This window comes from Bidens hawaiensis, unplaced genomic scaffold (assembly GCF_021521415.1).
Source record: "Bidens hawaiensis isolate Kalapana, Puna unplaced genomic scaffold, B.hawaiensis_p1.1 tig00020922_1, whole genome shotgun sequence".
Taxonomy (NCBI): Eukaryota; Viridiplantae; Streptophyta; class Magnoliopsida; order Asterales; family Asteraceae; genus Bidens; species Bidens hawaiensis.
The window spans coordinates 271,335-343,423 of record NW_027493232.1 but is presented as its reverse complement, the minus strand read 5'-3'; the positions used below and the strand labels follow the sequence as shown (position 1 = coordinate 343,423).

Genomic DNA, 72,089 nt, shown 5'->3' with positions numbered 1-72,089 from the left:
TTATTCCAGTATTATCTATTATGTATGACACTAAACTAAACAATATGGTTCAAAGGGGTTTTTGTTTATTCACTGTTCATATGTTTGAATGCAAGGAACAAGAAGTTACAGGCCTTAAAAAGGCAATACAAGAAATGCAGATATGGAAACATAATAAATGGTGACCAAAATACATGGATCTAAATATGCATGGATATATGATTGAGAGTAAATTAAGGGGATCTAAATATGCATGGATATATGATTGAGAGCCAAATAAGGGGAGAGGAATATGCAATCTCAATACTCCCCCTCAAGTTGGAGCGTGTAGATTTCGCATGCCCATCTTGACTAGAAGAAACTTTAGTTGTTTAGCCCCCAAAGCCTTTGTGAGAAGATCGGCTATCTGTGTCTTCGTGTCAACGTAAAGTGGCTTGATTTCCTGTGACTCGACTCGTTCCTTGACAAAGTAACAGTCCATTTCCACGTGTTTTGTTCGTTCGTGAAAGACCGGGTTATTAGCAATATGTCGTGCCGCATTGTTATCACAGAAGAGAGGTGTGGCGCTATGTTGTCTTGTTTCTAGTCCTTCTAACAACCAACGCATCCACAAGATTTCACTAGTGGCGTTGGCCATGGCGCGATATTCTGCTTCAGCCGAGGAGCGAGAAACGACAGATTGCTTTTTCGATTTCCACGAGATAGGAGCTCCCCCCAAAAGAAGAACATATCCTGTCCTAGACCTCCGAGTGAGTGAGCATCCCATCCAATCCGCATCACAGTATGCTACCAGGTCCATTCCTCCTTCTTTCGGGAAGAAAATACCTTGTCCCGGGGTTGCTTTTAGGTAGCGAAGGACTCTCATGGCTGCGTCCATGTGTTTCTGTCGAGGGTCCGATACGAATTGGCTTAGGACGTTTACCGAGTAGGCAAGATCTGGTCTCGTGGCTTGGAGGTAGAGCAATCGGCCAACTAGTCTTCGATATTTGCTGGCATCAACATGAACGTCCTTTTCTCCTTTATCTAGCTTCACATTTTGTTCCATTGGAAAAGTGCATGGTCTACATCCTAGCATTCCACTATCGTCTAGGATGTCAAGGGTGTATTTTCGTTGACTCAGCACCATCCCGTCTTTGGTTCGAGCGGCTTCTATCCCGAGAAAATACTTCAGTGGCCCGAGATCTTTGATGCTAAACATGTCATTTAGGAACTTCTTTGTTTCCTTGATTTTGTGTTCATCATTTCCTGCCAAGATGACGTCGTCTACGTATATGAGGGCGGTGACAAAGATGCTTCCTTCCTTGTATATAAAAAGCGAGTGGTCCGCAGCGGATTGCTTGTAATTGAGTTCTAAAAGAGCCGATGTAAATTTTTGATACCAATTTCTTGATGCCTGCTTCAACCCATATAGTGATTTCCTTAGCCTACACACATTTGTTCCTTCCCTTTTATCGTAACCTTGTGGTATTCGCATGTATACCTCTTCATGTAAGTCACCGTGTAAGAACGCATTGTTCACGTCAAGTTGATGAATACTCCAATCCTTTTTGATGGCGACGGCAATGAGGCTTCTCACGGTTACCAATTTTGCTACAGGCGCAAACGTGTCGTGGTAATCGACACCTTCCATTTGTGTGTAACCTTTTGCGACGAGTCTTGCCTTGTACCTTTCGACTTCACCATTTGGTTTAAATTTCGTTTTGTACACCCACTTTGAGTCTATAACTCGTTTGCCATCTGGCAGATCTTCGATGGTCCAAGTACCATTTTCTTCAAGGGCCTTTATCTCACTTTGCATGGCATCCCTCCAATGTTGGTCCTGTATGGCTTGTTTAAAACTTTTTGGCTCATCATTTTCAGTGATTGCCGTTAGGAAGGCTTTATGAGATTTTGAAAATTTTTCATAAGAAACAAAGTTGGCAATGGGACATACCGTTGAGGGTTCTTGACCGGAGGCGGGGGGCGGATGGTCTATAGATGGCGGAAGCTTCGCATCATAGTCTTTAAGTCGTGTGGATCTAGTTCGAGTTCGTTTCTCCCTTCCTTGTGCGACATTTTCACCATTTTCGTTTTGGGTTTCACCAACAGAAGGCTCATTTGTTGTTTCTGTTTGAGGAGTGGTATTACTTGGCCCACCAAAAATTTGCACAGTATCACCATCACTTAGACTGAATTGGTCTGGCATTTCTAGTTCTTCTTCTTTATCATATTGGTGTTTTGAATTGCCTAAGCCCAAATTTTCGGTCTTTGCTTCGTTGGGCCTGCTGGGCCCACCTTCTTCATCTATGAACGTGGTAAAGACATCCTCCTCTTCATATTTGACCTGCTCGATTTTTGTGGCAAATGGAAAAGTCTTTTCAGCAAATCGAACATCTCTTGAAGTAATAATTTTCCCACCTTTTGGGTCATAAATTTTGTATCCTTTTGTTCCATTAGGATACCCCATGAATACTCCCGGTCTCCCTCTTATCTCAAATTTGTCTCCATTTGTTTCAATGCTTCGATAGTATGCCAAACAACCTAGGACCCTCATGTGGTCATAGTTCGGTTTCTCGCCGTGCAGCAACTCATATGGACTTTTGTCTTCAATAACCTTTGAGGGTAACCTATTTATGATGTATGTTGCAGTTAAGACGCATTCCCCCCAAAATCTTTTCGGGAGACATGCTTCGAACATGAGGGCACGCGCCGTATCAAGCAAGTGCCTATGTTTTCTTTCTACGATTCCGTTTTGTTGCGGAGTATGTGGACACGTTGTTTCCAACATGATTCCTCGTTCTTCATAGAAATTCATCATTCGGTTGGAAATGAATTCCCCACCGTTGTCGCACCTTATTCTTTTTATTTTCCTTTCAAATTGTGTTTTGACCATCTCGTAAAAATGTGTTATGCACGTGCTTGCTTCATGTTTATGTTTGAGAAGGTAGACCCACACGTTCCTACTATAGTCATCGACTACTGTTAGAAAATAGTTGGCCTTTGTAAACGAAGGCGTTCGGTACTTACCCCATATATCACAATGAATTAGTTCGAAACAAGCATTTGTTTTAGTTATGCTAGTGGGAAAAGGTAATCTAGTAAATTTAGACTTCATGCAAGAATCACAAATGTCACTGTTCTTAAAAGAAAAATTGCTAAGAAACATTATTTGGGATAACTTCTCATCACCCGCATGTCCTAGCCGTTTATGCCATAAGTTACTAGTCACCATCATTGCCTTCCTCCTAGCCCCAAGCATCCCCATTTGATATAGACCATTTTCGCACCTACCCGCTCCAATCAATTTCCTCGAACGCAGTCCCTGCATAACAAAGAAATTGGGAAAAAAAGTCATGGCACAACTTAGATCCTTTGTGAGTTTGCTCACTGACAAGAGATTAAAAGTGAATTGTGGAACGTGCAACACATCTTGCACTTTTGTCCCATTTTGTAAAGTATGGCTGCCCCTTCCTTCAACTGGTATGCTTTCTCCATTCGGTATGATTACAGGTGGCTCGTCTCTCGACTCAATTCGATTTTCGAGAGCATCGGACCTGTGTGTTATATGTTCCGTACATCCGGAGTCGACTATCCATTTATCATTATGTCTAAACTTACCAGTCATATTTGCGGTGCGTGGAGGCTCACTACGTGCCGGGTTACCTTCAGCAGCGAAGTGCTTCTGGAACTGCTCGTATTGCTCTTTTGTCAGACTCGCAATCAGGTCCGGTTCCGTTTCCGCACAGGCCGCCTTTGGCTTCCCCTTTTCTCGTTTATTCTTCACGTTCCACCATTCCGGGTAGCCGACTATCTTGAAACAGCCGTCACGTGTATGTCCGTCTCTGCCACAGTGATCACAGTGGCCTTTGTTTTCTTTCTGGCCGACCCGGTTCGGTGTCCCGCCACGTTTTGCAGAGGCTTGGAAAGCCATCGTTTCACTCACGGGTTTCTTCACGCCGGCTATGGATCTTTGCTGCTCATCCTCGGCAACGAGATGGTATGCATTTCCCAAAGATGGGATAGGTTTAGTGGCAAGTATTTGGGTTCTAATGATGGAGAACTCACCATCTAGACCCATAAGAAACTCATAGAGCTGCTCCTTTTCCCTGAGTTCTCTAAGAGATTTTCCAATGCCACAAGTGCATCCATTACATTTGCAAACCGGTGCAGGTAAGAAGGACTGCATCTCATCCCATAATCCACGTAGTTTCGTGTAATAGGCTGAAACGGTCATCCCTTCCTGTCTAGTGTTTGAGATAGCCTGCTTCAATTCATATGCGCGCGGTGCGCTTTCTTTACCGAATCGTTCTTTAAGATCCTTCCAGATTTCCGATGCCGAATTGGCGTACTTCACGCTTCCTCGGATTTCTTTCTCCATGGCTGTAGTAAGCCACCCTTTGATCATCGCATCGCATCGCATCCATGCCATATGATTAGCTTTGTCCGCTTCTGGCCTTTTGATGGTACCATCGATGAAGCCTATCTTGTTCTTGGCGAACAAGAAATTCTCCATCTCTTGGACCCAATCAAGGTAGTTGTTGTCGGTCAAGGCGTCGTTGACATGCATCTGCCTCGGATAATCGGAGGGGTGGAGATAGTATGGCGAGTTGTGATCTGGGCTGTTAGTATCGGTGTCGACAAGACCTTTCCTTTCATCTCCTGCCATATCGGTGAGAAAGACTTTAGGGTTCGGGTTTGGATCGAGCGATATTGCTCTGATACCATAAACAATATGGTTCAAAGGGGTTTTTGTTTATTCACTGTTCATATGTTTGAATGCAAGGAACAAGAAGTTACAGGCCTTAAAAAGGCAATACAAGAAATGCAGATATGGAAACATAATAAATGGTGACCAAAATACATGGATCTAAATATGCATGGATATATGATTGAGAGTAAATTAAGGGGATCTAAATATGCATGGATATATGATTGAGAGCCAAATAAGGGGAGAGGAATATGCAATCTCAATATAAACAATGAAAGGTTTCTGCTGACCCTAACGTAATACCCATGAATAATATTATATTGATTGATTCATTTCCTGATAAATAATAAAAAGAGTTAGATCATGAAGAAACCCCCTTTCTTTCTGTTAAGAACATTTACAAACAAGAAGCTATCTATGTAAGAAAATATGGTGAGATACAAAGAGCGAGTCCGGAAGAAGCTTATATTCGTTAGCAACTTCAACCAAGCAATATACACCTCATATTTACACCAACATCCTTCTACACTTTCTCAATGTAATCTGATTCAGAATTGACGATTACAAAACACACAAATTCAATGCTTTAAACCTCATACTCCAATTAAATTGATTTATGCTTTAATCTCAGTAAGCCATCAATAATCAAAACCTCCAAAATACACCACAACAGAATCTGTATCCTCGTATATGGTGCGGTAAGCTCTCTTATCCATTATAAATTATAGACGGATTTCAGGTCACAATAAGTTCAATACCGGGATGCATAGAAAGAATTATGCCACAATTTCAAACAAACACACCAAACTTAGAATGTCACAAAAAGTTTATTACATGGCTGCATAGAAAGAAATACGCAACAGTTTCAAACACAGTCACAAAACTTAGAACCCTATAATGAGAGATCAAACACAAAAATGATCTAGCATTAGCCCTATTATAATTAAAAATGAGGTAGTGTTTGGTATGCAGGAATGACAGCGGGAATGGAATGCTTCATTACATAAGAATGGAAAAAGTGGTGTTTGGTTGCTCAATGGAATGTAATCATTCGTTACACATGGAATCACATTCCATCAAAACCATTACTTTCCACCATTTTTTTTTCATTCCATTCCTCCTTCACCCTACTTTCTTAACAACACCACAGCCTAACAACGACCACCATCACTACCATTGCTGCCAGTCTGCCACCACCACTTGACCACCACCGTCGTCGTTGCCACCACCTCCGCCACCACCGCTGCCGTCATCACCGCCAACACCGTCATCGCTGCCCTACCATCGCCATCACTACCAATGCTACGACCACTTGACCACCGCCACCCCCACAATCACCACCACCACAACCACCGCCCACCACCACCGTCGCCACCGACACCACCATATTCGTCGCCGGAGCTACCACCATCATCGTAGTTGCGGGTTTTTTTTTTTTTTTTTTTTTGTAAAAAATTTTTTTTAGATATGAGTGTTTTTTTTTATTTCTAATTCATTCCTTAAATTTTAATTTTGGATACCAACCAACAAAAAGTAATGACTCATTTCATTCCTTCAGGTTAACCAAACAAGACAAAGGAATGCTAATAATATATTTCATTCCCTAGTTCATTCCATTCCTTCTCTTATTCCATTCCCCCTTCATTCCATTACATCCAACCAAACATACCCTGAATATTATCCAATGTAGCAATGAACTAATTTTTGAATAATAACTTAAAAGAAAGTTATCCTCCGCTTAGGGTATAGCACATTATTGAAGGAATGTGATAATTACTCTCCACTGCACTAAACTTTTCCCATATAAATAGTTACAATCAAATCTCCTATTTTGAAGATAATATATCATTCAAAATAAACAAATAATCTTCCTAAATTATTACACCCCCCCCCCAGTCAAAGCGGGAGGGCCGGATGCTGAGACTGGACCGAAAGTCATCAAATAATATCCGCGGGAGGCCTTTGGTAAAGATGTCAGCTATCTGGTATCGAGAGGGCACGTGTAAAATTCGAATGTTGCTTCACTGTACCTGTTCACGGACAAAATGAATATCCAATTCAATGTGTTTTGTGTGTTGATGCTGGACATGATTACCGGATAGATAGATCGCATTTATATTATCACAATATATGAGAGTGGCTTGTGATAGTAGACGGCGAAGTTCGAGCAATAGATTTCAGAGCCAGCAAATTATTTCCATGACGTTGGCTACACCCCGGTATTCGGCTTCAGCACTGGAGCGAGAAACGGTAGACTGACGTTTAGACGACCAAGAAAGGAGGTTGGTCTCGACAGGTGTGGATCATTAAACGGAGGCCCATCCTGAGTGTTTATTTTTGGTTTGGTATCGACGGGTGTAGGGATGGTCCGAAAAGAGTCCATGTCGGCCCGATGAATAATGTCATTAGCGTATGTTTGTTGCGACAAGAACATTTCATTACATCGCCGAGTAATCGCGATGCCGAGAAAATAACTCAAGGGACCCATATCTTTCATTGCAAATTCATTTGCAAGACTGGCCATGAGGTGGACGCGCAATTTATTTGTGGATGTGGTTAGAATAATATCATCTACATAAATAAGTACGTACACCATATCACGTCCATTTTGGTATATGAATAAGGAGTTGTCACACCGACTTTGGGAGAAGCCCACAGAAGTAACGAAGTCAGTGAAATGTTGGTACCATGCGCATGGGGCCTGTTTCAAACCATATAAAGATTTCTTCAAACGGAAAACATGGCCCTGAAAATCTCGATGTCGAAATCCCATGGGTTGGTGTATAAAAACTGTCACGTCAACGTGCCATCTAAGAAGACGTTTGTGACATCGAGCTGGTGAATTGGCCACAACTGAGCTAAGGCCAATGATAATACCATCTGGACGGTCGCCGGTTTAACTACCGGACTAAATGTTTCCCACAATCCACGCCTATTTGTTGGTTTCTACCATCACATACCAACTGCGCTTTATACCGTTCTGACGTACCGTCAGACCTAAACTTGTGGCGAAATAGCCACATGCTTCTAATAACATTCATATGTGGTTGGTATGGAACCAACTCTACTTTCATACAACAACATTCTCAACCAACACCTGCACCACGCACTATTCGAACTCGATCTATGGATGGCATCACCAATCCCTAACTAAATCACAAACACCCATCACTCCTTCCAATACAAACCATAATCAAACCAAAAACCACTGCCTTTGAAGCCTGGAACATGCTTGAATCTTTGTTCCAAGACAATAAACCAGTCCGTGCCCTAACCCTTCTACAAAAACTCACAAACACAGACTTGAAAACTTCAGTAACATGAAAGCATACTGCCGCGAGGTTGAAGTTTTGTTTGATCAGTTAGCAAATGTCGATGCTCATCTCTCCAATGACAGCCGTTCCTTCAATTGCTCAGCGGGTTGACTGAACAATATGAAACCACAGCCACCATACTTGAATAAACCATACCATTCCCTGATTTTAATGCTGCACGATCTTGTCTCTGTCATGCCGAAGCACAAAAGAATACACAAGCTCTCCATGCTGCCCAAACTGTAGGTACAGCCCTGCAAGCCTCGGGCTCAAAAACTAACACTACCAATCTCGAGGCTCGCACAGATTCAAGATCGAAATACGCTTCTAGCAATCGCGGCCGCGGACGAACTTGTGGCAGGGAACGAGGTCACGGTCAGCAAAATTTTGGTCGTGGTCGAAGTCGAACCGCCTACCCCTTGCAATCTACTTCTTATGCCCCTTGGGGTTCTTCTTCCCACCATGCCCCACCACAACAGTGGTCTCCTTGGCAACAATGGTCAAATAACCCCCCTGGCCCTACCCTACCACTAACAGACCTCATACACTAGGTTCCGGTATTCTTGGCTCGAGAGCAGCCCAGACGTGTAATGTTGGATATACCCCGACCGACATTGATCAAGTACTGTATACCATGTTGCTCTATCCACCGGAACACCCGTGCTTCATGGACACAGGGGCTACCAATCACATAACCAACAATCCAGGTAACTTCTCGTCTTTTTTTAATTCGGGCATTTTACAAAATATCATAGTCGGAAGTTGGGGGCTCGGGTGTCCCAATCTTTGATGCCAAGTGTCTTGAAAAACGGCCAGTTTAGGTTAGGGCTTGGATACCATGAAGGAATGTGATAATTGCTCTTAATTGCATTAAACTTTTCCCATATAAATAGTTACAATCAAATCTCCTATTTTGAAGATAACATATTGTTCAAAATAAACAAATAATCTTCCTAAATATATAGATTCTATTAATTATCATGAAAAGCCTCCGTTGCTTGTTGAAGCCTTTTGAACTCAAGTTCCAACGCCTTATGAACCAATTCAACCAAAAACATCCAAGAAAGTAAAAAGGGAATATAACACATAATCCCTCCATCTTCATATCATTTAATATGACAAATAATTTTAATTACAATGCATCATAGATTCATAAAGACGTTCTAGAAGTAAACCACGGTAACTAACTATGAGAAAAGAATACGGTAACCACCCTGGAACAGCCATTTAATTGAGGGATCAAAACATTTGATTGGAAACACGTGATGAAAGCCATAACCGTTTTTTTCTGTTATCGTGTGGCTCAAATTCAATCTGCGTTGAACTTGGATGGCTCAGATCAATTCTCACTCTTTGGTAACCACCGTATGCAATGCATAATGCCCGTACGGTTGTTCGATTCTATCTTTTTTTCTTGTTTTTCTTTTATCTTTCTTTTATCTCTATTAAAAGATAATATTATGAGAGAATTACATATATCCCCTTATTAAGTAATCTAATTACATATACCCAATCCAAATTTAAATTACATATATCCTCTTCATTTATAAAATTCTACATTAGGACACATTAAGACAAAAATGCCTCCTTAAACTAACAAGAAAATATTAGCTATCTTCATCCTCATCCACAACCCTTCTTCATCTTCACCACATCTAAAGTGATATTTCCGGTCGGCAACATCTCCGGACCACCGCGGGACACCCACGATTTTTTGGTAACCACAAACAAAAGAATGATGAAGATGATGTTTTTTTTATCTTTTTTTCTTCGTCAATTCAATATGCTGAAAAGGGCATTAAATTATTAGAGAAAGAGTGACAAAAAAGATTAAAAAAAATCAATTGAAAATGCCATAAAATAGATATAATTTACCAGAGAATCAGGGAGTGGAAATCTCTTGAATCAGTGTTTCAGATCTTGTCAATTGCATCTTCTATTTCTGGGGGGTTCTTGGTCGTTTAAGATCTGGAAATCTCTGGTGATATTTCCGTTTTCGGAGTAGAGGAGGTGCTGACAAAGATGATGATGATGTGATGCGGCAAGAAAGCCAAAAGGATGAACCGGCTTGGGGTTCTTGAGCGTTTTTCCGACGAGCGGTGGACGCTATTTTCCGCAAGACAAAAAATATAATAAAAGGGTAAAATAGTCACTTTATAATTTATTTAAAATAAAATAAATCAGAATGGATATATTTGATAATTTTAGTTTTAACAGAGGGGATATATTTAATTAAGTTTTAGGGTCGGGTATATATGTAATACTTGAACTTAATAATGAGATATATGTAATTGTCCTTATTATTATTAACTTTTGTGGTCAAATGTTGACTTCAAGAATGAGAATGAAGACATACTTTCAAATTGTTACCAAATTGTCAGGACTTTGTTGTTTCTTGTGATTACTGTCTTTTAATTTATTGACTCTTTAATAAGCCAGTTTTTGCAAGCGGTTCAAAACAAAATGCAAGATTTTAGTAAACCGGTTTTTGCAGGCTCTTTAAAAGATTATATGACATGTTTTTCTAACGGTTCAAAACAAAATGCAAGATTTGTCGCAGCGAGCCCTAATATTACAACTATATTGTTGATAACGGTTATTCGAGCAACTCAACCATTCGACTTAGATCTTTATTGTAGATGTCTTTAGTATTTGAAAAGGTGAGATCTATCAAATTTACCATTTCTTTACTATTTTGTATCGGCCCTCTAGAACACGACTGACAACACGAATACAAATCGTCATGTACGACGTAAAACACAAATACAAAAAAAGCTAGATGCACTCTATCTAATGTTCAAATATAGAGAGAAAATGTATCATCATATAAAAATTATTTTAGTATTCATTTGCTGGTGAATATTTATATTTACTAGAAGTTTTTAATGAAACAAAATATGTAATCAAATATGTTTGGTCCAAGATAATCAATATATTAAACTTAAATAAAACTTGAGTCTGTTTTAAAAGACTCGTGTTATACATGAAATCTCAACTACAAGATAACCCCACCCATTGAATACATTGACATAGAAGTAGTTAGAGGCCACCGATTAATTGCGAATTAATTATGCATAGCTCCGCCAAGAGCTAACCAAATCAATATATACACCAAGCCATTGCAAACGAATCAGTCAGCTCGGTCCTCCGAATCTATTCTAACTATCAATTATTATATTATTTTATTAAGATATATTCGATCCTTTTGTCAATATGCTCATTAGGGTCTACCTAGAAAGAAAAATGATTCTACAAGTATTATCCAATTAGCTTTGCTAGCTATATGCAGGCTACACGTCGTTTCCCACATGTATGTAGCTACAACTTATTGCCAAATCTAGTTAGCACTATTATATTCTAAAATATTATTGAATCATAATGCATAAGGGTATTTGTTTTAGGGTCTAAGTTATTAACAAAAGGAAATAAAAATTATAAAAATAAGAATGATTTATATCAAAAAAACCCTAAACAAAATAATAAAAAAGTCATAACTTAAAATTTAATAAAAAAATTAAAAAAAGTAAAAACTCAAAAATATTTTCACCATCTTCCTCGTTCTCAAAGAAAAAAAAGGCATAATGTTGAGGAATTTTTTTTTCTTTTTTATTTATTATTGTGTTTTTTTTGTTTATCTTCTTAATTGATTGTGCATTTTTTCCTTAAAATTGTGTTTTTTTTATATTGCATTATATTTTGCTCGGAATTGCGTTATATTTTGCAATCTATTATGTCTTTTTTTATTATTATAATTGCGTTTATTTGTTTATTTTAGTCATTGTGTATTTCGTTTTTTTTGGAATGGGAATGACGGGGGAACATTTTAGCTTTTAATTTTTTTATTTTTTATTTATATTTTGAGTTATGATTTTTTTATTATTTTTTTAAAAATTTTTTGAGGGTTTTTAAGACCACAAATTTTACTCACACTTCTCATTTTTGTATCGCTTTGTATTTTAACCTTTTCTCTTTATTTATAATAACACCGGTTAACCTTATTTTGGTTTGTAAATAAAAGCCGTGTGTTGCAGCGGAGTGGCGGGGTTAAAATCTTGTTTTTACAACACAAATGACCGAAAATGAATTTATTCTGGTGGATATGTGTTATTGGTTGGACTCCTCTTCTTTTCTTAAACAGATAAAGATTTGGTTGAAGCTATTATATTCTCATCTTGTTGGTTTATCTGGAGGCATTGAAATGAGTCCGAGTTCAGCAAAATGATCTCACAAGAGAGCCACTTGTTGATTCTATTATGGCAACAATGCTTTTATGGGTTTTGTTGGAACCTATTCCCACGGAGGGGTAATGTTACTAACAAGATTCAGAGAGAATGATGATCAATGTTATGTTTGTAAGTATTAAAGTGATTATATCATGGTCATTACATTATTCTTCACTTCCCTTGTATAGAGGGGAGGTGTTATATACAATATCTAGCGGTTACATCTATTTTGCACATGTCCATCGGCCTATCCTGCCTTCCTCTGGTTCTACGGCTTCTTGGATCTTTATACCCTGGGCCAAGCTCCTTATCTTGAGATAGCCATGCCTTGGGCCACTATCCGGATCAGCTGCACAGCAATTTGTTTCCTTCCAAATCCATTTCCCTCCAAGTGGCCTTCTAGAATGTCTTCCTTGTTGGGCTCTTTATTGCCTTTGTTCGGCCAGAGCCAACTAATGAGGCCCGTCTCAAGAGTAGGCTCTTCAAGTCCCCCCAATCTATTGTCCTTGTTATTTATGACATGGATAATAGACTCAACTGCTATTGCCATCGGGTCTTTTTTTACTTTCCTCTTTGTTCCTGGCCCATTGTGTGTGTTTTGGTTTATCTTTTGGGGCTTGTTCTCTTCATATTCCTTCGGCCCATTGTTTGATCTCTCGGCCCATTTCTTCTTTGTCTCTTCCTCTATTTTGATTTGACGGTTTTCGCTTCCCCATAACACCATTATTCCACTTCTCCTTTGTCATTTCATAATTACTTCTCCATTATTGTTTTCTCCTTCCCCTGGTGCTTTAATCATTTCGGCGAAACCAGCTTCCTCCCCTCTCCCTGGTTTGTTGTTATCCCTTTCTTGTTTCGCCATGAGTCGTGATGGCATGTCAACCATTAATTCTTCCACGTCTTTTGTAAAAATGGCCTCTTTGTGTTCAAGATATCATATTCCCCTTTCTATTTCGCCTACTCTAACGGGCCCTGGTGAAACAACAATCAGTCGCCATGGTTTCATAGTCCTTTATGCGAAAAACCTTAAGTTTTCGAATATTCTTTACCCTTTGACTGAAATTCAATTAGCCCTTTTAAAACACCACCGTTTGTGCTTTTCTCAAGTTCATCCCATGGGTTTTTTTGCGTGTTACACATTTTGAAATTGTTTGTCGGGCGTTGGGTGGGTTTGCGACGGTGCCCTTGTTTCGCCGCTTTTATCGTTTGAAGGCTGATGGCGATTGGTTTACCTTTGAACGCCGTTCATGCGACAAATATCCATCCTGTATTTCTAAAATTCCTTTCGGTTTTTATCCTCGGGAATGGAAAGATGGCTTCTTTTTTGTTTCTGCTTCCTTTGCCCCTGGTCTCACCCGTCACCGTCTTATTTCTTCCAAAATTGATGATCCTGCCCCCGGTCCTCCCACCAATCAGGATTGACATTAAGTTAGTTCAGAACAAAACAGAAGCCATGACTTACCTTGAGCCCTTACTGTATTTGGCGGGGCTTAGTCAAATATGGCCAGACCCTTTGACGTGTCCGGCTATGCATGATGGGAACTGAGGTGGGTGACTTTATGACTTCTTTTTAAGTTGGTTTGTCCTTCCTTTTGCTCCTTTTATTTTAACTATGTTTATGTTGTTTCAGAAATGGACTTTATGGAGATTTTGAGGAAGCGTCCGATAAAAAGTGCCGAGTTTGTTACTCTTCCTATTTCTGCTAGTGTCTCTTCTGAAGTTGCTGCTCCCTCTATACTGTCTCACCGGATTCTGATGCCCCTAGATTTTCAGCTTCTATTGTTCAAGAGACCCCCAAGCGTAAAAATTTGGTTGCTGAGCTCTTTGACGCTTCTTTGAAGGATCGTTACATAACTCTAAACGCTTGTACTTGGGATCTTTTGCTGGCGAAGGTCCTTCTTCTGCCCCTGCTCCCTGAGATTATTGATGTTGATGTTGAGGTTGATTTTACTTTTCATGTTTCTGATTCTACTCGTAATCATGTTGATCCTGCTGACTGAGGCCGACCCAAAGGGTAAAAAACCCGTAACCCCGGAGACCTCTTCTGTTCCTCCCTTGAGAGACTCTTTACCTACTAATATTTTTGCTCCCAAGTGGACCCTAACTATTGGCTCTTTCGTTAATACCCCCAACTTTCTCATGAGTTTTTAACTCAAGTTGTGCCTCCGGTTGATTATTCTCATGTGCAGCCTATGGAACCGAATGGTCTTGTTGGTGAGTTTGGTACCTATCTTTATTAGACTTTAGTTTTGGGTGCTTCCATTCTCCAAGATTTTGTGGATACTACTCTTCTTTACCACGTGTGCCAAACTGAAATTGCTGGTTTAAAGAAGTCACTTGAAGGTCATGGTAAGAGGATACTTGAGATGAGACAAGTTTCTAATCTGACTGGTGAACTTGCCCTTGCTCGCGAGAAGGCAGCGAAACTTGATACTGTGCATTCCTCCCTCATTAAAGCTCAAGCAAGGATTTTTGAGGTTAGTCTTCATCTCCCCCCCTTTTTTTGTAGTTTCCCTTGACTGATTGTTTTATTCTTTCCAGCTTGAAGGGACACCCTCTCTCGTAAGGATCCATGAGTTAGAAACATTATTGGATCGTGAACGAGTCGAGCATGAATCTCTTGTGAAGCAGGTGGAAGCCATTAAAAGTTTGGAAGAACAGAAAGTTGGTGAACTTTCCCGAGAGGTTGATCGATTAAAGGGTGAGTGTTCTCGTTTGAAAGGATCTGTGACCAAGTTTGAAGGGGATAGGAAGTGGATTGTTTCGACAGGTTTTGTTATGTGTATGAAAGAGCATCGGAGTGCAGGGAAACTTTGGAGGTTTGGGTTGCTTTGAGTCAAGCAATGTTTGCATCTAGGTTTCAACAAGGTCTTCGGGCAGGCTTCGAGCATTGTTCTAAAGAGACTTCTTTACAAGAGGTTCCTACTTTTTCAACCTCTACTAAGGTTGAGGCTCAGGAAGCTGTCATGGTCCTCTCTGCTCATGTATCACCTATCTTGACGCAGATGTCCTCTATTCCCGAACTTTCTATTGAAGACATCCAGGCTCTTTCGTCGGTTGTGGATCCTCCCTAACCAATTCCTTGATGTGGTTTTTCCATGGTTCGGTCACTTCTCTTGTTGGTTCATTGTTTGTTACTTGAGAAATTATGTTTTCTGCCCCCTTGTGGGTTGTGATTTGGATGGTTGTGCTTTGTTACTCTTAGTGTGGCTATGGTTTGGACAATTATGTTGTTTACCCCTGTGCGGGTGTGGTTTGTATTAGACATAATTACCTTTACTGTTTCTGTATGCTAATGCCTTTGGTATTTGCCATAGTTTTTTATAGTTCTTGAACATTATGTGCTATGTTTGGTTAACCATATAGCCTATCAGCGAGGCCTTCCCTTTTGTCCCCTGGGAAGAAAAAAGGGGGTTTGAATGAGTTTCTACGAGGCGAACTCGCGTGTTGTGCTTATTCCATTTAACGAGGTGGACTCGTTCCTGTTATTATATGACTTATCTCGTTTTCGTTTTCGGTAATACGAATGGCGTGCATATTTATATACGAAAACTTTTACCATGCATTAGAATCATGTTTACATCAAGATCTTACAAAAAACAAGTTGCGCCCCTTTTCCATGATTTCCTTCTCTGGGAGGTTCTTTATTTGTCTGACCCTTGTGATTGGTTCCAACATAAGTGTTTATGCATGATGCTTCCTGAGTTGCATGAAGTTCCATGTTCTTGGTATTTCTTTTCCTGAAAGATCGGCCAGTTTGTAGGACCCTTTCTCCACAGTCCATGTGACCTGATAAGGTCCTTCCCACTTGGGCCCTAGCTTCCCCTGATCTTCCTTCCAACTTGCCTCATTTTCCCTTAGAACCAGATCTCCTTTTGTGAATTTGATCTCCCGAACTCTAGCAATGTAGTATCTCTCCACCATCTTCTTGTATTCTACTTCCTTTCTTGCCGCTTCTTCCCTCCTTTCTCATGCCAAATTCAGGTTTAGACGTAGGTCTTCTTCATTTTCATCCCCCCTTTTAAAAGTTCAATGTTTGGGGGATCCAATTTCCACCAGTATCATTGCTTCTGTCTCGTACGTCAAACAAAACGGTGTTTCCCCATTGCTGGTTTTTGGCATCATTCTATGTGCCGACAAGACGTGGGGCAACTCTTCCACCCATGATCCTTTCTGTCTTCCCAACCTTCCTTTGATTCCCTCAACTATGCTTTGATTAGCCCGTTCCACTTGCCCATTAGCCTGGGGATGGGCCACTGAAGTAAACACTTGCTTTATCTTCAATTGGTCGCACCAGTCATGAATAGGATTGTTAGCAAACTGCTTCCCGTTATCACTAACAATGGAGTATGGTAGCCCAAATCGACAAATAATGTTTTCCCATACAAACCTCTTGATTTGTTGCCCAGTGATTGTTGTTAGTGGCTTGGCCTCTACCCATTTGGTGAAATAATCGATTGCCACTACCAGGAATTTAGTTTTTCCTGCCCCCTCCAAGAAAGGATCCACCATAGCTATTCCCCTTTTTTGGAAAGGTCACGAGGAACTTACTGGTACTAGATTTGATTTGGGCTTTCTTCCCACTGGAGCGTGCACTTGACAATGATCACACTTCTGTATCTCTTTTGCGGCACTCAAGAACATGGCCAACCAGTAATATCTGGCTCTAATGGCTCGGGATACATCCATCTTTGCCCCCATATGCATCCCGCATATTCCCTCATGTATTTCTTAGGTTACCTATATAAGGTCCATTCGATCACTTCGTATTGTAAGGGCTCGAACCTTTAATTTTCTTGCTTCGTCTTTGTCGTCTGGGACTATCTCCTTGAGGTATTTCATGAGTGGGGTCCTCCAGTTGTCTTTTGACACTTCTGTGTAAGCTATTTTAACTTTTGTTACTGATGGTTGTTGAAGAGTGTCTACTTTTAACTCTTTGGTCAGGTGATCAAAAGCTACAGCAGCTAATTTGCTTAAAGCATTAGCCATTTTGTTGGAGCTTCTGGGGATGTGTATCACTTCTGCATGTTCAAACTTCTTCAATAGCTCCTATGTCACCATTAAGTTGTAGCGTCCTTATTTTTAAGAGTTATTAAATAAATAAAATAGAGCTTTCGTTAATAAAACGTCATGTTACGTAATTAATCTAATTAAATAATAAGAGGTAAGAATAAGGTAGAGAGGTTAGCGGACTTGAACATAATTATGGGCCTAAAAGCCTTTGGGCTTTTCCTATTTAAACCTTAAAAACCCAAAATCATCCTTATCCTCATCATTCCATCATCATTCTCCCAATCATTATCACACCCATACACACACAAATAACCTCCTGTACACCAACATTCCAAATCCAATCTCATCCATTCAAGTTATCCAAGATCTAATTAATCACTCAAAAGAAGCTAAGCATTATATTCATTTCGATTCATTTTCTCGTTAAGATTATTAACAAATAAACCGAGTCAAACCGGCTTAAACGAACCGAGATAAACGAGTTCCATCAAATCTACTAATAATAACAAAAACCTGAGATTTGGCAAAAATACAAAGAATAACGATAATATGGTGTTATGGGTTTCCGCGAGACCCGAACCCCAAACAGTACAGTAGACGAAACCCGACTGTTTAAACAAACCCAAACCAGATCTGCAGTGTTGAGGCTCGAACCATCGCACCCGAAATGAACCCTCAGCCTATACCCTGTCCGTATGTTTGTTGAGCACTCTCTGATGGCCGGAGTTCAGGCGGAACCGGAAACCCGAGGCACGACCAAGGAGGTCTTGGGTTGGGATTTGATTGTATGTAGGGAAGGGTTGGGGGGTTGGTAAGGGGTGTAAAATAATAATAATAATAATAATAATAATAATAATAATAATAATAATAAGTTGTTAATAATAAATAATAATAATGTAAAACATAAAAGGTAAAAGTAAAGGATAAAAGGAAAATGGACCTCGAACCCGTAACCCGCCTTATGATAAACCAATAATTTATGGGAACCATTTAGAAACACTTAAACGTGAGAGCTTGTTATGTAAATGGAGGAATTGCAAGGAATGCACGAACGAAGGTAACTTGTATAATATAATATAATATAATATAAAGTGTGAAGCTAAGAACTTAAGACAAGTTAAAAAGTAAATTAATAATAATGAAGTAAATACATACATACATACATATATATACACACATATATATACATATATACATATATATATATATATATAACAGTTGTCGTTAAGGATGCAAACTAATGAAGACAATTCATTAATAAGACAAGGTCAAGTATATATATATACATACATATATATATATATATAACAGTTATCGTTAAGGATGCAAACTAATGAAGACAATTCATTAATAAGACAAGGTCAAGTACATTAAATTAATAAGATTGGTTTAGGAAGGTTGCATGTCGGTTCAGTTAACTTAAAAGTTAACCCCGTTAACTTAAGGAAATAAATAGCAAACAAATATAGAAAATTAATATGTGTCCATTATTAATAGTTAGTTGAGCTCAGCTGAAGAAATGTATTACTATTAATTCAGAGAGGAATCTTCTACAGGTGAGTTCTAGCCCCTTTTCTGTGTTACGTTTTTCGGGCTGTGTGCATACTACGACGTGTTAGATTAACACACTTAACTTAAATGGTAAGTGTATGGTAGATATGATTGTGTATGTATGTGAACGTTGTTGAATGATTAATTTTGTATGCCGTAGTTATAATTAATTATATTAAAAGTAAAGAATAAAGGGTTGCAGACCCTACTCATATTTGCGAAGAATAAAGGGTTGGGGACCCTTCTAATATCTACGAAGAATAAATGGTTGCGAACCTTACTAATATCTGCAAAGAATATAGGGTTGCAGACTCTACTAATATCTACGAAGAATATAGGGTTGCGTATTCTACTAACATCTGCAAAGAATAAAGGGTTGCGGACCCTACTAATATATGCGAAGAATATAGGGTTGCGGACCCTACTAATATATGTGAAAAATATAGGGTTGCAGGCTCTACTAATATCTGCGAAGAATACAGGGTTGCGGACACTACTAATATCTGCGAAGAATAAAGGGTTGTGGACACTACTAATATCTACGAAGAATACAGGGATGTGGACTCTACTAATATGTGCGAAGAATAAAGGGTTACGGACGCTAATAATATCTGTGAAGAATAAAGGGTTGCGGACCCTAATAATATCTTTGAAGGTTATAGGGCGAAAGGTTCTTTAACATATAGAATGGACACATATGTATTAATTAAGGGAAGTCAAATAAAGTATAGAAGATTGTATGAATGTATGTATGTATGAATGTATGTATGTATGAATGTATGAATGTTGGAAGAAAAGGTAAGTAATTAATAAGTATCTTCGAACGCGTAATTATAAGTAAGTGGATGCAATGTATGCTAATTAACTAAAAATCACTCAGTGTTGCTGACTTTTAATATTCACGCAGGTGATTGGAATGAGGCAGGGTGCTTAGAGTGGGACACGTAGAAAATAAATGAAGACTGGCATCAAAGAAAAGAAGAGTCACGTGTTATTTATATTTAATGTTAAGATTTATGTTATTTCCGTCTAAGACAAAGTATTTAAGTTATGTACGGATGATTGACTTTTATTCTGTGAAATATTTTAATTAACTCTGATTTTTCGAATTATGTGAATGAGTAAATCCAACCAGCGTGAAAGTAGTGCACCCGGGGTCGGGGGCCTTACAAGTTGGTATCAGAGCATAAGTTCGAGAGAATAAGCATCCTACATGCTTAGACTCGAACAAAGAATGGAACTTACAGGAAGAAAGAAAGAAGATGCCAGTCAGAGAATGCCATGTGTCACTCAAGCAAGCTTAATACATGAATCTTCTTACGTGTAACGTAGGGATAAGTAAGGAAAGTTATATGAATTGTTAGTGATAGGATTGTTTGTTTATATTTGAATGTTTGATTCTCTAACTGCTCTAAGTAGAACCGAGCACAAGAAGACTCACGAAAGGAAGTATATAGGACATGGATAGTAACTTGAGCAGCTAATCCCCACCTGGCCACTGTTATTACCTGCAGCCTTACTATCCTTGTACTAAATAGTTCCTCACGTGACGATGTTTGTGTTTTTCCTTTACAATTCGAATGGCTGGTGCTAAGAAGACTGCTGAGAGAGGAGGGCGCACGGGACGTCATGGTAGGCCACACATTAACCAATTACCCTCTGAAGAACCGATCACTGAGTCTAGTGAAGAGAAAAGCATGACTGTACGTGAAGAAGAGTATCAGATCAACCTTGTTATTCAAGCTGCCATTACTCGAGCAGTAGCCGCCACAATAAAGAATCTTCAACGGGAATAGTCTACCAAGGGCCGTACAAGAACTGTGGAGAAGAAAGAGGAGTGGATTGCTCTTGCTAAACGACCCAAAACAAGACTTGTGATAAGATACATGGTGGTGAGTTCAAGTGGGTTGCTGGTACTAATGTTTGTCACAAGTGTGGAAAGGCTCATGATGGTGAGTGTCGGTTGGGGTCGAAAGCATGTTACAGATGCAAAAGGATGGGGTACTTCTCTTGGAAATGTAAGAAGGACAACATGTGTTTCAATTGTGGGGATGCTGGACACAAGGCTTATGAATTTAAGAAGCCTAAAGCAAGAGGGGGAGAAGCAGGAAAGAAGTTGCAGACTTAGAGTTCCCTGTCAAAAAAGGAAGCTGGAGGAAGGAGCACTCAAGAAGAACGAGTTATTTTGTTTAAATATTAGGTTATGTATGACTATAAAGATCTCGTGCTTACTATTTGAGTTTAAATTTTAGACTTATGATTGAATGTGATGATTATGGATTAAATTATGATATGAATGGGACCTTGTGAACGGTAGTCATGTGATACGTGACCTTAGAATTTAAAGTAAACGGTAGCGTTAGAATAGCATAATACAATGCCTCTTAAAGAGAAGTGATGAGACTTGTTAAGTTTGGACAACAAGCATATCATCAAGGGCTTCATGGGCAAGCTACCTTGAAAAGCTAACACTCATAAGCACCACTCGGTGACTGCAAGGCCGACAGTAAGAAGGATAAACCGGTAATCTAGGAAGCTAAGATGGTTCAAGAAAGGTAGTGAATACAAGAAGCGCTCATTTTTACAAGGATTAAGTAGGTTTCAGGGACGAAACCTTTTTAAGGAGGGAAGACTTGTAACGTCCTTATTTTTAAGAGTTATTAAATAAATAAAATAGAGCCTCCATTAATTAAATGTCGTGTTACGTATTTAATCTAATTAAATAATAAGAGGAAAGAATAAGGTAGAGAGGTTAGTGGACTTGAACATAATTATGGGTCTAAAAGCCTTTGGGCTTTGCCTTTTTAAACCTTAAAAACCCTACATCATCCTTATCCTCATCATTCCATCATCATTCTCCCAATCATTATCACACCCGTACACACACAAATAACCTCTTGTACACCAACATTCCAAATCCAGTCTCATCCATTCAAGTTATCCGAGATCTAATTAATCACACAAAAGAAGTTAAGCATTATATTCATTTCGATTCATTTTCTCGTTATTATTATTACCAAATAAGCCGAGTCAAACCGGCATAAACGATCCGAGATAAACGAGTTCCATCAAATCTATTAATAATAACAAAAACATGAGATTTGGCAAAAATACAAAGAATAACGATAATATGGTGTTACGGGTTTCCTCGAGACCCGAACCCCAAACAGTTCAGCAGACGAAACCCGACTGTTTAAATATACCCGAACTAGATCTGCAGTGTTGAGGCTCAAACCATCGAACCCGAAATGAACCGTCAGCCTATACCCTGTCTGTATGTTTGTTGAGCACTCTCCGTTGGCTGGAGTTCAGGCGGAACCAGAAACCCGAGGCACGACCAAACTGAACCAGATCCAAATCCAGATGGACCCATAACGACTCGAGTTGCAAACCAATGTAAAATCCAGATTTGTTTTGCAAGAAAGAATTCGCACCTCGTGCGAATGGGTTGCCGGTAAATATTTGAATCCCGTGCGAATGGTTTGCCCCACAATATTCACACCCCGTGCGAATGGTTTGCCGGAAAATAATTCGCATCCTATGCGAATCAATTGGCGTGCGACACAAACTTCCATGTGAATGGTTTCCCGATGCGACTTTGATGCTACTAGACCTAACCCCATTATGTAAATCTAACCTATGATATTTATTTCAAAAACAAGCATCCAAACACGTCTTAGTTATTATAAACTTCAAATTAACACGCATAACGAATTAATTAGCTCTACTTATAGCCACAATAATCACTATAAAAGGAACGATGCAACGAGCTTGCTATTCATCCATCCATTATATCAAACCAACACATCCCTAGCTTCATTTCTAAAATTGCATTTTCCATGGATTTTCTTCTAAGTTTAACCAACATAACATTTGTTCTACTTATTCTTATCTTCTTTTACATCTACAGTCAATCGCAAACAAAGAGCTATCACCCGATTGGAGGGACGGTGTTTAATATGCTCTTTAACTTCAAGGGATTGCATCATTACATGACCGACATCGCAGCAAAATACAAAACTTTCAGAATGATTAGCCCTTTACATCGTGAGATTTATACAACCGATCTAGTAGTTGTGGAGTATAACCTCAAGACCAATTTCGAAAATTATGGCAAGGTAGTAGATCAAATGAATTTTTTACATGGTTTAACAAACACCGTTAAGAAAACTGGTAACCTAAAACTGTGTCTTATAAAAACTGAGTTCTGTTACATATTTGAAAATTTCACTCTCTTAGTGTAATATATATTTTTTTCAATAAAGACCGTGTTGTATTAAAAAATAAAAATTTGAAGTCTTTTAAGTTTTAACTATAAAAGAATTCATTTGCTTTGTACAAAACAAGATTTAATGTTTATTGTTCTTAAGACCCGTTTTCCTATAAGTGAATCCCAGTTTAAATCTTTTAAATTTATTTGACATTTTCTCTATGTTAAATCTAAAGGGGTTTCATCGCTTTGTGATATCGATGTTGACATGACATAAAATTCTAAATTTGTTCTATCAAACGTTCAGAGAAAACTCAAATGAGAGAAATTATTTCTATATATATCAAAATTTGTTCAAAACATTACAATTGAGACTTGATTTATTTATATTTATTATTCTACTAGACTACATATTAAACTCGGCTAAAAACTTAAAATAACCGACATATTAACTAGATACATAAATGAAATAAAGTCCATAACCGAAATATTAATCAACATACAACACTTTAGTTAAAATAAAATAATAAATAATAAATAGACCAATTTAAATTTAAAAAAAAACAATTAATATTAAAAAGAGATTTTGTGTTGGTTATTTTTTTAGTTATTCACCTGTTTCTTCACTCTTTTTACACATTCTCATAGGTCAATGCACTAGTCGATTATTTGAGTAATCTGTCCCTTATAAATGCACATGCTAAACATTCCAGTACATGGCTTTATGTTTGGAGATATTGCTATGCTAGTTACACTTACTAAGTTTATTTGAAAAATTACAATTTTGCAAATTTAGGGACCATATGTCCACAACTGGCTAGTAGATTTTCTCGGTGACGGTATATTCACAGTTGATGGGGATAAATGGTGAGAACAGAGGAAGTTATCGAGCCACGAATTCTCAACGAAAGTTTTGAGAGACTTTAGCGGTGTAACCTTCAGAAAGAATGCAATAAAAGTCGGTAACATATTTTCAGAAGCAGCAAATAGCAACCAAGTAGTTGATATAAATGTAAAGTCATTGTTTTTTTTATCACTAATTAACAACTATATGATTACACTATTGATTATTGGCTTTAAAGCATAACATAACCTTCTTGATATGCATATATATAGGACTTGTTCATGAAAGCAACGGCGGATTCAATATTTAAAGTTGCTTTCGGCATTGATCTTGACAACTTGAGTGGTTCAAACGAAGAAGGTGTTAGATTTAGCCGTGCATTCGACGATTCAAATGAATTGACGTACCAACGATTAGTTGACATGTCGTGGAAGATCAAGAAGTATTTGAATATTGGATCGGAAGCAAGGCTAAGGAAAAATCTGAAAGTGGTTGATGATTTTGTTTATAAGGTGATCCGGATCAAGAGTCAAAACATGAAAAATTATAAGTCTTTGGTAAGCTTAAAACTTAATATAGCAATAGGCCAAAATATTTATATATGCGTATCAAATGTTCGTATTTAAATCAAGTGACACATGATTTACGGATTTTAGGACGCGAAAGAAGATATTCTATCAAGGTTTATGCAGATGGAAAATAGAGATCCAAAGTACTTTCGAGATATAATAATGAACTATGTACTTGCTGGTAAAGATCCTATCGCGACTACTATGACTTGGCTCATTTACATGCTTTGCAAATATCCTCAAGTTCAAGATAAGGTTGCAAAAGATATCAAAGAAGCAACAAACATGAAAGAAGCGATCACAAGCGTTGCGGATTTTGAAGATCGTGTGAGTGAGGAAGCACTCGAGAAGATGCAATATCTTCAAGCAACTTTGGCAGAAACAATAAGACTTTATCCCGCATTACCTCTGGTTTGCAATCTTGTTAAGTTTAAACATATCTTGAATGGTGACATTTATGTTTGAGTATGAATTTGTTATGTAGGATCCAAAGACATGCTTTTCGGATGACGTTCTACCCGATGGTTGTATTGTGAAGAAAGGAGATATGATAGCTTACATGCCATACGCGATGGGGAGGATGAAGTTCATATGGGGTGATGATGCACATGACTTCAAACCAGAACGATGGCTCGATCACAATGGTTGCTTCCGTTTAGAGAGCCCTTTCAAATTTACGGCTTTTCAGGTTCGATTATATTTTTGTAACTAATTTTATCATTATTGCAGCCAGCCTTTCTTCATTTATATTAAAGGCTAAAAGTTCTTCTAGAGTAACATATTACACTTATTGAATGATGTTAACATATACCTTACATAGACCTTGATACTGCTAACCTTTTCTATTTTGCTTGCTCATATGCAGGCTGGACCACGAACTTGTTTGGGTCGAGAATTCGCATATAGGCAGATGAAGATCTTCTCTTCTATATTGTTAGGTTGCTTCGTATTTAAGTTAAGTAACGCAAACGATGATCCAAAGTACAGAACCACACTCAATATTCAACTCGATGGTCCATTGAACATTTATGTTTCTCCTAGGTCCGGACTACCCAACTCTTGACATTGAAAGGCAATACCCTTGCACATATCATACGTTATACAAAGCATATTAAATGCTTATATGAAATAAAATCGTGTGTACGTAATGCATAGATGTCATGGCTGAAGAAGCGTGGATCGACTCACTGGTAGACGATCTACTTTCCTCGGGTGTGATTATGCAATTTCACCGATGGTTTCTCTTGGATCTGGGTTCTTCCACCTACAAAATGAACAGCACCGTCAACTTACCCCTCAGAAAGGGACAGAGGGGTCCTCTTTGGGGTAACCCTCCGGTGTGAGAATAAGTATTTGTGGAGAAGATAATAATATGTCAGAGTAAGGAATTCTGGAGAGTATTGCTTAATAGCTGAATACTCTGTGTGATTGTGTTACTGGCTGTAACTATCTGTGAGTGAATGTGATTGAATATGATTGAATGTGAATGAATGTATGTTACTGGCTGTAACTGTCAGTTGTTGGATGATCTTTCCTTGTGGAGTTGATGCTGTATTTATAGTGCTAGGGTTTCCACTGATTGGGCTCAGCCTTGTTGGCCTCCTCCAATTGCTCTGCGCCACGTGTCCTCTGGGACACCTGGTGCTTTCTCATTGGTTGTAATCACGTGGTAGCACATGTGTCATGCTGAGTTGTCCACCTTTCATTTGGCAGCTGTCAGCATTAGCATATTCTTATTCCTTAAAAAGATACCTTCTGGAAGGTTGTCTGACGTGCACAATCAAGGTTGCCCTAATCCTGATTTGGATAAGGGCGAGGTTGATTATGTGCATGTATGATATGCGCCCATCCTGAGGATGCGCGATGTCTTCTCTTTATTCTCACGCGCAGATGTTTCATGCGCAGATGTGATATGCACGAGGATGTGATATGCGCCGCGCGCTGATGCGCCGCGCGCATATGTGATATGCGTGAGCATATGTGATGCGCGAGCATATGTGTGCCTGGGCATATGATGCCTGAGCATGTGTGGTGCCTGGGCATATGATGCCTGAGCATGTGTGATATGCGCCATGCGCATAGGTTTTGGCTTTGTGCCTTCATAATGTCTTGATTTCAAGCTTCTTGTCTTTATCTTGTGGGTTGACCCGCCTTGGTCGGTGTTGAGACGGGTACACACCTCTTCAAGCCCCCCCAGTCTAATGTGTGTCTTGTCTCGCGCGAGCGAGGTAAGATAGATGTTAGACTCAATAGTTTGCTCTTTTGGTAGGGGTTTTGTCTTTTCTTCTTATTACTCGTCATTGCGCGAAATTCTATTTTCTTGGGTGCAAACGAATCGTCCCTGGACGTGGTTGGTTGTTGCTGACGTGGTTCAGTGATGGAGACGTGTCAGGCCTTTCGTGTGCTCGAGGTGCTACAGTTGCCTTTCTTGTCCCATCACATGCTGTCAGGGACACGTGTCGCGCTCGCGTTGGTCCGTTCCTGCGAGTGGTGGCGCGTGAACTCTGGCAGCAGCCGTATAGTTTCCTTTCATGTCCCCTCATACAGTGTCAGGGACACGTGTCGCGCTCGTAGTGGCTTAATCCTGCGAGTGGGGGCGCGTGAAGTCCGTTCAGCACCAAAATTTCTCTCTCCCGGGCCTATAAAAGCCAGCCCTTAGATTTTTTTATCCTTCATCTTCTTGTTCATTCTTCTGAGCTTTTCTTTCTTTGTCTTCTGATTATCATTGTTCTGCTTCCCAAATATCTGTTGTTCAGAAGCATCGTTTGTTATTTGTCACCGTTGTATGTATGATAGCTCAGACAACACAATCACCCTCATACATTGCCGTAGAAAATCGTTAGTAATGTCTACATTGAAGAAGACCGGCAAGGGGAAGAAGGCTGCTGAGGGCTCATCGGAGGAGGTAGGGAGGACCAAGGCGGTGAAGAGGTGGAATGAAATCCCCTGCAAATTGAGGCAGGCTGATCTTGACAGCCTTATCGCCTCTCAGGGTTTTCCCACCCTGTTTGGCTGCATGTTGCCTGTTTCCGGGCAAACGGCGGCGGACCCGCCTACCGGCTATATATCCCTATATAGCCATTTTTTCACCCATTGCAACCTTCGTCTCCCGATGACAAGGTTTGTGGGTGCACTGCTTCAGTTCTATGGGATTCATATATCCCAAGTCCATCCGTTTGGACTTGTGCGCATGACTCACTTTGAGTTCATGTGCAAATCCCAGCGCGAGGAGCCCACCCCTCGGCGCTTTCAGTTTTTTTACAAGCCCAAGATCCAAGACAGTTGGTTCTCTTTCGTTCCTCGCAGTCAGAAGGTGAAGTGCTCCACTGTTTCATTCAAGAGCCTTCATGACTGGTCTGAGAGGTTCTTTTACATAAGGGCTGGTGTGATCCCCATCCGTATGACCATGCGCTCGATTTCTTCTGCGCCTGCGGATGTGGGTGTCCTCAAGAACCCAACTGGAGCCTGGGTCAATAAGCTGACCGCTGAACCATCCCCCGCCAAGAACATTTGTGAGGAGGCGCTGGTGGGGGTTGGTATGAGCAAAAGGTGGGCGGACAGTGCGCTTGAGCCCGTTATCCAAGTCGACGGGTTATGTAAGTTTTATCTCATTGCTTTACTTCTGCGCGAATATAATTCTTTTTGCTGAACTCATTTGACTTGTTTTGTGCAGTCACCAAGGAGTATATCCATGTTGCCTATGATGAGCACATGGAGGGTGGCTCCGTCGCGCTTGGCGCTGGGGAGGTTGGTTTCCCTGATCGCTTTGATGACATGTTCATCCCTGTTGATCTGGGGTTTGTCTTCGACAGCGATGCGCCTGGTAAGCCTTTGTACTTATATATTTTCCTTTATAATACCAAATTTTTCTGACACTTCTGTTGCATGTATTGTAGATGCGCTGGAGAACTACGAGCTGGAGCTCGCAGAAGAGGAGGAGGAGGAGGAGGCGCCCCAACTAAAGCGTAAAGCTAAGGGGAAAACTGGCGCAGGGGCCAGTAAGAAACAGAAAAAAGATGTTGCCCCTGTTGTTCAGGACCCTCCTACTAAGGCGGGGGGATTTGGGAAAACTCAAGAGTTTACCACCAAGGTTTCCTTGTCTTCCCTGCCTATAAAAGTGGGCAGACCTCCTGTCCACCTGAGGCATGGTGCCACTACCTCTTCCCTTCGCGCGGCGGAAACGCCCGCGACAGGTAAACTTTGCTTATCCTTTATGTTTCTATGAGCGCGATTCTGATTGAAGTACTAATGAATCTTGCTCACTCAAATGTTTGTAGAGCCGGCGACAGCGCCACAAGTTGCCGAGGCTGCGCCGGAGGTCCCTTCGAAGTCCCCCGTTTTACCCTCAAAGAAGGGTAGAATGGACTTCATGGCGATGTTTACTGCGCGAACGGAGTTGCGCCAGGGTACGTATTTCGCTCTTATTTTCTGACTCTTTTAGACCAAGTCCTGAACCATTTCTTGTTGTTGATTTTTTCATAGAAGCCGTAGCTGGTGCACAAGCTTCTGGCGACACTCCTGGCGCCGTTCCCAGCGCCGTTGGCTCTGCTCCTGCTCCTGCAAGCGATGAATCTCTCCTCATCGGCATTACTAAGGAGCAGGAAGCCGTTTTGCGCGCCGACCTGGCGGCGCCGAGACCTCCCTCACCTCCTCCTGCGCACAGCCCTCCTCGCGAGACCGATTTTGATTCTAGGTCGCAGGAGAAGAGGCCTATTTCAGAGGAGGATGAGGAGGTTCATGCTGAAGACTCCTACGACGCCCGCGCCAGCCCTATAGCGCCACGAGGTTTCGCGGCGGAGCCATCTCGTGGGGCTGACGCTGACTTTTCTGCTTCGTCCCCGCAGTTATAGTTTCTTTTTTGCTCCGCTGCGCGGACTTCCATCTTAATGTTTTGATGACTTAGACAATTTCTTTGTTTTTTGCAGGAAGCCGATCACACTTATCGCCCGAGATGGAATATAACTGAAGACATCACCTTTCAGTCCATGGGTGTGTGTGCGGAATTCTGGGCTCATGCTGTGCCTCCATCTGAAAGGAGGTTCCAGGAGGACCGCGCTCGCGACGACCTGCTCAATGATCATATGTTTGCTGGGTCGGCCTTCATTGCTGCCTCCCAAGAGCTTCGCTCTGATTACGTAAAAGTACGTGATGCTCTTGCGGAAGCCAAGCAAGAGGCTAAGGTGTCTGCTTGGCATCTTTCTGATGCTCACGAGAGAGCTGAAAAGCTCCAAGCCGAGCTCAGTGAGAACAGAGCCAGTGCCAACAGCGCCTTCGTGAAGCGCGGGCATGAGCTTCAGGCGGTGCGGGAGAAGCTGCAGGCGGCGGAGGCGGATGCGGCCAAGTTCGCGCGCAGGGCACGCGACTTGGAGTTAGAGGCGGAGGCGCGTGACCAAGCACTTGTCCAGTCTATCACTGAAAAATCATCACTGGAGAGCGAGGTTGCGCGCCTGAAGAGGGAGCTGGCGGCCGCGCAGGCCGATAAAGATGAAGCCCAGGCGACGGCGGCGTCTAGCCAGGAAGCACTTGATGCTGCGCGAGCGGAGAAAGAAGAAATCTTGGCGGCAGCAGCGTCTGACAAAGAGGAGCTGAAAAAGACTAAGGAAACTGTTGAGTTATTAAACTCTCAGGTTCCTTCCCTCGAGACGTCTGTTGCTAGCCTCGCGCAGGATCGCCACTGGCTCATCTCACAGGGCATGACTCGTTGAGCTTTCGCGATGAAATATTCAGACGAGTTTCAGGCCCTTGTGATGGACTGCAACGCTGCCGCGCGCTTGGTGGGCCGAGCTGAAGGGTTCACGGATGGTTACGAATATGGCATGTTAAAGAAGAACCCATCCGAGTACCCTTATCAGAGCAACGCTGCCTGCGCGGAAATGGCCGCGATGGGGGAGAAGTATATGAACACCCCCATTCCCATCCTTGCGCAGGTATTTTAACCTTAATGAGATTACCTTGACTTATTTTTTAAGTCTTTTTGTACTCATATTTTTTCTTATGATTTGCAGATATCCGCGCTTGCTGACCAGCCCGATCTCGTCGCGCTAAAGAAATTACTTGACGAGTGCGAAGGGGCTGGTGGCGGCGATGATGGCGCGGCGAATGCTGGCGTTGCTAGCGGCTCTGGCGTGGCCAAAGGATCCGCTCCTGACACTGTCATGGTAGAAGACTCCATTCAAGATGAAGAACTTGACTATGGTCAGTTTGGAGATGATGAGGAGCAGGCTGCGCCAGATGCTGAGAGCGATGATGAGGATGATGAAGAGGCTGATGTCAACGTGGAGACTTGAGAAGCCCTTCATGTTTTTTTTTTTTTTTTTTTTTTTTTTTTTTTTGTAGTTTGTATCTCATCTTGTAAACTTGTAAATTTCAATACTTTGGAATGAAATTTTGTTTTTCCCTTCTTCGCGTCTTGCGCACTCGCATTCATCTCTTTATATCGCATGTTTGCTTGTTGAATATAAGATATGTTTGCACGTTGGAATAAGAACAAGGTTGTACGGAATTTATTATACTTAACCCTTGTCATATTGTAAGTGACTTTGCCATATCTTGATTATGTTGACACGTGTCTTGGCGCTTTCATTATTCCTCTTTTGCGCGACGTTATCGCGCATTTATGGAATTATGAGTTTTTCAGCCTTACGCGTCAGTGTGTTACTCAGATATCCATTACAATTTTATGCGCGACCTCGACCTGAGACCTTAACAACTATGTCTTGGCATTTGCTTTGCCTTAGTTGTGTTTAGGTGTTTTATGGTCAGTCTGCGCAGTATGTAGGATGGATGTTGTGAGTGATTTGAGCTAAGGCTCACATTATTGGGCTAAGGCCCTGACGTTTTAGAGTTAAGACTCTTTAACGCGTTTGCGCATGTATGTTTTACTTCTTTTTATTTTGTTTTGATGTCAATACAATGTTATCATATTGCAAAAAATTAATAAAGGGAAGTGTGAAACATGTATGCGAAAGGTAATAGAATTGGGCTAAGGCCCTGACGCTTTAGAGTTAAGACTCGTTAACGCGTTTGAGCTTGAAGCTCGCGCATGTATGTTTTACCTCGTTTTATTTCGTTTTGATGTCAATACAATGTTGTCATATTGCTCAAAACTAATAAAGGGAGGTGTGAAACATGTATGCAAAAGGTAATAGAATCCACATTTAGAGAAGATAGCGCGTATCATTATTCATAATGGCTTAAAAAGCCTTGATTACAAACTTGACATTTACATGAAACATTTTCTAAGCTGTGCCGCGTTCCATGCGCGCGGGATCTTCTTTCCATTCAAATCTTTTAAAGCATATGCGCCTTTCCCCAATTCTTCTGAGATTTGATAAGGTCCCTCCCAGTTGGGGGACATTTTTCCCGGGGGTATCGCGCGGCTAGCTTCATTATTTCGAAGGACAAAATCATTTTTCTTGAAGTGGCATTCTTTCACGCGCTGGTTGTAATATTTTTCCAGCTTTTTCTTGTACTTGGCTTCACTGATGATAGCCGCCTCTCTACGCCTTTCTAGTAAGTTGAGATCCAACCTTCTTTCGCGCTCGTTATCAATTTTGCTCATCATGAGCACTCTATGGGATGGGCATCCAATTTCCGCTGGAATCATTGCCTCTGTTCCATAGGTTAGGCTGAACGGGGATTCGCCATTGCTGGTTTTGCTTAATGTCCTGTGTGCCCACAGGACATTAGGTAGCTCTTCGACCCAAGAATGGGATTCTCCCTCCAACCTTTTCTTCAGCCCATTTAACAAGCTTTGATTCGCGCGCTCCACTTGGCCATTCCCCTGAGGGTGATATACCGAAGTGAAGATTTTGTTGATGCGCAATTCCTTGAGCCAGCTGGATATCTTCTTGTCGGTGAATTGCTTACCATTATCGCTCACAATTTCCATGGGCAAGCCAAAACGGCATATGATGTGGCTCCAGATAAACTGCTTCATCGCTTCGGCTGTGATTTTTGCTAGTGGCTTGGCTTCAACCCATTTCGTGAAATAGTCTACTGCCACTACCAAAAATTTTACCCGCCCTTGCGCTTGCGGAAGGGGACCCACAATGTCAATTGCCCATTTGTGGAAAGGCCATGCAGAGGTCACTGGAATCAAGTTGTTCTTTGGCCGCATGGTGTTTGGCGTATAGCTCTGACATGCTTTGCATTTTTGGATCTCTTTTAGAGCGTCCAAGTACATGCCAGGCCAATAGTAACCTGCGCTCATTGCCTTCGCAACCACCATGCGCGGGCCAGCATGTATTCCACAGATTCCTTCATGTATCTCTCTGATCACATAGCTTGCTTCCTCAGCATCTAGGCATTTCATGAGCGGCCCAAGATAAGAGCGTCGATATAATGTACCGTCAAGCATTTCGTAATTCTGCGCCTTGTGTCTTATCTTCCTCGCTTGCGCGCGATCATCTGGTACCTTTCTCTCCTTCAAGAATTCCATTATTGGAGTTATCCATGATGAAGGGGTTGTATGAGTTACCAGGACAGACTTCGCTACCACCGACGGGTTGCTCATTACTTCTACCCTGACATCTTTGCCAAAGTGATCAAAACTGGTTGATGCCATCTTACTCAGCGCGTCTGCAGATTTGTTTTCACTGCGCGGAATATGAATAATTCTGAAGCAGTCAAATTGCTCGATGAGCTTTTTCGCCTGCTCTAGATATAGAGGCATGGTGTTCTCCTTGGCATCATAGAGGCCATTGACCTGTGCTGTTACCAAGTATGAATCAACATGTGCCTCTAGCTTTTTAACTCCGAATTTTTGCGCGATGCGCAGGCCAGCCAGCAGGGCTTCATACTCAGCCTCATTGTTGGTGCTTTTGAAGTCCAACCTGATGGCGTAAGTATATTCATGATTCTCTGGATCCACCAGTTTTAAGCCTGCGCCGGACCCTTCGTTGTTTGAAGCTCCGTCAGTAAACAATCTCCAAACATTTTCTTCATCATTGGCTCGCGGAGGGTCTACCTCGCGCTGAGCCTCTTCAACTCTTCCTTCGGGGACCTCGGCTATGAAATCAGCCAAGACTTGTCCCTTTATTGCTGGACGGGGCTTATAGGCGATCGTGTGCTCGCCTAATTCCAGCGCCCACTTTGTAAGCCTTCCCGAGAGCGCGGGGCGCCGCAAAACTTGCTGGATGTTGTAACCCGTCAGAACTTCAATGGGATGACCATTGAAATATCTATGAAGCTTGCGCGACGCGTGTGTTAGTGATAAAACTAACTTTTCCATGATGGAGTAGCGCGTCTCAGGATCTGTCAGCACCCGACTCACATAGTATATTGGCGTTTGGATTCCCTTGCGATCCACCAATAATACTGCGCCGATGGCACGCTCTCCTGCTGATAGATATAATGTCAAAGTTTCACCAGGCAGTGGAGCTGTGAGCGCGGGCAGATTTATCAAACATTCTTTTATCTCCCTGAAAGCTTGCTCGGCCTCAGGAGTCCATTTGAACTGGCTTTTCTTTAAGCAGTTTCTCAATGTATTGACAAATGGGGTAGATTTGGTTGCATGGTTCGCTAGGAACCTGTTGATTGATACCAATCTACCATTCAGCTTCTGAACTTCTTTCATGGTGGATGGCGAGGGCATGTCAAGGATGGCCTCCACCTTCTCAGGGTTCACCTTGAAACCATCCTTGGTGACCATTACACCTAGAAATTTTCCCTCTAGTACGCCGAAAGTACATTTGCTCGGATTGAGCTTCATGTTAACTTCCTTTAGGCGCCCAAGGGTTTCTTCGATGTCTTTGAGCATTTGCTTTTCCTCCCTGCTCTTGATCACCAAATCATCCACATAGACTTCTAGGTTTCTTTCGATTTGCTCGCTGAAAACGGCATCCATAAGTCTTTGGTAGGTGGCGCCCGCATTCTTCAAACCAAAAGGCATTTTTGTGTAGCAAAAAACACCCTTGTCGGTTCTGAAGGCGGTCTTGTCCTCATCTTGTGGTGCCATTTGAATCTGGTGATAGCCTTTGTAGGCATCCAGGAAACATTTGAGCTTGAATGGCGCCACGGAGTCCACCTTTGCGTCGATGTTTGGGAGGGGGTAACAATCCTTTGGGCACGCTTTGTTGAGGTCCTTGAAGTCAATGCACATCCTCCATGACCCGTTACTTTTCTTTACCATCACAGGATTGGCTACCCATGTCTGGTATCGTATCGGGCGGATGATGTTTGCGCGCAGTAGATCCTCAACCTGCTCATTCATGGCCCTCGCCTTTTCATCCCCCATGACTCTCTTCTTCTGCGCAATTGGCTCAACAGACTTGAAGGTGTTGAGAGAATGTTGTGCCAGGTCTCGCGGAACCCCAGTCATATCAGAGTGTTGCCACGCGAAGACCGACATATATGCTGTGAGCAATCTTTTCATTCTCACCCTCGTGTCGTCTGATATCGTTGCGCCAATTGTGATCTTCTGCTCCGGGAATTTTGGGTTGAGAATCCATTCCTCTGGCGCGCTGTCTGCCATTGGAAGTTTCATTCTCCCCTCCCGCGGAGTGCTTGTCACTGCACACAAATGATCCCTGTATACAAAAGTTACACCTGTTGGTGTTGGGAACCCCAACGCGCCGTGCGCTGGCGACGGTATGGCGTTGAATTGGGCAATCGTTCCCCTACCCAAGATCATGTTGTGGCAAGAAGTGGTGGGCAAGACCAAGAAGTTAACAACTTCGGCTCGCTTGTGTTTCTCATCCCCCATAGTTAGCTCAAATTGTATTTGACCTAGGGGATGAATGATTTCATTTGAAACACCAGAGATTGGTGCATTCACAATTTCAAGCCTTGCTTGGTCTGCCGGATCCAATTTTCTGAAACATTGCTCATACATGATGTCTGACTCGCTGCCAGTGTCCACCAGGACTTTCGACACCTCATAATGAGCAATGTGTGTAGTGATGACAAGAGGACTGCTGATGGAAGGGCCTCCCCTGATTCTTGGGAAGATGACTTGTTGCTCGCGCCAATCTCCTTGGATTTGTGCGCCTCTCTTTCTTGATATTTGCCCTTGCCTTCCTCCCTCAGCTACACAGATTCTCTTGTACTTTTTGCTGGCAGAGGCTCCTTCTGGTTGTTCATTGTCTTGTCTTGAGTTTTTCACCAGGTGAGCGAGCTTGCCTGATTTCACGTCCTTTTCAATTGCATCCTTCAAATGGTGGCATGCATCAGTGTTGTGCCCTGTGGACTTGTGAAATTCACAGTACTTGCCACTGTCTGATGGTCCCTTGTAGTGTAGTGGCTTGGGGCTTTTGAATTGGACATTCTCAGTGTTTAACACCTGTGAAGGCGTTTTAGTGAGTGGAGTCCATATTCTTGGCAGAGGTCTGCTAGGATCTCTGCCGCCCTCCCTCTTGTCACCCTCCCCGCGATTACGAACATCTTTTTGGGGCTGGGGTGAGCTTGGTTGCGCCTGTTTTTCTGCGGAAGAAAAACTGGTTGGTTGCAACCTGGACCATACAGAGTTCTGCTTGCCCCTTTTTTCTTTGCTGCGCGGTGACTCAGCTTGATGCGCTCTTTCTCTTGCCCTATCTTGGGCAAATTGTTTTTCATTTCTCGCGAAGACTCGCGAGGCTTCCATTAACTTGGCCCACGTGGTGGGCATGCCATCTCTGCTTACGAGAGCTCGACGGAGTTGATCACTGCGCGCGCCTTGTATAAAGGCTACGCGCAGGAGTTTCTCAGTTATACCTCCGATTGCCAGAGACTCCTGATTGAAACGAGTGATGTAGTCTTCAATCGTTTCATCATTCCTGCGCACGCAGTGCATGATGTCATCAGGGTCGCACGTGTGTCTGCGCTGCTGTACGAAGTGGGCTTGGAACTTTTCCAATAGTTCCTCGAACCCATCAATTTGCCCAGTCGGCAAGCTCTCGAACCAGACACGCGCCGCGCCCGTGAGGCAGCGAGCAAACATGTGACACCATGTTGGCATCGTCCAGCTCTCTAGGTTTCCCGTGTTGTAAAAACCTTGCAAGAAATCGTCTGGATCTGTTGTGCCGTCATATTTACCCAAACCACTTGGCATCTTGGTTTTGTGCTGGATGGGAGCCTGCGCGATGCGCGCAGTGAACTTTGAATGTTTTACCAAGATGGCTGGTCTGTACGGTGTGGTTACGTCCACTTGCCCTCTAACTGGTGGGCTGTACGGCATGTGCAGATCCAGATCGGCTCTGGCTCCAGGCGCCATGTTCACAGGTGCGCGGAGCTGTGAGCCTCCTGCATGAGTATCTCGCGTCTTCCTCATGCTATGCACTTCTTCATCACTGAACTCAGTGTGTGCAGTGTGAACAGAATGTCCTTCTTCCGGCGCGCGCGGCCTTTTTGTTCCATGAACAGTTTTCTTATCAAGCGCTTGCCTTTGTGTTAAGTCGGCTAGCTTTTTCTACTTGACCATCTCATTATACTTGTCCATTAGACGCCGCTGCTCGTTTATGAGCCATTCTTTAGGATCATTTGTTTCCTCTTCTGGACCCATTGGTCCTTTTTGTTTCGCGCCGGCAAGATTTTGTAACGTAAGATCGTCTGGAGGAGTTTCAGTCTGGCCATGAGGAGTTGTGATGAAAGGACGGTTACTGGTGGCGCGCGTAGAATCACGCTGCGCCCTCAGAAACTGTTGTCCCTCATTAACATCCTCACGTTCAATATCCTCCAGAGCTTGATCAACGTTATGAACGCCAGAAACCATGGTGATTTTTTTTATATATAGATCTGATGAGATCTGATTGCCGCTGTAACAGTGGATGGCGCCAATGAAGAAGCGTGGATCGACTCACTGGTAGACGATCTACTTTCCTCGGGTGTGATTATGCAATTTCACCGATGGTTTCTCTTGGATCTGGGTTCTTCCACCTACAAAATGAACAGCACCGTCAACTTACCCCTCAGAAAGGGACAGAGGGGTCCTCTTTGGGGTAACCCTCCGGTGTGAGAATAAGTATTTGTGGAGAAGATAATAATATGTCAGAGTAAGGAATTCTGGAGAGTATTGCTTAATAGCTGAATACTCTGTGTGATTGTGTTACTGGCTGTAACTATCTGTGAGTGAATGTGATTGAATATGATTGAATGTGAATGAATGTATGTTACTGGCTGTAACTGTCAGTTGTTGGATGACCTTTCCTTGTGGAGTTGATGCTGTATTTATAGTGCTAGGGTTTCCACTGATTGGGCTCAGCCTTGTTGGCCTCCTCCAATTGCTCTGCGCCACGTGTCCTCTGGGACACCTGGTGCTTTCTCATTGGTTGTAATCACGTGGTAGCACATGTGTCATGCTGAGTTGTCCACCTTTCATTTGGCAGCTGTCAGCATCAGCATATTCTTATTCCTTAAAAAGATACCTTCTGGAAGGTTGTCTGACGTGCACAATCAAGGTTGCCCTAATCCTGATTTGGATAAGGGCGAGGTTGATTATGTGCATGTATGATATGCGCCCATCCTCAGGATGCGCGATGTCTTCTCTTTATTCTCACGCGCAGATGTTTCATGCGCAGATGTGATATGCACGAGCATGTGATATGCGCCGCGCGCTGATGCGCCGCGCGCATATGTGATATGCGTGAGCATATGTGATGCGCGAGCATATGTGTGCCTGGGCATATGATGGCTGAGCATGTGTGGTGCCTGGGCATATGATGCCTGAGCATGTGTGATATGCGCCATGCGCATAGGTTTTGGCTTTGTGCCTTCATAATGTCTTGATTTCAAGCTTCTTGTCTTTATCTTGTGGGTTGACCCGCCTTGGTCGGTGTTGAGACGGGTACATACCTCTTCAATGGCGTCTAGCAAACATTTTATATTTCTATGAACAATGATGTTGTAAGAACTAAATGAGTAATTATATATAGAATACTCGTATATATTACCCCAATTATAGCTTTGACAGGCCACTTTCAACAAGCCTCAATTACTATTGAACTACTTGAATCATAGAAGCAATCAGGGCTGGCCCAAGCTTTTTGAGGGCGTAAAGCAAACTAAAAGATTGCGGGCCTTATCATGAAAAATAAAACAAATGTATAGCTAGACTAGACAGGCAATGTAACGGATCATAAAACTGTCACGTGTGATAGTTTTTTTTGATTAAGAAAGATCAAGTAGTTACAAACTTAGCTCAACTCCCTACATAAGTGCAACAATCCCAACTTTTATCTTATAAAATAAGTTAGTGTATGAAGATATTAGATTTGATTTTTAAAAAGAAACCAGAAAAAATTGTTGAAACGCAACATGAAAGTAACTTCATTGGAGATATCAAAAATACATTTGATAAACAACACCGAACATTGGACACTTTCATCACGGGCATTAACAATTATAATGTACATATATCATTCTAATACTAAGAAAAAAATGAGCATCTTAACTAATATAATGTTAGAGCGTAACTTTTATAAACACGAAAGCAATTTTAGCTACAAATAGAAACATACACATACACTTGAAATTATTGAATTAAACTTTTGTTTTAAGATAAACAAGTATTTGAAGTAATAAATAGAATTTAATGAATTTGGGGAAAATAAAAAAAATCTAACTGAAACACTTGAAAAAATTGAATTTTTATTTGGAACTTTGGGCTGTTGAATTATATCCTTCAGTTAGAGTTGATCCTTGGCCTACATAATTAAAAGTTCAGCCTTCTACCATTACACTAAAACATCTATTTGCTGAAACACGGTTTAAAAACTTTTAAAAGTAAATGTGGCCTTAAAAAGGGGCCCAAAGCCCTAACTTTGGTTCACTATGCATATGGGCTGGCCCGAGAAGCAATGCAACTATAAAAATTAAGATATTGTGTATTGTGAAGATATAAGGAGTCACAAAAACTAAGATACTTTTTATACGTGCCTACCATATGGTGATATGGAAAGACAATTTTCCTAGCTATTTATGTTGTTTCTTGTTTTGGCTCCTCGAAAGGCCTTTTGATGTTTATTTTCTTCATATTTCTAGAAATAACGTTTCTTGATGAAAATGTTGATGAGTGTTTTGTTGTTTTCACCGTCTTTATATCTTTATTTGTATCTAAGTATCTTGAATTAAATGTTTTCTTTTGTCATGGAAAAATAGTTTTCCTTGATTTACATATTTTTCAAATTGATCGATGAAGGTTTGCACTCTTTAATTAGCACTTTCGTTAAATAGAAAAACAAGATAGATATAAATATATAGTTGTTGAGCAGGACGTGTATGGTTATGGTCGAGGGAGAATGCGACATACCAAATGTTTATGATCGTATTTGCGTGTTTTGTGGTTGAACACTTGGGTTCACTTTCTGGTCGATCGTGCTTCTCATAAGAGATAACTTTAGTGATTTGTAAAATGCATGTGCCTAGATGTGTTTAGTCATGAATGTAACATTGGTCCAGAGTTGTGGCCGCTCTTCTGATGAATCCATGATGGGACAAAACCAATGACCTTATGACATAATGGCTTGCCCTAGGAAAAGATGCCACACAGGGCCTCGAAATACAACCTCGTGACATTATGCTCACATGTGTAAGATATGATTCTACACTTGAATTATGACATCTATAGCTTATACATATTTAAGAATATAATCCATACATGTAATTGGAAGTGTACCATTTTAATTGAATTGCACAACCAAGAACATGCATGCATGTGTTCGTGATAGATTTTGCCGAGATTTAAACAGTAATTTATTTGTTGACCAAAATGAAAGTGTATTAGCACTTTTGCATTGTTACTGTATAATACTCCATATTTGGTAGATAAGGTGAGATAACTGGCCATTACGTTTATCAAATATGTAATTAATTTTCTTTGCAATCTTCTCCACACATAACTGATGCTATATCACTTTCATGTGCATTATATGCTGCCTTGGTTGTTTCCGAGTTAGCTATTGGTCATTTTTTTATTAACATAGACGATTTGAGATTTCATTCGTTAAAACTTAAAAAGATATTATAACCTTTTCCTTTTATTATATTATTTTGTAGAACACAATGCTATCGCATTTGGAGAATAGTGATTTGAATTCTAGTTGTTGCTTACTGTTCATGTTTCATTCATTTGTCACTTTACTAAATGCAGATCGCAGATTATTTGCATGGCGACTAAACACAATTTTGTAGAACACAATGTTGCAACATTTGGAATATGGTAAGTTGTTTTTCTTGTTTCATGCATTACTCTTGTTTTATTTATTTGTCATATTTTAACTACAGATCACTGATTATAAGTAAAGGCACATAAAGGTTCAAGAGATTTAATATTTAAAAGGCGTGGGTCTCTCCGTTAAATACCTAACTTCGATTTATATAACGGTTTTCGTATTTCCACTCTAAATTGTATTACAAAGAACCTATACACATGGATTTTCTATCAAACACACTCTACCAACCAGTAATCATAGCCACAGCTCTTGTTGTTCTTGTCCTCTATGTATGCATTCATCAACAACAGCAACCTGCCGGGACGAAAACAAAGAAGCATCATCCAATTGCAGGGACCATGCTTAACCAGCTTATTAATTTCCACAGATTGCATGATTACATGACTGATCTTGCCACAAAATACAAAACTTATAGATTGATTACTCCTTTTCGCAATGAGATTTATACATCTGATCCAGCTAATGTTGAGTACATTCTCAAAACCAATTTTGAAAATTATATCAAGGTTGGTGCGCTAACCGGATTACATTTTTCGAATATGATTAGCTATGGTTTTTGAAACCTGTTACTTCAATGTGATTTTTTTAGGGAACGTATAACCATGAGATCCTTAAAGATCTTATGGGTGGTGGAATATTCGCGGTTGATGGGGACAAATGGAGAGAACAAAGGAAGGTCTCAAGCTATGAGTTTTCAACAGAAGTCTTGAGGGATTTTAGTAGTGTAATCTTAGAAAAAATGTCGTAAAACTTGCAAGCATATTGTTTGAGTCAGCTAATAGTAATCAAAATGTCGATATAAATGTAAGTTCCTTGCACTCGACAACATTAGATCACCCAACTACATAACATTAACAAGCTAATTTTTTCTTTTATTGATATACTCGTCGCATACAGGAGTTGCTCATTAAAACAACATTGGAATCAATAATCAAAATTGCTTTTGGAACTGATCTAGAAAGCATGTGTGGTTCAAGTGATGAAGTTGTTAGATTTAGTAATGCTTTTGATGATGCAAGTGCATTAACGCTCAAACGCTATGTTGACATAACATGGAAAATCAAGAGATATTTTAATGTAGGATCGGAAGCAAAGTTGAAGGAAAATGTCAAAGTGGTTGACGAGTTTGTTTATAAGCTGATCCACACCAAGACTCAGCAAATGTATAACGGACAAGATAAGTTTTCAGTAAGCAGATACTCTCTTCGATAGGTGACGAAATAGATTATAGATGGGTTGAATAGTGGATAAAAAAAACGCAATTTTTGACATGGGTCATCGTGGGCAGGGTTGGTTAAATTTTATAGTTTTATAAAAATAACTAGTGTGTCAAACGTGATCGCCAAAATAATATATTATTTAATTAATAACATGATTTAAGACACTTTTAGTATTAAAAATACACTATGGACGACGTAGACCGGACAATGGATTCTCTTGATTGTTTAATATTAGGGAGCGTCACCAAAATATCCATTTTGACTGATGGCATTGACAAATACCCTTAAATATTTCCTTTTATGAAAATATCATTTATTATTATTATTATTTTTTTGTTAAAAAATGTTTTAGCCAACCAAAGTCTTCCACCTAGGACACCTAGCTATGGCAAGACAACAAATTTTGGCATGGTGTAGCCGATAGCTATATGGCGCAATAAATTTTCATATGGCACGGAACAATGAATCTATAACGTCAAACTGAAATTTGTTGCGCCAAGATCTAAATCTATTGTGCCAAGAGATACCTATTAACACTGGTTGATTAAAAACATTTAGAAGTTAAAGCTATACAGTGAAACTCTTTGATCCTGGCTTGTAGTCTAGATAAGTTGGTTTTTGGGCTAGTTTTATGTAACTGTTTCTTGTCAGCCAAGTTAGGTTCAACTATATATAAATAACCAAGTTCACGGTTGTGTATAGGATTTTACTGCGATTGAGATTTTGAGTTATTTTCCTTGATTATAATAAAGTTTGGAGTTGTATGTTTTCAAAGCTAGGACTTGATAATAAGATGGTAAAGTTTGACTCTTGTTGTCACAAAAACTAAATACAACTTCATAACTGATAACAATTCTTTCATGTTATGGGGAGACTTTGATAATTGGGATAAACCGATTACAAATTCCAAAAATTTATACTCAAAAGGTTAGAATTAGTATGTAACACAATTTTTTTTGTTAATTTAAACTTGGAAAGCAACGAGTTTGATCATAATTTCAAAATATATCATTTTGACACTTGAAATACCAAACCTACAGGTGAAGAAGGAATACATTCTATCAAGATTTGTCCAACTCAACAACACAGATTCAAAATACCTGCGAGACATAATACTAAACTTCATAATAGCCGGAAAAGACTCTACGTCTACTGCTATGACTTGGTTCATTTACATGCTTTGCAAGCATCCTGAGATTCAAGAAAAGGTTGCAAAAGAAATAAGAAAAGAAACACACACGATGCATGATGTCACAAATGTTGAAGAGTTTGCAAACAGTGTGAGTGAAGAAGCCCTTGAAGAGATGCAGTATCTTCACGCAGCTTTAACAGAAACTCTCAGACTTTTTCTTGTACTTCCAGTGGTATTCCTACTCAAATACATAGCAAACTTTTATAATTCGACTTGAAAAGGCCTTTCACAATTAAGGATGAAATGCTCAAATTACCAACAATGCAGGATGCAAAAATATGCTTCGCAGATGATGTTCTACCTGATGGTTATGATGTGAAGGAAGGAGATATGGTAGCATATCAACCGTATGCAATGGGAAGAATGAAGTTCATATGGGGTGATGATGCACATGATTTCAAACCAAAAAGATGGCTTGATCAGTATGGTTACTTCCAGCCACAAAGCCCCTTTAAATTTACAGCTTTTCAGGTTAGTACAATACATGCAATTTCATTAGAGTGAAACACATATATGGAGGCTCTTTTTTTTTTTGGCTTGGGGGGGGGGGGGGGGTGGGGGGGTCAGATGCATTCCTCTGAGGTAAGGACTTGACATGTATTTTTTGTATGATATTGAGAATACAGGCGGGGCAAAGAATTTGTTTGGGTCGAGAATTCGCATATAGGCAGATGAAGATATTTGCCTCCATTTTGTTAGGCTGCTTCATATTCAAGCCAAGTGATGAAAGCAAACCTGCAAAGTACAAAACAATGCTTAATCTTCACATTGATGGCGGGCTGAATATACATGTTTTTAATAGATTAGGGTAATATTATTATTATTACCACTATTATCACCCTTCAACTTATGAATACCAAGTATATTTTATGTTCAAGAAATCATAACATGTATTTCTGGAAGAAGTAATCACCTTGCATAAAGTTATGCTCCATTTTGCATCCGTTCTTTGCTTTTTAATAATGTTGGCATCATCTCTTTTGTTCACATAAAGTACATATCGCCATGGCGCGTTTCATATGCATAGGGATGGTTGCCCATAAATACGCAAAAGTGGAACAAAGCCCCATGAGCATATATGCCATCCCAAAAGTTCTCGTCCTATCTATATAGGTGTGTAATAATATGGTGTCCCTCCTTATCATGATGTTGAGGTTCGAGTCCCATGAATAATGATGCAAATTTAAAAACTTATATTTTTTGTCTTGTTAGTCACTATTCACGTGCCAAATATATTTATTAATATAGTTTTGTGAAATTTACGGTTTAAACGGTAACATTTGAGTTAAACCGAAATGTATTTTTAAATTTTAAAGATATATATGAATATATAGTTAATTCACTAATTTTAAATTTTCAAATTTTGAAGATCAAGACACAGTTTTTCGAGAAAAGAAATAAATAAATACTTGAAATTTCAGAGTGAAAAATATTATAAAGATTTCGAATGTGAATGATATTAATTACTTAATACCTACCTTTCCGGTTCATATAAATTGTACTACAAAGATCCAAAGCACATGCATAGTTACATAAGCCTTGATGAAATTAATTATAAACGGGTCTATTATGTAATTATGTATTTGTTGTATTATTAGTTAAGTCAAAAGAACATGGGTCAATTATGTTAAGTTGTATTTATGTAACGGTGCCAAATTAGGGTTACAGTTATTTAACCGTATGATCATACGTCACGACGTTTAGATTTATTGTGTATAAATATGATTGAACAAGTCTGGAATAAATCAGTTAGTTGTGTTGAAAATCTTCTTTATGTTCATATGCAATCTGCATATTTTGTTTATTGTTAATCACTATTCAATCATACTTTCATCTTCAGTAATCTTTCATTCCCACTCTCAATTAAACCTATGTTCTAAGGCTTCTTGATATCCAACAATTGGTATCAGAGCCCTTCGTTCTGTTTATACGATCCTCTATCAAAAAGCAAGGCAGTCAATTAAAATTGAAAAAGGAAGAAGATGGCGATGAAAAAAATCTGAAGAAAATAAGAATTGGTGATTTTGAAATCCCTATTTCTTGCGAAGAAGAAAGCCAGAGTGATGGCAGATCAGTTTTATACTCGGACCAGAAGAAGGAACATACCTTCAAACCCAGCCTTATCTCCAAATTCGAACAGGGAATGATCAATGATTTAAGAAGCATCAAGCCGGGACAAAGGAACAATCCCACTTTCATTCGAAGAGGCGAAAACTTTCATAGTGTAGCGGACCAGACAAGGTTTGAAGAAAATTCTTGTATTGATGGACAAGGGACAGTCCATAGTTCCAACCGAGGAATGGTTGAAGATGGAAAAGATGAAGGTCATGGAAAAGGTCATGGAATTCATGATGATGGCATGACAATCGCAACACGGAAAAATGATGCAGACTCATATGTTAACTTGGAGATTACAAAAGTTAATAAAAGGCTAACCATAGAAGATGATATATTGTTGTATAAAGATGGTAGAAGACTAACAAAAAAACAAGCAAAGAAGGCAAGAAGAAAATTCAGGGTATCCATGAAGAAACAAAAGGAGAAGGTTAAAGACGAACAAGAATTTTCAAAAGAAAAGTTTTTCATTATGTGTCATATTTGTAAAGATGTTGGACACTTTTCATATGAATGCCTAACAAAAATTGCAACAGTTCCATGTTCTCGTCAACTAACGAACACATGGTTATTGGAACTTATTTTCAAACATGGGACAAAGTTTGGTTTGTAAACACATGCTTAATAATCATATGACAGGAAACAGATTATTCTTTACGAGCTTTAAGAAATCATTTGGGGTGGAAACTAAAGTGGATGAACATATTTGTATGTTCATTTATGGAGGTGGCATTGTTAAAATTGATATCCATGGGAAAGAGGAATTCGTTACTAATGTTTATTATGAGCTCAGCATGGATAGAAAATTATTAAGTTTGGATCAACTTAAAGAACAAGGGTATGAGGTTACCCTAGTTGGAAGTAAGTGCCACATTAAAAAATTGAATGAAGAAAGGGCCGGTGATATGCACCTTGAAGAAACAGCAAGTAATGAAATACTTGAAGACCCAGACGGGTCAGGCTCAATTGAAGGAACAAACTTAAAACAAAGGGAAGCTGTTTTAGAGAATTATTTTGAGGCACTAGACTTGATGGCATACCAAGATAGTGAAGAAGAAGAAGTGTTTTATTCTCTAAATATATTATCGTTTGACGATTGTATGAAGTTCCGGGACATGTTGCAGATTCATTCATTGATCGAGAGATTCAAAGATAGTTTTGGAGAAAACTTCTATGACTTATTAATCTGGTATCATAATATTTATTCGATATCACATTTCAACCGACCCATTCCCCTTTATTTAAGCAATGGGAAGGAAGTCGACCTCTTCGACTTATTTATGTTTATACAACTACAAGGAGTATATAAAAAAGTTACCATTAGAAATTCATGGAAACAAGTGATCGTCAATATGGGTTTTGACATTGACATGGAGGTAGAAATCAAGACATTATATCAACTCTATTTGGAGACCTTAGATTGGAGCTATGATGTGCTACAAGGAAGGAAGATCCATGTTTAAGAAAATGAAGGCAAGAACGGGGCAGCTGCTGTCCGGGTAAAAAGAGGAAGACTCTAAGCATAAAGAAAATAAGACCCGTCCCGCTTTCATAATTATGTGGGGAGTGTTGAAATTAATTATAAAAGGGTCTGTTATGTAATTATGTATTTGTTGTATTATTAGTTAAGTCAAAAGAACAGGGGTCAATTATGTTAAGTTGTATATATGTAACGGTGCCAAATTAGGGTTACAGTTATATAGCCGTCTGATCAGACGTCATGACGTTTAGAATTATTGTGTATAAATATGATTTAACGAGTCTGGAATAAATCAGTTCGTTCTGTTGAAAATCTTCTGTATGTTCATATGCAATCTGCATATTTTGTTTATTGTTAATCACTATTCAATCATACTTTCATCTTCAGTAATCTTTCATTCCCTCTCTTAATTAAACCTATGTTCTAAGGCTTCTTGATATCCAACAATTGGTATCAAAGCCCTTGGTTCTGTTTATACGTTCTTCTATCAAGAAGCGAAGCAGTCTATTAAAATTGAAAAAGGAAGAAGATGGCGATGCAAAACAATCTGAAGAAAATAAGAATTGGTGATTTTGAAATCCCTATTTCTTGCGAAGAAGAAAGCCAGAGTGATAACAGATCAGTTTTACACTCGGACCAGAAGAAGGAACATACCTTCAAACCCAGCCTTATCTCCAAATTCGAACAGGGAATGATCAATGATTTAAGAAGCATCAATCCGGGACAAAGTAAAAATCCCACTTTCATTCGAAGAGGCGAAAACTTTCATAGTGTAGCCTGTTAGGGCTCGGATTTTCGGTATCCTTAGCATGCTGCACGTTCAGGATAACTCAAGGAAATGGTATCCTCCAAGGTGACAGGTATATTAGATATGTTATATAAATAACATGTTGTTCGCTATTTTTCTTGTTTACCAGGTCAAAGGACTTATCAAAATTAGCTGAAGATTCGAACTTGCTGTTAATAGAACGTGGCCGATAAGGAAAACGTGTTTAATTAAAGAATTAACAGCCAATTGGATCCAGTCTCTTGTTTCCTAAATTATAGGCAATATTGTTAGACTCATTTTGTTATAAATAGAGCTATAAACTGGTATTAATAACCCTAATTTAACACATACTTTAGACACACGAGACTTACTAATACTCGCATTCCCTGTAATCATGATCGAGTTTTAGCTCCACACTTGTAACCGATTTTCGTTATTAATAAACTGGTGGTGATAGTTTTCACCACCCGGGGTTTTTTCTTGTTATCCTCTGGATAACGATTTTTTCCTCGCAACAAATCTCTATGTTCAAGCTGATTTTATAAGCACCTGGTCCCATTCTAGTTGGTATCAGAGCATAAGTTCGAGAGAATAAGCATCCTACATGCTTAGACTCGAACAAAGAATGGAACTTACAGGAAGAAAGAAAGAAGATGCCAGCCAGAGAATGCCATGTGTCACTCAGGCAAGCTTAATACATGAATTTTCTTACGTGTAACGTAGGGATAAGTAAGGAAAGTTATATGAATTGTTAGTGATAGGATTGCTTGTTTATATTTGAATGTTTGATTCTCTAACTGCTCTAAGTAGAACCGAGCACAAGTAGACTCACGAAAGGAAGTATATAGGACATGGATAGTAACTTGAGCAGCTAATCCCCACCTGGCCACTGTTATTACCTGCAGCCTTACTATCCTTGTACTAAATAGTTCCTCACGTGACGATGTTTGTGTTTTTCCTTTACAATTCGAATGGCTGGTGCTAAGAAGACTGCTGAGAGAGGAGGGCGCACGGGACGTCATGGTAGGCCACACATTAACCAATTACCCTCTGAAGAACCGATCACTGAGTCTAGTGAAGAGAAAAGCATGACTGTACGTGAAGAAGAGTATCAGATCAACCTTGTTATTCAAGCTGCCATTACTCGAGTAGTAGCCGCCACAATAAAGAATCTTCAACGGGAATAGTCTACCAAGGGCCGTACAAGAACTGTGGAGAAGAAAGAGGAGTGGATTGCTCTTGCTAAACGACCCAACACAAGACTTGTGATAAGATACATGGTGGTGAGTTCAAGTGGGTTGCTGGTACTGATGTTTGTCACAAGTGTGGAAAGGCTCATGATGGTGAGTGTCGGTTGGGGTCGAAAGCATGTTACAGATGCAAAAAGATGGGGTACTTCTCATGGAAATGTAAGAAGGACAACATGTGTTTCAATTGTGGGGATGCTGGACACAAGGCTTATGAATTTAAGAAGCCTAAAGCAAGAGGGGGAGAAGTAGGAAAGAAGTTGCAGACTTAGAGTTCCCTGTCAAAAAAGGAAGCTGGAGGAAGGAGCACTCAAGAAGAACGAGTTATTTTGTTTAAATATTAGGTTATGTATGACTATAAAGATCTCGTGCTTACTATTTGAGTTTAAATTTTAGACTTATGATTGAATGTGATGATTATGGATTAAATTATGATATGAATGGGACCTTGTGAATGGTAGTCATGTGATACGTGACCTTAGAATTTAAAGTAAACGGTAGCGTTAGAATAGTATAATACAATGCCTCTTAAAGAGAAGTGATGAGACTTGTTAAGTTTGGACAACAAGCATATCATCAAGGGCTTCATGGGCAAGCTACCTTGAATAGCTAACACTCATAAGCACCACTCAGTGACTGCAAGGCCGACAGTAAGAAGGATAAACCGGTAATCTAGGAAGCTAAGATGGTTCAAGAAAGGTAGTGAATACAAGAAGCGCTCATTTTTACAAGGATTAAGCAGGTTTCAGGGACGAAACCTTTTTAAGGAGGGAAGACTTGTAACGTCCTTATTTTTAAGAGTTATTAAATAAATAAAATAGAGCCTCCATTAATTAAATGTCGTGTTACGTATTTAATCTAATTAAATAATAAGAGGAAAGAATAAGGTAGAGAAGTTAGTGGACTTGAACATAATTATGGGCCTAAAAGCCTTTGGGCTTTGCCTTTTTAAACCTTAAAAACCCTACATCATCCTTATCCTCATCATTCCATCATCATTCTCCCAATCATTATCACACCCGTACACACACAAATAACCTCTTGTACACCAACATTCCAAATCCAGTCTCATCCATTCAAGTTATCCGAGATCTAATTAATCACACAAAAGAAGTTAAGCATTATATTCATTTCGATTCATTTTCTCGTTATTATTATTACCAAATAAGCCGAGTCAAACCGGCATAAACGATCCGAGATAAACGAGTTCCATCAAATCTATTAATAATAACAAAAACATGAGATTTGGCAAAAATACAAAGAATAACGATAATATGGTGTTACGGGTTTCCTCGAGACCCTAACCCCAAACAGTTCAGCAGACGAAACCCGACTGTTTAAACATACCCGAACTAGATCTGCAGTGTTGAGGCTCAAACCATCGAACCCGAAATGAACCGTCAGCCTATACCCTGTCTGTATGTTTGTTGAGCACTCTCCGTTGGCTGGAGTTCAGGCGGAACCAGAAACCCGAGGCACGACCAAACTGAACCAGATCCAAACCCAGATGGACCCATAACGACTCGAGTTGCAAACCAATGTAAAATCCAGATCTGTTTTGCAAGAAAGAATTCGCACCTCGTGCGAATGGGTTGCCGGTAAATATTTGAATCCCGTGCGAATGGTTTGCCCCACAATATTCACACCCCGTGCGAATGGTTTGCCGGAAAATAATTCGCATCCTATGCGAATCAATTGGCGTGCGACACAAACTTCCATGTGAATGGTTTCCCGATGCGACTTTGATGCTACTAGACCAAACCCCATTATGTAAATCTAACCTATGATATTTATTTCAAAAACAAGCATCCAAACACGTCTTAGTTATTATAAACTTCAAATTAACACGCATAACGAATTAATTAGCTCTACTTATAGCCACAATAATCACTATAAAAGGAACGATGCAACGAGCTTGCTATTCATCCATCCATTATATCAAACCAACACATCCCTAGCTTCATTTCTAAAATTGCATTTTCCATGGATTTTCTTCTAAGTTTAACCAACATAACATTTGTTCTACTTATTCTTATCTTCTTTTACATCTACAGTCAATCGCAAACAAAGAGCTATCACCCGATTGGAGGGACGGTGTTTAATATGCTCTTTAACTTCAAGGGATTGCATCATTACATGACCGACATCGCAGCAAAATACAAAACTTTCAGAATGATTAGCCCTTTACATCGTGAGATTTATACAACCGATCCTGTAGTTGTGGAGTATATCCTCAAGACCAATTTCGAAAATTATGGCAAGGTAGTAGATCAAATGAATTTTTTACATGGTTTAACAAACACCGTTAAGAAAACTGGTAACCTAAAACTGTGTCTTATAAAAACTGAGTTCTGTTACATATTTGAAAATTTCACTCTCTTAGTGTAATATATATTTTTTTCAATAAAGACCGTGTTGTATTAAAAAATAAAAATTTGAAGTCTTTTAAGTTTTAACTATAAAAGAATTCATTTGCTTTGTACAAAACAAGATTTAATGTTTATTGTTCTTAAGACCCGTTTTCCTATAAGTGAATCCCAGTTTAAATCTTTTAAATTTATTTGACATTTTCTCTATGTTAAATCTAAAGGGGTTTCATCGCTTTGTGATATCGATGTTGACATGACATAAAATTCTAAATTTGTTCTATCAAACGTTCAGAGAAAACTCAAATGAGAGAAATTATTTCTATATATATCAAAATTTGTTCAAAACATTACAATTGAGACTTGATTTATTTATATTTATTATTCTACTAGACTACATATTAAACTCGGTTAAAAACTTAAAATAACCGACATATTAACTAGATACATAAATGAAATAAAGTCCATAACCGAAATATTAATCAACATACAACACTTTAGTTAAAATAAAATAATAAATAATAAATAGACCAATTTAAATTTAAAAAAAAAACAATTAATATTAAAAAGAGATTTTGTGTTGGTTATTTTTTTAGTTATTCACCTGTTTCTTCACTCTTTTTACACATTCTCATAGGTCAATGCACTAGTCGATTATTTGAGTAATCTGTCCCTTATAAATGCACATGCTAAACATTCCAGTACATGGCTTTATGTTTGGAGATATTGCTATGCTAGTTACACTTACTAAGTTTATTTGAAAAATTACAATTTTGCAAATTTAGGGACCATATGTCCACAACTGGCTAGTAGATTTTCTCGGTGACGGTATATTCACAGTTGATGGGGATAAATGGTGAGAACAGAGGAAGTTATCGAGCCACGAATTCTCAACGAAAGTTTTGAGAGACTTTAGCGGTGTAACCTTCAGAAATAATGCAATAAAAGTCAGTAGCATATTTTCAGAAGCAGCAAATAGCAACCAAGTAGTTGATATAAATGTAAAGTCATTGTTTTTTTTATCACTAATTAACAACTATATGATTACACTATTGATTATTGGCTTTAAAGCATAACATAACCTTCTTGATATGCATATATATAGGACTTGTTCATGAAAGCAACGGCGGATTCAATATTTAAAGTTGCTTTCGGCATTGATCTTGACAACTTGAGTGGTTCAAACGAAGAAGGTGTTAGATTTAGCCATGCATTCGACGATTCAAATGAATTGACGTACCAACGATTAGTTGACATGTCGTGGAAGATCAAGAAGTATTTGAATATTGGATCGGAAGCAAGGCTAAAGAAAAATCTGAAAGTGGTTGATGATTTTGTTTATAAGGTGATCCGGATCAAGAGTCAAAACATGAAAAATTATAAGTCTTTGGTAAGCTTAAAACTTAATATAGCAATAGGCCAAAATATTTATATATGCGTATCAAATGTTCGTATTTAAATCAAGTGACACATGATTTACGGATTTTAGGACGCGAAAGAAGATATTCTATCAAGGTTTATGCAGATGGAAAATAGAGATCCAAAGTACTTTCGAGATATAATAATGAACTATGTACTTGCTGGTAAAGATCCTATCGCGACTACTATGACTTGGCTCATTTACATGCCTTGCAAACATCCTCAAGTTCAAGATAAGGTTGCAAAAGATATCAAAGAAGCAACAAACATGAAAGAAGCGATCACAAGCGTTGCGGATTTTGAAGATCGTGTGAGTGAGGAAGCACTCGAGAAGATGCAATATCTTCAAGCAACTTTGGCAGAAACAATAAGACTTTATCCCGCATTACCTCTGGTTTGCAATCTTGTTAAGTTTAAACATATCTTGAATGGTGACATTTATGTTTGAGTATGAATTTGTTATGTAGGATCCAAAGACATGCTTTTCGGATGACGTTCTACCCGATGGTTGTATTGTGAAGAAAGGAGATATGATAGCTTACATGCCATACGCGATGGGGAGGATGAAGTTCATATGGGGTGATGATGCACATGACTTCAAACCAGAACGATGGCTCGATCACAATGGTTGCTTCCGTTTAGAGAGCCCTTTCAAATTTACGGCTTTTCAGGTTTGATTATATTTTTGTAACTAATTTTATCATTATTGCAGCCAACCTTTCTTCATTTATATTAAAGGCTAAAAGTTCTTCTAGAGTAACATATTACACTTATTGAATGATGTTAACATATACCTTACATAGACCTTGATACTGCTAACCTTTTCTATTTTGCTTGCTCATATGCAGGCTGGACCACGAACTTGTTTGGGTCGAGAATTCGCATATAGGCAGATGAAGATCTTCTCTTCTATATTGTTAGGTTGCTTCGTATTTAAGTTAACGCAAACGAAGATCCAAAGTACAGAACCACACTCAATATTCAACTCGATGGTCCATTGAACATTTATGTTTCTCCTAGGTCCGGACTACCCAACTCTTGATATTGAAAGGCAATACCCTTGCACATATCATACGTTATACAAAGCATATTAAATGCTTATATGAAATAAAATCGTGTGTACGTAATGCATAGATGTCATGGCGTCTAGCAAACATTTTATATTTCTATGAACAATGATGTTGTAAGAACTGAATGAGTAATTATATATAGAATACTCGTATATATTACCCCAATTATAGCTTTGACAGGCCACTTTCAACAAGCCTCAATTACTATTGAACTACTTGAATCATAGAAGCAATCAGGGTTGGCCCAAGCTTTTTGAGGGCCTAAAGCAAACTAAAGATTGCGGGCCTTATCATGAAAAATAAAACAAATGTATAGCTAGACTAGACAGGCAATGTAACGGATCATAAAACTGTCACGTGTGATAGTTTTTTTTGACTAAGAAAGATCAAGTAGTTACAAACTTAGCTCAACTCCCTACATAAGTGCAACAATCCCAACTTTTATCTTATAAAATAAGCTAGTGTATGAAGATATTAGATTTGATTTTTAAAAAGAAACCAGAAAAAATTGTTGAAACGCAACATGAAAGTAACTTCATTGGAGATATCAAAAATACATTTGATAAACAACACCGAACATTGGACACTTTCATCACGGGCATTAACAATTATAATGTACATATATCATTCTAATACTAAGAAAAAAATGAGCATCTTAACTAATATAATGTTAGAGCGTAACTTTTATAAACACGAAAGCAATTTTAGCTACAAATAGAAACATACACATACACTTGAAATTATTGAATTAAACTTTTGTTTTAAGATAAACAAGTATTTGAAGTAATAAATAGAATTTAATGAATTTGGGGAAAATAAAAAAAATCTAACTGAAACACTTGAAAAAATTGAATTTTTATTTGGAACTTTGGGCTGTTGAATTATATCCTTCAGTTAGAGTTGATCCTTGGCCTACATAATTAAAAGTTCAGCCTTCTACCATTACACTAAAACATCTATTTGCTGAAACACGGTTTAAAAACTTTTAAAAGTAAATGTGGCCTTAAAAAGGGGCCCAAAGCCCTAACTTTGGTTCACTATGCATATGGGCTGGCCCGAGAAGCAATGCAACTATAAAAATTAAGATATTGTGTATTGTGAAGATATAAGGAGTCACAAAAACTAAGATACTTTTTATACGTGCCTACCATATGGTGATATGGAAAGACAATTTTCCTAGCTAGCTTTTATGTTGTTTCTTGTTTTGGCTCCTCGAAAGGCCTTTTGATGTTTATTTTCTTCATATTTCTAGAAATAACGTTTCTTGATGAAAATGTTGATGAGTGTTTTGTTGTTTTCACCGTCTTTATATCTTTATTTGTATCTAAGTATCTTGAATTAAATGTTTTCTTTTGTCATGGAAAAATAGTTTTCCTTGATTTACATATTTTTCAAATTGATCGATGAAGGTTTGCACTCTTTAATTAGCACTTTCGTTAAATAGAAAAACAAGATAGATATAAATATATAGTTGTTGAGCAGGACGTGTATGGCTATGGTCGAGGGAGAATGCGACATACCAAATGTTTATGATCGTATTTGCGTGTTTTGTGGTTGAACACTTGGGTTCACTTTCTGGTCGATCGTGCTTCTCATAAGAGATAACTTTAGTGATTTGTAAAATGCATGTGCCTAGATGTGTTTAGTCATGAATGTAACATTGGTCCAGAGTTGTGGCCGCTCTTCTGATGAATCCATGATGGGACAAAACCAATGACCTTATGACATAATGGCTTGCCCTAGGAAAAGATGCCACACAGGGCCTCGAAATACAACCTCGTGACATTATGCTCACATGTGTAAGATATGATTCTACACTTGAATTATGACATCTATAGCTTATACATATTTAAGAATATAATCCATACATGTAATTGGAAGTGTACCATTTTAATTGAATTGCACAACCAAGAACATGCATGCATGTGTTCGTGATAGATTTTGCCGAGATTTAAACAGTAATTTATTTGTTGACCAAAATGAAAGTGTATTAGCACTTTTGCATTGTTACTGTATAATACTCCATATTTGGTAGATAAGGTGAGATAACTGGCCATTACGTTTATCAAATATGTAATTAATTTTCTTTGCAATCTTCTCCACACATAACTGATGCTATATCACTTTCATGTGCATTATATGCTGCCTTGGTTGTTTCCGAGTTAGCTATTGGTCATTTTTTTATTAACATAGACGATTTGAGATTTCATTCGTTAAAACTTAAAAAGATATTATAACCTTTTCCTTTTATTATATTATTTTGTAGAACACAATGCTATCGCATTTGGAGAATAGTGATTTGAATTCTAGTTGTTGCTTACTGTTCATGTTTCATTCATTTGTCACTTTACTAAATGCAGATCGCAGATTATTTGCATGGCGACTAAACACAATTTTGTAGAACACAATGTTGCAACATTTGGAATATGGTAAGTTGTTTTTCTTGTTTCATGCATTACTCTTGTTTTATTTATTTGTCATATTTTAACTACAGATCACTGATTATAAGTAAAGGCACATAAAGGTTCAAGAGATTTAATATTTAAAAGGCGTGGGTCTCTCCGTTAAATACCTAACTTCGATTTATATAACGGTTTTCGTATTTCCACTCTAAATTGTATTACAAAGAACCTATACACATGGATTTTCTATCAAACACACTCTACCAACCAGTAATCATAGCCACAGCTCTTGTTGTTCTTGTCCTCTATGTATGCATTCATCAACAACAACAACCTGCCGGGACGAAAACAAAGAAGCATCATCCAATTGCAGGGACCATGCTTAACCAGCTTATTAATTTCCACAGATTGCATGATTACATGACTGATCTTGCCACAAAATACAAAACTTATAGATTGATTACTCCTTTTCGCAATGAGGTTTATACATCTGATCCAGCTAATGTTGAGTACATTCTCAAAACTTATAGGATTTTACTGCGATTGAGATTTTGAGTTATTTTCCTTGATTATAATAAAGTTTGGAGTTGTATGTTTTCAAAGCTAGGACTTGATAATAAGATGGTAAAGTTTGACTCTTGTTGTCACAAAAACTAAATACAACTTCATAACTGATAACAATTCTTTCATGTTATGGGGAGACTTTGATAATTGGGATAAACCGATTACAAATTCCAAAAATTTATACTCAAAAGGTTAGAATTAGTATGTAACACAATTTTTTTTGTTAATTTAAACTTGGAAAGCAACGAGTTTGATCATAATTTCAAAATATATCATTTTGACACTTGAAATACCAAACCTACAGGTGAAGAAGGAATACATTCTATCAAGATTTGTCCAACTCAACAACACAGATTCAAAATACCTGCGAGACATAATACTAAACTTCATAATAGCCGGAAAAGACTCTACGTCTACTGCTATGACTTGGTTCATTTACATGCTTTGCAAGCATCCTGAGATTCAAGAAAAGGTTGCAAAAGAAATAAGAAAAGAAACACACACGATGCATGATGTCACAAATGTTGAAGAGTTTGCAAACAGTGTGAGTGAAGAAGCCCTTGAAAAGATGCAGTATCTTCACGCAGCTTTAACAGAAACTCTCAGACTTTTTCTTGTACTTCCAGTGGTATTCCTACTCAAATACATAGCAAACTTTTATAATTCGACTTGAAAAGGCCTTTCACAATTAAGGATGAAATGCTCAAATTACCAACAATGCAGGATGCAAAAATATGCTTCGCAGATGATGTTCTACCTGATGGTTATGATGTGAAGGAAGGAGATATGGTAGCATATCAACCGTATGCAATGGGAAGAATGAAGTTCATATGGGGTGATGATGCACATGATTTCAAACCAAAAAGATGGCTTGATCAGTATGGTTACTTCCAGCCACAAAGCCCCTTTAAATTTACAGCTTTTCAGGTTAGTACAATACATGCAATTTCATTAGAGTGAAACACATATATGGAGGCTCTTTTTTTTTTTTGGCTTGGGGGGGGGGGGGGGGGGGGGGTGGGGGTCAGATGCATTCCTCTGAGGTAAGGACTTGACATGTATTTTTTGTATGATATTGAGAATACAGGCGGGGCAAAGAATTTGTTTGGGTCGAGAATTCGCATATAGGCAGATGAAGATATTTGCCTCCATTTTGTTAGGCTGCTTCATATTCAAGCCAAGTGATGAAAGCAAACCTGCAAAGTACAAAACAATGCTTAATCTTCACATTGATGGCGGGCTGAATATACATGTTTTTAATAGATTAGGGTAATATTATTATTATTACCACTATTATCACCCTTCAACTTATGAATACCAAGTATATTTTATGTTCAAGAAATCATAACATGTATTTCTGGAAGAAGTAATCACCTTGCATAAAGTTATGCTCCATTTTGCATCCGTTCTTTGCTTTTTAATAATGTTGGCATCATCTCTTTTGTTCACATAAAGTACATATCGCCATGGCGCGTTTCATATGCATAGGGATGGTTGCCCATAAATACGCAAAAGTGGAACAAAGCCCCATGAGCATATATGCCATCCCAAAAGTTCTCGTCCTATCTATATAGGTGTGTAATAATATGGTGTCCCTCCTTATCATGATGTTGAGGTTCGAGTCCCATGAATAATGATGCAAATTTAAAAACTTATATTTTTTGTCTTGTTAGTCACTATTCACGTGCCAAATATATTTATTAATATAGTTTTGTGAAATTTACGGTTTAAACGGTAACATTTGAGTTAAACCGAAATGTATTTTTAAATTTTAAAGATATATATGAATATATAGTTAATTCACTAATTTTAAATTTTCAAATTTTGAAGATCAAGACACAGTTTTTCGAGAAAAGAAATAAATAAATACTTGAAATTTCAGAGTGAAAAATATTATAAAGATTTCGAATGTGAATGATATTAATTACTTAATACCTACCTTTCCGGTTCATATAAATTGTACTACAAAGATCCAAAGCACATGCATAGTTACATAAGCCTTGATGAAATTAATTATAAACGGGTCTATTATGTAATTATGTATTTGTTGTATTATTAGTTAAGTCAAAAGAACATGGGTCAATTATGTTAAGTTGTATTTATGTAACGGTGCCAAATTAGGGTTACAGTTATTTAACCGTATGATCATACGTCACGACGTTTAGATTTATTGTGTATAAATATGATTGAACAAGTCTGGAATAAATCAGTTAGTTGTGTTGAAAATCTTCTTTATGTTCATATGCAATCTGCATATTTTGTTTATTGTTAATCACTATTCAATCATACTTTCATCTTCAGTAATCTTTCATTCCCACTCTCAATTAAACCTATGTTCTAAGGCTTCTTGATATCCAACAATTGGTATCAGAGCCCTTCGTTCTGTTTATACGATCCTCTATCAAAAAGCAAGGCAGTCAATTAAAATTGAAAAAGGAAGAAGATGGCGATGAAAAAAATCTGAAGAAAATAAGAATTGGTGATTTTGAAATCCCTATTTCTTGCGAAGAAGAAAGCCAGAGTGATGGCAGATCAGTTTTATACTCGGACCAGAAGAAGGAACATACCTTCAAACCCAGCCTTATCTCCAAATTCGAACAGGGAATGATCAATGATTTAAGAAGCATCAAGCCGGGACAAAGGAACAATCCCACTTTCATTCGAAGAGGCGAAAACTTTCATAGTGTAGCGGACCAGACAAGGTTTGAAGAAAATTCTTGTATTGATGGACAAGGGACAGTCCATAGTTCCAACCGAGGAATGGTTGAATATGGAAAAGATGAAGGTCATGGAAAAGGTCATGGAATTCATGATGATGGCATGACAATCGCAACACGGAAAAATGATGCAGACTCATATGTTAACTTGGAGATTACAAAAGTAAATAAAAGGCTAACCATAGGAGATGATATATTGTTGTATAAAGATGGTAGAAGACTAACAAAGAAACAAGCAAAGAAGGCAAGAAGAAAATTCAGGGTATCCATGAAGAAACAAAAGGAGAAGGTTAAAGACGAACAAGAATTTTCAAAGAAAAGTTTTTCATTATGTGTCATATTTGTAAAGATGTTGGACACTTTTCATATGAATGCCTAACAAAAATTGCAACAGTTCCATGTTCTCGTCAACTAACGAATACATGGTTATTGGAACTTATTTTCAAACATGGGACAAAGTTTGGTTTGTAAACACATGCTTAAATAATCATATGACAGGAAACAGATTATTCTTTACGAGCTTTAAGAAATCATTTGGGGTGGAAACTAAAGTGGATGAACATATTTGTATGTTCATTTATGGAGGTGGCATTGTTAAAATTGATATCCATGGGAAAGAGGAATTCGTTCCTAATGTTTATTATGAGCTCAGCATGGATAGAAAATTATTAAGTTTGGATCAACTTAAAGAACAAGGGTATGAGGTTACCCTAGTTGGAAGTAAGTGCTATATTAAAAAATTGAATGAAGAAAGGGCCGGTGATATGCACCTTGAAGAAACAGCAAGTAATGAAATACTTGAAGACCCAGACGGGTCAGGCTCAATTGAAGGAACAAACTTAAAACAAAGGGAAGCTGTTTTAGAGAATTATTTTGAGGCACTAGACTTGATGGCATACCAAGATAGTGAAGAAGAAGAAGTGTTTTATTCTCTAAATATATTATCGTATGACGATTGTATGAAGTTCCGGGACATGTTGCAGATTCATTCATTGATCGAGAGATTCAAAGATAGTTTTAGAGAAAACTTCTATGACTTATTAATCTGGTATCATAATATTTATTCGATATCACATTTCAACCGACCCATTCCCCTTTATTTAAGCAATGGGAAGGAAGTCGACCTCTTCAACTTATTTATGTTTATACAACTACAAGGAGTATATAAAAAGGTTACCATTAGAAATTCATGGAAACAAGTGATCGTCAATATGGGTTTTGACATTGACATGGAGGTAGAAATCAAGACATTATATCAACTCTATTTGGAGACCTTAGATTGGAGCTATGATGTGCTACAAGGAAGGAAGATCCATGTTTAAGAAAATGAAGGCAAGAACGGGCCAGCTGCTGTCCGGGTAAAAAGAGGAAGACTCTAAGCATAAAGAAAATAAGACCCGTCCCGCTTTCATAATTATGTGGGGAGTGTTGAAATTAATTATAAAAGGGTCTGTTATGTAATTATGTATTTGTTGTATTATTAGTTAAGTCAAAAGAACAGGGGTCAATTATGTTAAGTTGTATATATGTAACGGTGCCAAATTAGGGTTATGGTTATTTAACCGTCTGATCAGACGTCATGACGTTTAGAATTACTGTGTATAAATATGATTTAACGAGTCTGGAATAAATCAGTTCGTTGTGTTGAAAATCTTCTGTATGTTCATATGCAATCTGCATATTTTGTTTATTGTTAATCACTATTCAATCATACTTTCATCTTCAGTAATCTTTCATTCCCTCTCTTAATTAAACCTATGTTCTAAGGCTTCTTGATATCCAACAATTGGTATCAAAGCCCTTGGTTCTGTTTATACGTTCTTCTATCAAGAAGCGAAGCAGTCTATTAAAATTGAAAAAGGAAGAAGATGGCGATGCAAAACAATCTGAAGAAAATAAGAATTGGTGATTTTGAAATCCCTATTTCTTGCGAAGAAGAAAGCCAGAGTGATGACAGATCAGTTTTACACTTGGACCAGAAGAAGGAACATACCTTCAAACCTAGCCTTATCTCCAAATTCGAACAGGGAATGATCAATGATTTAAGAAGCATCAAGCCGGGACAAAGTAACAATCCCACTTTCATTCGAAGAGGCGAAAACTTTCATAGTGTAGCCTGTTAGGGCTCGGATTTTCGGTATCCTTAGAATGCTGCACGTTCAGGATAACTCAAGGAAATGGTATCCTCCAAGGTGACAGGTATATTAGATATGTTATATAAATAACAAGTTGTTCGCTATTTTTCTTGTTTACCAGGTCAAAGGACTTATCAAAATTAGCTGAAGATTCGAACTTGCTGTTAATAGAACGTGGCCGATAAGGAAAACGTGTTTAATTAAAGAATTAACAACCAATTGGATCCAGTCTCTTGTTTCCTAAATTATAGGCAATATTGTTAGACTCATTTTGTTATAAATAGAGCTATAAACTGGTATTAATAACCCTAATTTAACACACACGAGACTTACTAATACTCGCATTCCCTGTAATCATGATCGAGTTTTAGCTCCACACTTGTAACCGATTTTCGTTATTAATAAACTGGTGGTGATAGTTTTCACCACCCGGGGATTTTTCTTGTTATCCTCAGGATAACGAGTTTTTCCTCGCAACAAATCTCTATGTTCAAGCTGATTTTATAAGCACCTGGTCCCATTCTACTAATTTGGTTGTAAAATCACCTTTGTCAATTTTTGACCAAAACAATTTGGTGCCCACCGTGGGGCGAACGGTGCTATGTTCCTTCAAACCTGTTTATTTCATTAGCCATTACCTTCATCCCTTCATTATGGCCTCACAACCAAAAGCTAGTTCAGTCTTTGCTCTGGTGGTCACCGTTGCTTCAAATGTCAACCCAGGACCTCCACATGTGCCGAAGAAGAACACTCAACCCAGAGGAGAACTTCCACAATATGTGGGATCCTCTACATGGGTAGACCCGGTTATTTCTAACAATGACATTTTTGCTTTGATGAAACAGGTCAAAACGCATACGGAGCAGCAAGAGAAGACCAATTCAAGACTATTTAAGGAGATTGAAGGAATCAAAAAGAAGCCAGGGCAGGAGGCTACTCCAATCATGCCCAGGATTCTTGATTTTGGTTCTCCAGGATCATCTATCCTTCAGAATCCCAGATCCTTGGGGATACAATCAACAAGGACTCCAGCTCAACAGCAATCAGGGTACATGGGAAATTACCCTCCGGTATCCTCGGAACTACCCAGACCGACAAGGCCAGACTTCGTCAACATGCAGTCTTGTCCAACCATGCCAACTAGCATATTCTCATCAGGATCCCCCACGGTGTCCTCGGAAGTACATGTCAGGGACGATATCCCAATGCAGGCGTCACCTTATCCTGAGGATACCCTCAATGGAAATACGTGGATCTGTGCAGGATAAGGGAATATCCCCCGAGATAGCTAGGGAGTTGCAGAAGATGAAGGATATGATTTCTAGTATCCCCGGGATAATACGTCCCATAGTTGAAGTTCCTGCGGGTAGCCATAAGTTATCCAGATTCACTTGGCCAATATGCGACGTGGAAATCCCTAAGAAGTTCCAAACCCCCAACATGAAGCTGTATGATGGCACCACAGATCCTGAGGAACACGTAGCTCAGTATAGAGAAAGGATGGAGATCAACCCTATGCAAGGGATTCGGTTCAACATTGACAGGGCCAGCCCTCAAATGGTTATTGAGTATTCCTTCCAACACTATTACTTCATTTTCTCATTTGATTAACTTGCTTAATAATCAATTTTCTTGTAGTAGATCTTTTGAGAAAATGACAGGTGACTTATATAGAATTGTTCAGCGTAATAATGAATCCTTAAGGGATTACGTAACTAGATTTAGAAGGGAAGTTTTGGAAATCCCCAACCTTGACATGGCAGCTGCTGTTGAAGCTTTCAATATGGGATTAAGAAAGGATTCTCCTTTCTATGATGACCTTGTCATGACTCCATGCAGGAATCTTGATGAAGTCAGAAACAGGGCTCTAAGATACATTCGGCTAGAAGATGACAAGAAGGCTCATGGAAATCTGGTTATCTCGAAGTATGAGTCCACCAACAGAAAGTTAGACTCTCCACAGAAGTTCTCTAGGCCCAAGCCTTATTCTAAGCAGGATAATCCCAGGATAAATATTGTGAAAGAAGATGAGGATGATGAAGAGTATCCTAAAATCTCTGAATATTGTTTTAATATTGATATTAATGGTGTGATATGTGCCATGCAGGATTTAGGTGACAAGGCCAGATGGCCTAAGAATAATTAAAAGCCCGGATCCATCAAAGACAAGTCCAAATGGTGTGCATTCCATGAAGATTTTGGCCATCGCACTGAAGATTGCATAGCACTTCGGAAAGAACTAGAATACCTTCTCAGCAAAGGATACCCGAAGAAACTGTTTGGAAGAAACAAGAACAAAAGTCAGGATCCTGTCAAGATACCTGAAAGGGCACCTTCCCCACCACCCGGAGCTAAGGTTGTATCCTTTATCTCGAGAGGATCTGACATCTGCGGAACCTCATATTCAGCCGTCAAGAAGCGATCCAAAGAAATGAAGATGGATAATGGAGAAATACCTCTCCGCACTTCCACTCTGACAACTCAAAAAATCATATCCTTCAATGAGGAGGATCGATGTGATCTTGTGGATCCCAACCATGATGGTTTGGTAATCACTTTATGTATAGCTAACTGTTTTGTGCACAGGATACTCGTTGATGGAGGAAGCTCTGTGAACATTATCCAAATGGATGCCTTGAAGAAGATGGATATCCCGGAAACGAAGATTATCCTGAAATCCTCAGTTCTCGTAGGGTTCAGTGGCAAGACCAAGAATACTTTGGGTGAAATCAAACTTCTAATATATATTGAGGGAACTAACTCTCTACAAAAAATTTTGTTTTATTGACTCATTATCTTGTTGTAATGTGATATTAAGCAGACCCTGGATCCACAGCATGAAGGCAGTAGCCTCAACTTATCATCAATGTGTGAAACTCCCAAGTCCTTGGGGAGTCATCAAGATTGAAAACGATCAGCAAGATGCCAAGGAATGCTATGCTTCATCGATGAAGTGGACTACAAAGCCAACTCAAGCATAGCAATTACAGAAACAACCAAGGAAGGTCCTGCAAGCAAGAGAGCATGATGTAAAGGAATTGTTAGGATCAAGTATTCCTGAGGATATTGAGATCGAATTGATATCATTCCTAAAGAAAAGAGCCTCTACCTTCGACTAGAAACATAAAGATATGAAATGTATCTCTAAATCTATAATTACTCATAAACTTGGTATAGATAAATCTTTCAGGCCGGTACATGAAAAGCGAAGGAAGTTTGCTCCTGATAGAAACGCTATCATACAAGAAGAAGTGCAGAAGCTACTCAAAACCAAGATGATAAGAGAGGTCTAATATCCTAGATGGCTAGCCAATCTAGTTGTAGTCCAGAAAAATAATGGAAAATGGAGAGTGTGTGTGGACTTCACAGACCTGAATAAGGCCTGTCTAAAAGACCCATTTCCACTCCCACACATTGACTCAATGGTGGATGCAACTGCTGGACATGAACTGCTAACTTTCATGGATGCATCCTCAGGATTTCAACAAATTCAAATGGAGCATTCAGATCAAGAAGACACAGCCTTCATGACTCCCACAGGTATATACTGTTATACTGCAATGCCTTTTGGACTAAAAAATGCAGGTGCAACATACCAGAGGCTAGTTAACATGATGTTCAAAGAACAACTGGGGGACACAATGGAAGTCTACATAGACGACATGGTGGTAAAGTCAAGGAAGGCTAAGGATCATCTCAAAGTCTTGGCAACGGCATTTGACATGTTGGACGAATATAGCATGAAGCTGAACCAAGCCAAGTGTCATTTTGTTGTCAAGGCAGGAAAGTTCCTTGGATACATGGTTACCAAGAGAGGAATAGAAGCAAGCCCTGAGCAGATCAAAGCTATCCTGGATATCAAATCACCAAGAAATGTCAAAGATGTCCAAAGGTTGACAAGTAGAATAGCAGCTCTCAACAGATTCATCTCAAGATCTTCAGAGAAGTGTAAAGACTTCTATGATATCCTGAGGAAGAATCAAAAATTCGAATGGGGAGAGAAGCAAGAAAAGGCATTGGCATCCCTGAAGGAATACTTATCCTCAGCACCACTCCTGATGAAGCCAGTTGATGGTGAACCATTATCCTTGTACTTAGCTATTTCGGGGAGTGCAATAAGTGTTGTCCTAGTAAAAGATCATGAAGGTCAACAACATCCGATATATTATGTAAGTAAAAGTCTACTAGATGCTGAATCCAAGTATTCTTATCTTGAAAAGTTAATTTTGGAACTTATAACGGCTTCTACTAAATTAAGACACTATTTTGAAACCCATGTTACTCATGTAAAAACTAACTATCCTATTAAAGCTGTTTTGAGAAAACCAGAAATGTCAAGTAGGGTGGCAAAGTGGGCTGTAAAACTTAGTGCATACGATATTATGTATGAACCAAGGGCAGCCATCAAATCTTAGGCACTTGCCGACTTTGTGGCTGATTTTAGCTAGGATATACTTGAGGAAGTAGAAAAGGATGTTCAACAATTGACGATCAAGGAGAATTGGACCTTGCATACTGATGGTGCCTCCAACATAAGAGGAACAGGTCTAGGTATCCTGCTAAAATTGCCACAGGGGGACATTATACCTCTATCTATGTCTTGTGAATATCAGATTACTAATAATGAGGCCGAATATGAAGCCTTAATAGCTGGTTTACAATTAGCTAACGATATGAAGGTCAGGTATCTTCAAGTTTATGTTGATTCTTTGTTATTAGCTAACCATTTTAATGGCTCTTATGCAGTGAATGCAGAAAACTTAACAAAATATTTAGAAATAGTTAAATAATTAGCTATGTGTTTCGAAACATTTGATATAGTACAGGTACCAAGAGAAGAGAACACTGAAGCAGATGTCTTAGCGAATTTAGCATCAGCTCTCAAGATACCTGATAATATCAAGATACCCATCGTTCATATCTTGACTCCAGTAACAAAGGAGAGCCACGGAGTTATGGAAATTTCAAAAACTGGGGATGATCCAGTATCATGGACCCATCCTATAATACGGTATCTTCAGGATAACAAGATCCCAGAAGGAGAAAATCCAAGAGCTTTCCGAATGAAGGTAACCCAGTATATTATCCGAAATGATGTTTTGTATAAAAAATCACTTGCAGGTCCATACTTGAGATGCTTGGAATATCAAGAAGCACAAGAAGTTCTCAAGGATATACATGAAGGTGATTGTGGAAACCACACTGGTGGTAGAGCCTTAGTATCCAAGATACTGAGGACAGGTTACTTCTGGCCAACAATGAAGAAGGACGCAATGAGCTTCTCCAGAAAATGTGATGCTTGTCAAAGACATAGCAACATCTTGCATTAACCAGCTGAACCATTATATCCTATCATATCCCCGTGGCCATTTATGAAATGGGGAATGGATATTGTGGGAAACCTGCCCAAGGCTCCTGGTGGAAAGGTCTTTATGCTGGCCATGACAGATTACTTCTCCAAGTGGATCGAAGCCGAGGCATTTGTCCAAGTTAAAGAAAAGGATGTGATCTCATTTATTAAACGCAATATCTGGACAAGATTTGGTATCCCGGCAGAAATTGTTTGCGACAATGGATCACAGTTCATCGGTAGTAGAACAACCAATTTTTGTGAAAGTTGGGGAATTAAGATGGTGACTTCAACTCCAGTACATTCTCAAGCTAATGGTTAAGCAGGGTCTAGTAACAAGATTATCATCAACAATTTAAAGAAGAAATTGGGATCCAAGAAGGGAAACTTGGCTGAAGAACTACCATTCGTTCTTTGGGCCGATAGGACCACTTCAAAAAATGCAACGGGTCAAACACCTTTCTCTTTAGTGTTTGGGGCCGAAGCTGTTATCCCTATAGAAATGGTGATTCCCACAGCAAGAACCAACTTCCAAGATACTGATTCCAACAACCAAAGCCTCACTGAAGACCCTGACACTATTGATGAACTTAGAGATCTTGCTAAGGTCAGAATGGCGGCATACCAGCAAAGAATAGCCAAGTCATACAACAAGAATATCATAATTCGAAGATTCCAAGTAGGAGATATGGTGTTAAGAAAGGCATTTCAGAATACCATTAACCCAGCAGATGGAAAGCTAGCTCCAAAGTGGGAAGGTCCTTACTTGATTGATTCGGAAGCAGGAAAAGGGGCCTATAGGTTAATCACTATGGAAGGTGTTCCTATACCAAGAGCTTGGAATGCTATCCATCTTAAGGCATACTTTTGCTAGTATCCTTGACTGGTACGTTTGTATTCTCAACATTTCAGGATAAAGGTATGTTCCTTTGTTTATCTTTACGTTATTACATATTTCAATTTTATTATCTCTTAATCAAGTTTACTGACTTAAGCATCGGAGGGGTGTTAGCCAAGCTAACATCTACCCGTTATCAAGAGCTTAGTGTTTTGCAGTTATCCCAAGGATATGTTATCTTCACAACAGTTAGAGGCTGATCACCTCACACACGAATATGATATCCTTGATATCTCCTAAGGTTTAAAGGTCTTTACCTTTCCAACGAACTCCTGGAGCGCACGAATAAGATATCCTGGATATCATCTAAGGTTTAAAGGTCTTCACCTTTCTAACGCCACCTGGAGTGCACGATGATTCGGATATAGTTCGAGACAGGCGGACCAGACCAGCTGATAATCCGTTTGTTGTTGGCTATATACTGAATCCTTAAGATAAGTGGCAGACGTGTCACACATATGGTTTATAACATTTTCATGTTATCTAAAGTTTCGGCGTTTTCATGTCCATACGTTTGGGACTTTCCCCAGTCTTATCTCAAGTTTAGACATTTTCATGTCTCTCAAGTAAAGGCCTAGTAGCCAGTGAAAAGGCTTTATCGCCAGTAAATGGGCTTTATCGCCAGAATTATCTAACTTTGTTTTAGCATATCGAAGATATTACTAAGTTATTTCTTCCAAAAGCATATAACAAGATCAACAATTGGGGACATCATATGTAAGCTTATTTATAAATGCTCCCTATGAAGGTACTCTTTACACTAAGTTTTATCACACAATTTATATTTCAAAATATGATCTTTTGGTTTAATTGTGATAACTCACACAAGGCATAAGGATATATTATCCTTGAGATATTTTATTTAGATTCCATTATCCTTAAGATATTTTATTCCTAGTAAGTCTTTTGATTATATTTTCTAAAAATAAATATTTAAAATATTTTATGTTCAGGATATATGATTCTCAATATATAGTAACGAAAAGTCTTTAAGATGTATTTTCTAGAAATATAATCCTCAAAATATTCAAGAAGCATGTTTTCAGGATACATTATCTTCGAGGTAACTTATTTCAGAAAATTAAAGATATGTAATATTCCAACTAAGACTTATTCAGATAAGTTATGAACAGCATGCTTAAAGCCAAAAGATTATATTATTACTAATGATAAGTGCAGATAAGCAAAAAGATAATGCCCAGATTTCATCTTCAACAAACGGAAGGTCCCTCCACCCAGGCATTATCACATAGTTATGTTCAAGAAAACATAGGCTTCGTCTTGAAACTCAAGATCCCTCCACCTATGTTTCCTTATTGTCAGTTATCCTAAGCATAATTGTTCAAGACAGGAAAAGTAAATTGTTCGACAGACCATTACAACCCATTACAAACCAACAAACACATAAAAAATTGGGCTCAAGCTTTTTCTTTACCGCCATCACTGCCCAATTGATCAGCATCACCAACCGCCTTCACTGCATCCTTGATCGCCGCCTCCACAGCCTCCTCCGCTGCCTTCTCCACTCCACTCGGACATGCTTCCTCCACAGTTTCCCCATTAAGCTCAGCCAAGACTCTCCCAACTAGCTACATCCAAAAAGGTAGTATCCAGACCTGCATCCTTTGCCTCCTTAGCCATCCTGAGCCGGGACTGGAATATAGAGACAGTAGCCGACTTCTTCGCCCCCTCCATGACCTCTTGAACCTTTACCAAGCACTCCGCTTCTTGATGAATCAGCTCCTTCTTAGTCACTGACAGCTCTTGTTTCACGTCATCTAGATCTTTGATCTTCTTGTCAAGAAGACTGGTCTTTGTGGTCCCTATCTTCACCAACTAAGAAATGCGGGTGTGGGCTTCCTGAAGTTCAAGGCTCATGGCAGTAAACCAGGAAGAAAGAAACTCAAGGCCCTACAAGGAAAAGAAATTCTTAGTATATATTATCCTCAAGATATAGGAAATCGTGACAAAAGGGAAAGATACCTGTTGAGTCTTAGTCATAGCATCATGGAAATCAATGTCATGCACAGGAATGGAGTCACTGGTCTCTTTGCTCTTCCGTTTCTTAGAACCTTTCGCTCGGCCGCCTTCTGGTCGTGGGATGGAGCTGGGGACGGGTTCCTTCTTGATGGTGCTTCGGGTGGATACCATGCTGTCAATATCATTAAGAGCAAAAACAGGAGAAGACTTGCCTACAAATATACAGGTTAGTATCTCTGATCCTTAAATTTCCTACTAATATCTTAGTATTTCTTACCAGACATAACGGAGCTCGCGGATAGAGATGGTTCTTGAAGGCCTGACTGGAAATAAAATGTCCTCTCTTCCTCGTCAATAAGATAGAAAGAGGCAAGCTTATCCTCAATTTCTTTGGTTGGAGGGGCAATCTCGAAGAACTTCAAAGATGCAAAAAACAAAAATATCAGTTACAAAGATATCAACATATATCTTCAAGATAAAGTATCCTACTTTTGGAAACCTAGAAATAAGGAAGAGTGTCAAAGTGTGGGAGAGAATCCCTCCTAACAAAGAAGAATTTTCTTTTCCACTGGTCATTGTTCTGGGTGTTTCTCAAAACGAGCGGGGTTCGGCCGGATTTGATTTTGAGAAGGTATCTTGAGGATCCGTTGCTGCGAAGGTCATACACAGAAGCGAGCTCTGAAAGGGTGAAATCGAGGGCTTGGTCAGTGATTAACCTCTCCAAAATGAACAAGGTCCTCCAAACCATGGGCATGGTTTGGGAAAAACTGAGACCAATTCTGATAAAGAACTCAGTAGTAAAAGCAGGAAATGGGTAAGAAAAGCCGATTATAAACGGCAAAAATGGAAAGCAAATCCAGGTTTTTAAAACAAGATCGGAGGAAAGCGTGGCATCAAATGGTCTAAAAATAGTTCCCGAAGGAAACAACCCCGAGATTGAAGGTTCGCAATATCGGTGTTACCAAAAATGCATATCTCATTCGCAGGACATGCGAGGAGATTCTGAGACACAAAATCCTCGATACCGAAAGGGCGAGGTTTCGCACTCATGATTTCACAAAGATAAAGAAGAGAAAGAAGGAAGAAGTTACCTAGATGAAGGGGAAGATGGATAGAAATGTTATTTATCCGGGTAGTTATATAGACAATCTAGGGTTTAGTAAAGCGCCAGGATGTATGACAAGTGTAGCGAGATCCTTCACACATGCATAAATTCAAAATTCAAAATTTTACAGCTGTAATCCATATCTACAGCTGTTAAATTTGGGGACAATTGTTAGGGCTCGGATTTTCGGTATCCTTAGCATGCTGCACGTTCAGGATAACTCAAGGAAATGGTATCCTCCAAGGTGACAGGTATCTTAGATATGTTATTTAACTAACACGTTGTTCGCTATTTTCCTTGTTTACCACGTCAAAGGACTTATCGAAATTAGCTGAAGATTCGGACTTGCTGTTAATATAACGTGGTTGATAAGGAAAACGTGTTTAATTGAAGAATTAACGGCTAATTGGATCCGGTCTCTTATTTCTTAAATTATAGGCAATATTATTAGACTCATTTTGTTATAAATAGAGCTATAAACTCCGATTAACACACACTCTAGACACACGATACTTACTAGTACTCGCATTCTCTGTAATCACGATCGAGTTTCAGCTCCACATTTGTAACCAATTTTCATTATTAATAAACTGGTGGTGATAGTTTTCACCACCCGGGTTTTTTTCTTGTTATCCTCATGATAACGAGTTTTTCCTCGCAACAAATCTCTGTGTTCAAGCCGATTTTATAAGCACCTGGTCCCATTCTACTAATTTGGTTGTAAAATCACCTTTGACAATTTTTTACCAAAACATAGCAGACCAGACAAGATTTGAAGAAAATTCTTGTATTGATGGACAAGGGACAGTCCATAGTTCCAACTGAGGAACGGTTGAAGATGGCAAAGATGAAGGCCATGGAATTCATGATGATGGCATGACAATCACAACACGGAAAAATGATGCAGACTCATATGTTAACTTGGAGATTACAAAAGTTAGTAAAAGGCTAACCATAGGAGATAATATGTTGTTGTATAAAGATGGTAGAAGACTAACAAAGCAAAAAAGCAAAGAGGGAAAGAAGAAAATTCAGGGTATCCATGAAGAAACAAAAGGAGAAGGTTAAAGACGAACACGAATTTTCAAAACATAAGTTTTCCATTATGTGTCATATTTGTAAAGATGTTGCACAATTTTCATATGAATGCCGACAAAAATTGCAAACAGTTCCATGTTCTTGTCAACTAACGAATACATGGTTATTGGAACCTATTTTCAAACATGGGACAAAGTTTGGTTTGTAAACACATGCTTAAATAATCATATGACAGGAAACAGATTATTCTTTACGAGCTTTAAGAAATCATTTGGGGTGGAATCTAAAGTGGATGAACATATTTGTATGTTCATTTATGGAGGTGGCATTGTTAAAATTGATATCCATGGGAAAGAGGAATTCGTTCCTAATGTTTATTATGAGCTCAGCATGGATAGAAAATTATTAAGTTTGGATCAACTTAAAGAACAAGGGTATGAGGTTACCCTAGTTGGAAGTAAGTGCCACATTAAAAAATTGAATGAAG

At 39.0% G+C, this 72,089-nt stretch overlaps 1 protein-coding gene and 3 pseudogenes across 1 annotated transcript; all 4 read left to right on the top strand.

Annotated features, from left to right (window-relative positions):
• The first annotated feature begins 22,606 nt into the window (after positions 1–22,606).
• Positions 22,607–25,453, top strand: LOC143562280 (cytochrome P450 704C1-like; annotated as a pseudogene).
• A 15,279-nt stretch (positions 25,454–40,732) lies between these two features.
• Positions 40,733–43,930, top strand: LOC143562263 (cytochrome P450 704C1-like; annotated as a pseudogene).
• Positions 43,931–50,541: 6,611 nt separating this feature from the next.
• LOC143562279 (cytochrome P450 704C1-like) lies at positions 50,542–53,385 on the top strand (annotated as a pseudogene).
• A 2,435-nt stretch (positions 53,386–55,820) lies between these two features.
• Positions 55,821–57,823, top strand: LOC143562278 (cytochrome P450 704C1-like). Its single transcript, XM_077050128.1, has 4 exons — positions 55,821–55,842; positions 56,622–57,007; positions 57,103–57,306; positions 57,467–57,823. The coding sequence occupies exons 1-4, from the start codon at positions 55,821–55,823 to the stop codon at positions 57,650–57,652; spliced, it is 798 nt and encodes a 265-aa protein (XP_076906243.1). The 3' UTR covers positions 57,653–57,823.
• Positions 57,824–72,089: the final 14,266 nt, after the last annotated feature.

Coding starts and splice junctions, on each gene's coding strand:
- LOC143562278 (XM_077050128.1), top strand. CDS start 55,821: ATGTTGCAACATTTGGAATATG. Junction 57,008..57,102: donor TTTTTCTTGTACTTCCAGTG/GTATTCCTACTC, acceptor CCAACAATGCAG/GATGCAAAAATATGCTTCGC. Junction 57,307..57,466: donor TTAAATTTACAGCTTTTCAG/GTTAGTACAATA, acceptor TTGAGAATACAG/GCGGGGCAAAGAATTTGTTT.